At 33.2% G+C, this 72089-nt stretch overlaps 3 protein-coding genes across 5 annotated transcripts; all 3 read left to right on the forward strand.

Annotated features, from left to right (window-relative positions):
* Window positions 1-17077: 17077 nt before the first annotated feature.
* LOC124826615 (coiled-coil domain-containing protein SCD2-like) lies at window positions 17078-28593 on the forward strand. Of its 2 annotated transcripts, none has more exons than XM_047299489.2 (17): window positions 17078-17707; window positions 17988-18157; window positions 18939-19032; window positions 19181-19222; window positions 19308-19370; window positions 21225-21274; window positions 21372-21399; window positions 21735-21809; window positions 21918-22028; window positions 22108-22168; window positions 22358-22474; window positions 22561-22679; window positions 23134-23203; window positions 23439-23480; window positions 24143-24183; window positions 24583-24709; window positions 28160-28593. In XM_047299489.2, the coding sequence occupies exons 1-17, from the start codon at window positions 17318-17320 to the stop codon at window positions 28294-28296; spliced, it is 1737 nt and encodes a 578-aa protein (XP_047155445.1). In that variant the 5' UTR covers window positions 17078-17317; the 3' UTR covers window positions 28297-28593. The 2 variants fall into 2 exon arrangements, with proteins under 2 accessions (XP_047155445.1, XP_047155452.1); XM_047299496.2 differs by having other exon boundaries at window positions 17079-17707; window positions 18951-19032.
* Window positions 28594-31821: 3228 nt separating this feature from the next.
* On the forward strand, window positions 31822-35329 carry LOC124826607 (serine carboxypeptidase-like 45). Its single transcript, XM_047299475.2, has 10 exons — window positions 31822-32179; window positions 32313-32414; window positions 32535-32630; window positions 32976-33068; window positions 33157-33236; window positions 33349-33636; window positions 33776-33900; window positions 34061-34153; window positions 34273-34390; window positions 34885-35329. Exons 1-10 carry the CDS (start codon window positions 31921-31923, stop codon window positions 35032-35034), a joined length of 1404 nt encoding a protein of 467 aa, XP_047155431.1. The 5' UTR covers window positions 31822-31920; the 3' UTR covers window positions 35035-35329.
* An 11538-nt stretch (window positions 35330-46867) lies between these two features.
* LOC124826596 (dual specificity protein phosphatase PHS1-like) lies at window positions 46868-53463 on the forward strand. 2 transcript variants are annotated; one of them, XM_047299457.2, is made up of 11 exons: window positions 46868-47110; window positions 47285-47356; window positions 47420-47553; window positions 47948-48140; window positions 48570-48746; window positions 48850-49010; window positions 49462-50551; window positions 51077-51223; window positions 51324-51551; window positions 52615-52772; window positions 52912-53463. In XM_047299457.2, exons 1-11 carry the CDS (start codon window positions 47045-47047, stop codon window positions 53270-53272), a joined length of 2787 nt encoding a protein of 928 aa, XP_047155413.2. In that variant the 5' UTR covers window positions 46868-47044; the 3' UTR covers window positions 53273-53463. The 2 variants fall into 2 exon arrangements, with proteins under 2 accessions (XP_047155413.2, XP_087962587.1); XM_088106461.1 differs by having other exon boundaries at window positions 47294-47356.
* Window positions 53464-72089: the final 18626 nt, after the last annotated feature.

Consider the following 72089-nt stretch of genomic DNA (forward strand, 5'->3'; position numbering starts at 1 on the left):
TTCTGCACTATAACTTTCCCTAGACCTATCCCTACTCTGGGCTTGTTCCCCTCTTAGCATTTTCAACTCATTTTGAATCTTGGCATTATGTAATTCTCTATGGTCTTTTTCTTGACTTAATTTTCTCTCAATCCCACTGAGTTGGTTGGATAAGGTTTGGAAGGAAAATTGTTCTTTAGGGGAATTGTTAATCCTAGGGGAATTTTTAATCCTTGGGGAATGTCTTCCAGACATTTATGAATTTAAAGGTTTTCTTGGAATAAGGAAAAGAAGGTTTTCACTTGAGAGCAATATTCCAGGTAAGAGAGAACCATGTAGGTTGCTTAAATACCAAGTCTTGCCTTGCCAAATATGCTCCTAGTTACTTACTAAAATTCCTTAAGTCAAAATTACCTCTAAATTCACTAAAAATCTAGAGACAACAAACAAACATGAAGAGAAAAAATAAACTCTAAAGGCGAACTCCGAGACTTTTCCTAAGCGCTTAAAAATAATTGAAAGAAGTGAGGTCTCCTAGGTGAGGCTTGGAACTTTGGATCCAATACACACTCATTCTCTACCAACTTTAATGAGAAATTAAGAGCAAAAGTTTGCAAGTGATGGAAGAACACTTGTGAATTCTTCCAAGTCACTTGCTTAATAGCCAATTACAAGTATTTTTTGCAAGAATGGAAATGAAACAACAAGAGAATGGAAAGTAGAAGTGGTGTGCAGCTCTGGTTTCTCTCAAAGGATTGAACTATAATATTTCACGGCAATTCTCACAGCTGTTGTAATGATGAGCTACTGTTGTTGCAGCAACCAAAACATTGTGCAGACCCTAAAAGAGAGTGAATCTACTGCACCAAAAATACGCTTCAATGTTGATATTTCCTTGCTCCAATCTACTCCCTAAGATGCTACCAGTGTTGTAGGACCATCTAAGGTAGTTTTGTACCCAACATAGAGCTCACACAAACCACTATTAATCAATTAAGAAGCTAGGAAATCAACCCTGTTGTTGCCAGAAAGTGCAAAATCAGAATGCACAACTATAATTTTATCAAACAACTTATGTGCAGGATTTTCGATCAAATTAAATCAATCAAATAAGTGGTTTTCAATGAAGGGTGGCACTCAAAAGGAACTTAGAAAAGGCTCTAGAGTGGATTTAAAAAGCAAGAAACAAGTATAAGTTGCATATACATTGAATTCAAACTCAAATTCAAAATTAGGCAAAAGTGTTTGATGAAATGCCTAAGTGAACTTCTGTGAATGGTGCACCACATTAGAAAAATTAACTTGGCATTGGTTCACACAGCCTTTTACTATACAGTCTTTTGTTAATTCTGAACTATGCACTTCTTTTTAATTAATTGAACCAAACTTTTGCTACCAATTTAAGATAGAATTCGGTGCAATAATCACATCAAACAGTCAATACTAAAATTCTACAACTTATATAAGAAAAATGTTGAAAAATTGGTGGTTTGGATAACAGTTTTGCACAAACGAATTTGGACACTTAATTTTATGATTTGAGCAACTTTGTTTTACCAAATAGGACTTGTATAAGCTGCCAGCAGAGGCTAACTATTTGCAAATAAAAATTTTCCTGTATGAGTTGCTCTTAACATCCAAAATTGGTCCAATTCACCAACCAAATTTCAACAGAAGATTCAAATGGAACTAGAAGCGAGTCTTATGACTCCAGGACAACAATTTAAATTTGAACAAGACCCTAGGAATGATTTTAAAGATGTCCAGCAGAGAGTTCTAAACTGGACAAATTCAAAAATTCACAAAAATGCAGAAACTCAAACAAAGAAGGGTGCAATTTGGTCAAGCTGCTTAGGCACTAAATTCTGGATTTTGCAGGATGGTACAACCAATTGCTATTGTCTTGGACAATGTACTATTCATTTGGTATGCACTCATCATACTTTGCAGCAATTCAAATATATCCAGATTTCAATTTCACATGTGCAGATTCAAACAAATTGAAATCAGATTTGGTAATTGTGAAAATTGGTACTGCACTTGATGGAATCAGGCTGCACTTGAGCTCTTTGAATCCTTGCTCTTATAATGTGCAGCTATTTAATAACCATTCAAGTAAAACAGATTTATCCAAGCACAGATTTACTTCAGAATTTGATAATTTGAATTAATTGGACATGACTACACATGACAGATCAGATTTCCAAAATGAAAATACTCAAAACAAATGAATAAACCGATTAAAATGATGAAATTAAATTGAATAAAAGCTGGAACAATTAAATGACTCGAGTGGAAATCTATTGAAACCCAAAACTCAATGTAACAGTGCAATGGAGCAAAAACTCGAATTTAAAATGTGGATAGTGTGGCACAAAATGAATTGGACTTAGCTGGAGCGTGATACGAAACAAACCGGAGCTCTGAATACCACTTGATGAGGATGCTCCAGCCAGGGTTCTGGATTTAATGCAGCGAAAGATGATAACCAAAGTTGGGTAGCGGAGAGGCAGAGGTGATTCAGTGATTGTATATGGTGGAGGAAGGGTTGTATGGAGGATGAAGTCTAGCTCAGACGACCTTCACTGGAAGGAAGCTAGTTGGAGGTAGGAAAGCTCATTAGGAGGTGGCTTTTGGACAGAGTTTTGGGCTGGAAAATGCAGCAACAATATAAACTTATATCATTCGAAAGTGCTTACAAAGGAGAGTTAGGAGTGAATTTATAGAAGGAATTAAGCTCTTACTCTTTACATCTACGGTGCCAATTAACTCCTACAATGGTGGATCAAGTGCCACATGGACGTGCATCGAATGGGTGCTGAAGATCTAGAAGAAACCACAAATATACGTGCCAAAAATCAGTGATGTTTGAAGAAGCTTTTTCACGTGCTGCCAATGTGCTGATGTAGTTGGATGAAAGCCGCTAGCACTCTCAAAATCATTGTTAAGCCTTCTTTGTTATTCTTCAAGTAAATGGTTCCTTAACTAATTGTGGGGCTTGGACCTAAGTCATCATCAATGTTGGCTAAAATATGAAATAATCCAACAAAATTAGAATTTATGCATTTATCTTTGCAAATAATACATTATTGATAAAATTAAGAAGTAAGGTATTACCCTGTATTGATAGGTGTAAGAACAAACTTATCAATCACCCTATGCTCAAGAAAAAGAAAAATTATTTTTTGCATTCTCTCTTTCATTGGTAGTTCATGTGTTGTGATTTCGGGTAATAAAAAAAGAACATTTTATCATTTGGCTTAATAAGATTTTGATATAGGTACCTTATGAAAGAAAAATATAAAAACATATTAGTAATATGATAAGAGGTATCAATCAAAGAATGAAGTTAATGATAAAAGGTAGTATGTTGTGTTGAATATATATAGAAATTACAGTTGCACTTAGCCATGCATAGTTACTAACTTCTCCAATAATTTCTACATCAACAATTTCTATATGATCATCTAGTCCAAAAAGAACCGATGCCTAAAACTGGCGTGGTGGTATTTTTGTAATTTTCAGCAAAGGTATATGCCTCGGTTCAAAAGAACTGATGCCTAAAACTGGCGCGGTGGAATTTTTGTAATTTTTGGCAAAGGTATATGTCTCTGTTCAAAAAGAACCAATGCCTAAAACTGGCATGGTAGCATTTTTGTAATTATTGTAAAAGTCTACAACCTCGATTTTTTAGAGAACCGAGGTCATAGACCCTTATTGCCTCGATTAAAAAAAAATAATCGAGGTAATAACATCTGTTTAGGGTTAAATTTTGCGAACAGATGCATTTTCATACAGAAGCTTTTCTCTTTGTGGTGTGCGTCGTTCTCTTTCTTCCATTTTCGCAGTCATCCTCTTCAACTTTTCTTGTTGTTTTTCTTTAATTTTACGTTAATTAAGTGCTTAGGTATGATTTTCTTTCGTTTTGACCGATTGATTTTGTGCATAGGTGTTCAGCTCTTCGACTAGACGCTTTAGGATGTTCATTTTGTTTCGTTTCAGCCCCAAACTCACCTTCAAGTTTAGTTTCGCTTTAGGTTTTTCAAGTTTTCGTTTGGTTGATTGTTCTTCATACACCATACACATCAAACATAGGTATATGTAAAACTAAGATTATGCTCAAACGAACTCTAAATGAAATGAAAATTTGTATGAAGAACCAAAAAATCATGAAATCCCCTACAAAAAAATTTCAGCTCAAAATTCAAAATGTAACTATTTTAAATATATTTTTTAAGTTTGAAAAAAACAAAAAAAATTCTAGATAAATAGAAAACAATCTTTTCTGCATTTGTTTGTGTTTCTGGGATTTTTTTCATATGGTTTATGTGATACAGAAATAATAAAGTTTTTTTTTTAAATATACTTTAGACCGTGGTTCTGGTATAAACTGAGGCAAAAAAGGGTCTATTACCTCGGTTATAGATCCAACCGAGACAATAGACACTTTAATTAATTTTAAGGGTCTACGACCTCGGTTCAAATTAGAACCGAGGCAATAGACCCAATTTTTTGTTTTTTTAATCGCGTTACTGCTTCGGGTTTTTTGAACCGAGGCAAAAAGTTTTGACTTTTTACCTCGCCTGAATATACCTCAGTTGCAGAACCGTTGTTATCAACCCGAAACAACTGAGGCAATATCCCTTAGTTGCATTACTGATCTAAACTAACTTTTACATGTCCATTAGGTAGAGGTCTACCATGTAGTGTATCACTTTTAAAATTATGCAATTTCCCATAGGTAACCAAACAAAGTAATGGAGATGCTACAAATAATTTACAAATTGAGACCCCTTACATTTTAAAGTATAATTATAAGATAGTTAGTAAATGTAAAGAACTTTAAAGTAAGCAAATGTAGCACGAACAAATGTAACACTTTCCATATAACTAGACCACATTAATCCAGCATAAATACTTACCAATTCCAACTACTTTGGACCATCCACGTTAATTATTAAGTCTTAGATTATGTAGCAAACTTTCTATTAACTAGGGAGTTCATTGAACTACATATAACTTCTTGTAAGGTCCACCAACATCTATAAACCATTGCCTCTTGTCAAGTTAAATGATCCAAAGATCCAAGGAAACCTAACTAACTTTTATCTAGCTTATAATTCCCCCTTATTATGTGCAAGGCTACTAATTTGCCTACTAGCTTTGTCACAAGCCTAGTACACCTATTTCCTATAGAAATTTTGTAATAAATAGGTAGAGAATTCTAGTTCCCAAACCATAAAACTTCTCTCCACATACCATACCTCTCCAAAACAGATTAATCTAGGTTTCCTACTAACAAAAATGCATTAAGTCAACCATGGCTCACCCCCTTTGACTCATAAAGAATCAAATGGCACTGAGTTACTATAACCTTTCACTTAATTAAGGGATCCTAACATATTATGCTAGTTGCAAAGTTGCTTACCGAAGAGGTGTTAAGGAACCCAAATTACGTAATGCACCAGGAAAAAACCCAACTCAACCAATTTTCATAATATTACATATAGATATAACTAAAACATAACCAAAATACTGTATTTCAAGCAAACAACTCGAATTACATTTTATGCTTGACTTTATTTGTGTAAAAGTTGTTGACAATAACACTTTATATTCATGAAGGTAAAGGCATAATTGTTGAATACATTTTGTACCAATGGGAAACTTAAGTTGGAACTTATGTACAAAGTACAAATGAAATGCTATAAGGATACTAAACTTATGAAGTTGTTCCATGAGATTGTTAGATCTCTTTATCATGCTACTTTTCTTTATTTATCCTTATACCCTTTCTAAAGTTGAAGATTGGATGAAAAAGTCATTCTCTAGTCATTGAAGAAGGGAAACATTCTTTTACGGTAATTTTTTTTTACATTATTCTATATCTGGTGAATTTCATATTGATACAATCTCTAGGATCTTTTATGAAGCTTCATATTTGTGAATTTGGTGTAATGATGTTAAGGATGTGATGGTTGCACACTTGGGTGCAGTTTAATCCTAGTATCTTATTATATTAATCTTGCTCATTTACCTTTTCCAATTAATTCACCATGTTGATTTAAAGCCAATACCCAGAAGCAACTGTGAAAATTGGATCTATTTGATGATGTATGATTGTGGTGAAAATTAAAACTTGTTTATAGTTATTGAAATTTATTTATTGGAAAGTTCCCAAGACCTATGCTAGGGAAGATGACACTATTGTGGTGAAGATGGTTAACCATGTGAAATAAATGTTAGCATAGATGAACATAATCGTGTCATGGATGAAGTTGAGGACTTGTGTAGAATAAGATAGTTTAGAGAGTTTGAAGATGATGTAATGATAATAAGATTTACCCCTTAAATAATTTGTTTTAACCTCACATATTTTCTTTTTTTATATTTACTTTGTAATTATCAATGAATGTATTTTATCTTAAATCATCAATAAAATTAATTTTGGTTAATTTTTGTGTAGTTTACAAATTTATATATTCTATTTCTTTGTTATTATAAAAAAATAAATTTCATTAAATTAAGAAATTATAAATGCAAGTGGGTAATTATAAATAATGGAAGTCTAAAATCTTCACAAAATAATAATCATTAATAGAAGATGTTAAAACCTTCCACCAAAAAACTTTCGCAATAGAAATCTAGGATTACACCAAACCTCTACAGCAAGTTTGTGACAACTCTGCATAATATCAATTTTTGTGTAGTCTGTCAAAGTTAGTTCGGTTTCGAAAGCAAGGGTAATAAATGCATATTTAATGTGTAACCTACCACTTTACCTTGAACCTCCTTTTATAATTTTTCTAATGAAAATTTTATGAGTCAAATATGTTCTTAATCTCTCAACTATTAAGCCTTTTTAGGTTTAGTCCCTCTTCCAAACTTTGCTTCATTTTCATCCTTCTCCTTAGTGAAATTGTAAATTTTAGTCCTCGAAAATCAACAACAATAAATTTTCAGTGACTTGGCTAACGGTATGTCACATTTCATGCCATGTGTACATGGAGTTTTCTGTTTGACGCTCAATCAACTTCATCATCTTCTTTGCATCAACATAGAGAAATACCTCCTATGCTTCAAAATTCATTGCCTAAGGCTAGTTCTATCTCTAATCAGATCACAAAGAAAGGGATTTTTAATATTCAAATGTAATTTAGGATTTTCCTATAGTAGGGTTTCTGATTACGAAAGTTTTCTAATTCAATTGTACATTCCTTTTGACAAACACAGGGTTTTCCAAATTCATGTGCCATGGAGGTTCGTGATAAGTGACACGATGAATTTTGTGGTAGTGCGAGGGAGAAGAAGGGTTTGAGTGTTAGTTGGCCATGGCGGCACTTATGGCTAGGGTTTGAGTCGCGAAAATTATTGATAAACAGCGACGACGGTTTTGATTTTTGTTTCTGGATCTGTGTTTGATAGGCAACCATGGAGTTAGGGTTCGTGATTAAGGCAATGGAGATGAAGGACGCGCGAAGAAGAAAAGGCTCGCGAAGAAGAAAAGGGTCGCGAATGGTGAATGGAGGCTTGCGGCTTTGCGTTCTCTGGATTTTGTGTTTTTGTTTGCAGGGTTGGATTGTGATGATTGATGGTGTCAATGGAGTGCTTCTGCCCTTCTGTGAGCTGCTCGTGATTGACGATGGATGAGATCGTGATGCGATTTGGGTTGCAATCACAATGGGGTTATGTGATTTTTGGATTTCTCTACTTCTTGGTTGCTTCTTGTTTGTGATTTTGTGCTCCCTGCAGGTTTTTGATGATGGATGATGGAGGAGATGACAGTCATGTTGTCTCGCAGGTTGTTTTTCTCCTATTGATGTGAAGAAGATGATGAAGTTGATTGAGCGTTAAAGAAAAAAGTCCATGTACACATGGCATGAAACGTGACACATTGTTAGCTAGTTCACTGAAAATTTAACGTCATTGGTTTTTAATGTTTAAAAATTACAATTTTACTAAGAAGAAGGATGAAAATGAAACAAAATTTAGAAAAGAGACTAAACCAAAAAAACTTAATAATTGAGAAACTAAAAACATATTTAATCCAATTTATATTAAGGTAGACTTAATTAGTGGCCACTTGTAATTAATTCATTTAACCAAAATGATTTTGTGTAATCGATTTTACCTTAAGCATTCGGTCATCATGGCATTAATGCATTTTTAACTATCTTTCATGACACTTAAGTAGGTAATTATCTAAATTGAAAAAATTGACTAATAAATCAATAAAATTAGATTTATTTTAACGGTAAATTTTTTTTATAGAAGTTATACTATTAATGAGACAAATTTATATTTATTTTTTAAAATATTATTAGTAGTTTTAATTATTGTAACATCTTGTATATATTTATTATTTTAAAATTTACTGACTTTATATATATATATATATATATATGTATATATATATATATATATGTATATATATATATATATATGTATATATATATATATATATGTATATATATATATATATGTATATATTATTGTTTTTGAAAATATTTATGCTTCTACATCTAGTCATGACAAATTCTAGTTTGATTTAGTAGTAATTATGGCAAAATTTTATTAATTCTAATATAAGCAATATGGCTGTGACATTTATAATGATGAATGTTACAACAAAAGTAATATAGTAGTTGTGGAGATAACGTATATAACGATGATGATCTCAACAGCAAAGCTGCTCACAGTAATAATGATTAAAACAACAATACCAAAAACAAAAATAATAATAATAATTATATAGTAAAAGTGGTGTAAGAATATATATGAGGCAGTGTTCTACCCTCTTGTAATAATAATTACATTACGATAATAAAATTATGCTATTCAATAAGATAAATAAACCATATCGTATTAATAATACATTAATTGTAATATAATAAAATAATTAATTGTAATATAATAAAATAATTATTTCTTATGCTATTGTATTTTGACTATTCAACCTTTTTCACTAAACTATATCTCCTAAAAGATTCACTAAACTTTTTCTTTTTCTTCTTGTTTTATAATGATTATAAGCCTATTTTTAAAAGTAAAGAAAGGAAATAAAAAATTTCCTTTTCGTTGTCGCATTATGCAATGCAGGCATTTTACTTTTCATTGAATGTAAAAAACCAAAAAAAAAAACAATTTTAACCAAATTTTTTTATATTAATCCGATAATTAAGTAAACACACTAGTAAAAAAACTTGATTTAAAATCGTACAATACGCTTCGGTTGAAGCGGAACCGAAATCTATAAGAAAGCGGTGGCATTTTCGTAATTTTAATTAACTTTTTTGACCCGGTTTAAGGGGGAACCGAGACATATAGATAATATGACCTCGGTTCAAACCCTACTTGATGCCTAAGATCCTGATAACGCCTCAGTCCACTGGACCCGAGGCAATATACCCTTCGCGCATTTCACCCTCACATAACCCTCTCCTCCACCTCCGCATTTCACCCTCACATAACCCTCTCCTCCACCTCCGTATTTCACCCTCACATAACCCTCTCCTCATCCAACAACGCCCCCTTCTTCTCCTCCTCCCCAAACCCTAACGACTCCCACCCTTTGCCGTCGCGTCACGTCCATGGCAATGGTGTCTCCTCCACCTCCGCTTCCTCCGCCTCCTCCAGATCCCTCAAAACCCCCTCATTCCAGACCTCGGTGGAACCCCGTCATCGCCATCCTCGACACCCTCAGCCTCAAGCCCGCCGCCTTCTTTGTCGCGTGGTTCTCCGTTATCTTCGCCCAGCTTGTCTTCTTCTCTCCGCCTCCTCCTCCCTCCTCGCCGCCTTCAACTCCTCCATCGTCGTGGCTGCCATCGCCTATTTCCTTTGCGCCCACACCACCTTTCTCCTCAGCGTCTGGTCCTCTCTCCAGTTCAAGTGGCTCCTGCTCGAAAACCCTTCCATCGTCGTTGCCCTCGAGCGCCTGCTCTTCGCTTGCCTCCCTGTCCCCGTCGCGGCGCCTCCTCCTACTGGTCGACACTGTTAACGACCTTGTCTGGGTGAAATGCTCCGCTGCCGTAACTGCTCCACCAAGCGACCCAGATCTGCATTCCTTCCCCGACATAGAAGCTTTCTCTTTGTTATGGTTTAATTTTGCTGCTCTTTGTTCTGGATTTTTCTTTGTCTGTAGCAAAGATGGGAACTTTATGGTTTAACTTTGCACATGGTGAAGTCCTTCAAGGTGTTGCACGGAGGCGCGTTGGCTTTGGTGGCAGAGGCTCTAGCAAGCATAGGCGCGTCAGAATATGCTGCAAGGTGATGCAGTACCCCATTTCTCTTTGTGCTCTGATTTACTTTGATGTTGATATGAAAGCCCTTCGGCTGTTTGGTGTGCAATTTTGAGTCTTTGGTGCAATTTCAGGGGTTCGCTTGTGCCACAAGTTCCAATTAAATTTTCTAGGGAGAAATCGTTCATTGATGATGAAGGGTTTCTTATCTCTCTGCCAGTGAAGATTCTTGATGATAAAGCAGTGGCTTTCACTCCTGTTATTTTGCTTTTCTTTTTGCTTGGTTATGCTTCTTGTAGAAGATCACTCCTGTGATTGCTAGAACAAACACTATTCCTCCTATGGAAACAACCACTGCCAGAAACAAGAGTTCATAACAGAAAAATTATAAAGGGTTTAATGTTATATCTTGCAAAATTGTATTGGACGTGATCAGAAGAACTGTTAAATGTTGACATATACCAGAAGAAAACTAAAGAGGCTGATACACACATAAGACCCCCTCTGCATAAGACCCCTCTGACGCATGACCTCTATTGCCTCGGTTCCATTTGGACCGAGGCAAAAGTATATATTTTTTTGACTCAGTTCAGACCCGAGGTAAAACGTAATAGACTTTTTAACTCGTCTGTATATGCCTCGGTTGCAGAACCGGTGCAGATGGATAAAAGTAACCGCTGTCTTTTCCCTTTATAGTACTAGTGACATTACGCAATGCATTAAATAACGAAATACAAAGTTATAAATGCAATGTCCCTAACAATTACATTCTTTAATTCATCCTAAAATAAATATATTTACATTCCATCTTAAATAATGTTTTCAAAATAAAATTCATTTCATTTTGTACAAGAGTTAAAATATGCATGTATATATCAAAACTATTTTTGTTTTTTCAGTTTATTGTTTCTGAATATTATTACATATTTAATACAGCACAAAACACAGAAACAACATTCTTTTAAAAGTATAATACAAAATCACACTTTTTATACATTACATTAGTCAACTAATTAATATTATTCTATTAAAACATTAATCATTCATACTATGCATTGAACTAGACTTAAATGTTTTATATTGGTCATATCATCATTCACTCAAACAGAGTCACGTCTCAATAACTATGTCCTCCTGATATAATAAGAAAATTTTCATATAACCTCCCATATACAATTTTCTTTAATATTGATCTAGGTTGTGGGAACCTCTATCAACTCTTACCACCTAATATCTTCCTCTATGTCAGTATGACATTAGTAGAGTTAGTGTAATTCTATTTCAGAATCTTCATTCAACGCACATCCTACAACTACTCAATGTGATATTTTTTCCATGGAAATAATTACATTCATATCACACATATATCAAATCAACATCTCACATTACATTATGACACATGCTTTGGTTCTACTCAATCTCAAAAATATACCAACAATAGATTATGGCTAACATCACACTCATACAAAACAGTGAACACACACTTATACAAAATAGTGGATAATTGATAACAACTTTGCTCCACTCAACCACACACCACACATTTTATTTCAAAATCTCAAAATATCATTTTTTACATACCAAATGTTCCCTTCTTGCTCAACACTCCCATCTCTTTGAAAATTGTAAAAGACAACTATCTCATTTGGAAGCAATAGGTCATAACTACATTTTATGGGCTCAAACTAACACATTTTCTTGATGAATCTTTCATCCACATGCCTCATCTCTACTGTAGACGACACCATCAATCTAACATTTCTCAACTTTCATCAACAAGATCAGTTAATCGTAGGGTGGTTTCTCCAATCTATGTCTACACCTATACTCACCAAGATTGTGGGTCTTGAAACATCTACACAAATCTAGTCCAAATTATAGACATACTACATGTCCCACACAAGAGCACAAGCCAAAAAATTGAAAGTTTAACTGTGTCAACTAAAGAAGGATCACTCCATCCATGCATATCTTCTTAGCATCAAGAACATTGTTGATCCTTTTAATACTATAGGATTTCCACCAAGCAAGGATGAACATATAGATCACATTCTTGATAGCTTTCCAAAAATATATGATCATTTCATCACCTACATCACATCAAGCTCAGATCCTTACACTATAGACAAAATTGAAGCACTTCTAATAGCGCAAGAAGAATGTTTAGAAACCTTTCTTCCATCACATCAAGCTAACCTCTCTTCCACCACCTCTGGCAATGTTTTTCGGGCTCTCAAACTCGTGGTGGCAAATCTTTCAGCAAACAAAGAAACTCAAGAACCTTTGGACAACGAACTACTACCCGTGCATAATCAAATAATCCCTACTCCACAATGTCAGATACGCAATAAGATAGGGCATATGACTCTTGACTGCTGACACATGTATGATAATGAAAACTCACAATTTGTTCATGCTAACATCTCTTGGTTACAAATAACACCACAAGATGACATCGAGTCTTTTATTCTTAGAAACTCGATAATTTAAACCATCTAGTATCTTAACAATGGAGTCACACACCACATGACTAATAATGAGCACACCTTTACCGAGAAACAAAGCTATAATGACATTGAGTTCATCCACTTAGGTAACGAAACATGTATCTTGATTAAACATATTGGCACTACTATTAGGAGAAAACTTTAGAGGCTTGAAAAGAAGTGTTTAAAAATTGGGAGATGTTAAAATATTTTGAGAAAGAAAAAAGCTTGTTGTAATATTGAGTGCTTCTAATTTTTGACTTGATTACATATGATACAATTACAAATATGTTCATGTGCGATTGCAACACCCAAAATATAACAGTAAGTATATTGGGTTGTTGTAGTAAACAAGTGTCATATCCACACAAATTTTGCAGAAATAACAATGTTTTAATTAGTTTGATTTGTTGTAAAACTATTTTAGTGTAGAAAGTGAGTGTGAAAATTGAGAGTGTTGTAAAACCAACTTAGAATTCAATTTAAGATATCAAAAGAGTGATTTTCATGTTTGAACCACATTGAAGCTTGACTTCACATATTCCTCCTCTATTGTTTCAGATCTACCTCCAAGTATGAAGCCTTAGATGATCAAGTCCTAAGAGTACTATTGATGGTACTCTAGGTCCATCCTGGTACCTAGAGATTAGTATATTGTCTACTATTCAATATGAAACTTGTTAGTGATCAAATACGACTCACAAATTAATTCCTTGGATTCATATGTTCTTACAAAACAAGTGAAATTGGTGTAGATATCATAGATTTTATACACAATCGAAATAAGATAAGTGCTAATTTAACAATGAAAATTACAAATCTTAAGCACTTATCAAAATACATCACCCTTATTTATACTAGTGACACCTTCTCAAACAATAGTTAGAATCTTGCCACTACAACATTAATCCAAGGGTTATAATTCATTCTCTAGAAGTTTCTAAAATATTCTTATGATTCTAAACATTATATGGATTTATCTAGAATTCTTATAGATAAGCATTTTTTAGATATTTTTATATTTCATTTTAGAATACTTAAAGATAGGATTTTTCTAAAATTCTATTTGGGTCTTTTCTAATTGGACTGTTATCTTATAGGCTCAAATACAAAATCAATTATCATTCCAACAACTGCATCTTACAAACTATAAATGCCTCTCAATCTTCTAATCTTCTCAATCTGCTGCATGTTCCCTCACTATTTAAAAATATGTTAAATGTTTCTAAGTTTGCATGAGATAATGATGCTTATTTTGAGTTTTACCCATCTCATCATGTTGTAAAATCACAAGCAACTAACAAGATCTGACTTGAAGGAAATGATAGAGATGAACTTTATATTTTTGCACTTTATCTTTCTCATCTTTTAGCAAATAACACTACAATGACTCCTTTATTTAGGTCATGCATCTAACAAAGTAGTGCAACATGTTATACGCTCCTAATACACTACAACTTTTCCATTTTGTGAATAATGTATGTTAGCTAAGTCTCATCAGTTGCCATTTCATAACTCAAAAGTTATGTACATTATACCCCTTGAACTCATTTTCATTGATGTATGGGGACCATATCCCATTTTTAAATGTCATGGAACACATTATTACAATCTCAAGTTTCCTCTATATTCATGATTTCTAAATGTTTTGCTAAAACACAAAAGGGTCACAAGCAAAATAGTATCCAATTTGATAATGCTAATTAACTTCTCTACCTCAAACAAACTTTCATTTATTCGAAATCCATCATTGCTTAACCTCCCCCACACACGCACGAGCATAATGATATATACATATTACGTTACACCTCATAGCTTAACATCTCTCATGTCACATCAAAGGTTCAATTTGACAACATAAGTGTCATTGCATCCAATCCCATCCTACACTCAAAATCAAAACATTTTAAGATTGATCTGCATGTCATACGTGATCATATCAAACATCAGTGTTTTACAACTTGTTTACATCCTTGCTCATCTCCAAAATGTCGATGCTCTCACCAAACCCATATATGGATCTACCTTTCAAAGCTTTTGACGTAAAGTGATGGTTGTTGACCAACTCATGCATTTAAGGGGGAATGTAACACAATATTTATATATCGTTCTTTCTGTTAGAGTTCTATTACTCCTTTGGTTATATATACCCATGCATGCATTGTTCATATTAAGTTCTAATAATACTAATCAACTTTAGTTTTTGTTTCTCTCTCTCTGTATATCTAATAGCTCTCAGAATTTTTATAAAATGAATTTTGCTAGTGATTTATTCCTCGACGACCAAAATCCTAAAAGTCTTATTCATAAAGGCTAGTTCAATAAGTTTTGACTCAACAATAAATAATTCGAGCTATTTGAATTTTAAATTCTTGAATTTTGTTTAGTGAGTGGGTAGCTCATCTAACAAGTCTACTTAATTAAAAAAAACCTAACAAATATATCATTTTAATTCATTGGCTTGAATTAATGCTTTTATCCTTTTTGCATGTCACAACATATATATTTTAGTTCTAAAATATGGTATCATAACTAAACTAATATATCTATTCACAATATGTTCCTCAATCACATAACAATATATGAAATCAAACCAACATCTTAATCAATATTAACGTCATGCCTTAAAGTACATGAAACAAATAAATTCAAGTGTAGTAACTAGATCACTCAACGAGTCAAATCATTCAACTTATAGTAATTGTTGACAGGGAGAGAGCTAAATCTACCTTTTATATCTATGTTTTTTATGATGAACAAAACGAATTCATTTTGTATCAAATGAATAATGTAATAAACAGATTAACAATCTCATTTCTGAATGAAATAATTAATTTAACATAGTATAAAATCTGTTAGATTTCACCAGATCTCATTTTGTGCTTAATCGGGGCAAACTACTATGTAGTAATCGATTACATAAGTTGTCTAATTGATTAAAATAAAAAGCAATGCCATTATTTGTTTCATAAGTAAGTTGATCTGTTTAAAATGGAAATTGGATTGAAAAATTTCTTAAGTACATGATTAATCGATTATATAAGTTGTATAATTGGTTAAATCAATTCACTTTATTTAAATGCATTTCATTTAATAGTCTGTAACTGTCAAATGAATTTATAACTCGTTAGTATGATTAAATAATCGATTACATGCTGAAGATAATATGTTAAAACAATGACAACACTATTAAAGTAGAAGGAAAAACTTAATAGATTACACAAAAACCTTAATCAATTATAATGTGTCAGGATTTGAAAAATCCTATAAATATGAGTCTTGAGTTCTGTTTCAAAAAATTCAATTGCTATCACTTTCAAATACTAATGTTTACATTGAGTTTTTATTATAGAAGCGTTCAGAAAGAGATCTTGGGGAATCAAGGCTAAATTGGGTTACTTACACCTCAAGATTTTTTCAAGAAAGTGGGCTAAACTGTTCTGATTTGATTTGCACCAAGAGGAGTGTCAAAATCATCATAGACAATATGTGTTGATCTTTCTCTTTATTCTTTCTCTTTTGTTGATTCATCACTTATTGTTTATTGATTTCAAGAAAGCTAAAGATTTCTCAAAGATTTTGAAAAGAACAATTTTTTAAAGCTTATAATCCAGTTCACCCCATCTTAGCTTGAGATATAAGGTATTTCTTTTCTTATAGTAATAACAAAAAATATACTAGCTCCCATTACCTGGACTAAGCTTCTGATTCAGTTAACCATAAAATTTTTTATCTCTTACAAGATACTATACCTATATATAAAAAAATTTGTATCAATGATCTAAATATATTCTAGTAATCCTAGACAATCAAAGGTCCATTCTCAACCCTTTTGAAACATATGTCAAATTTCTATAATACATGCAAAACTTCTAAATATTGATTTAAGAGAAGAAGTAAAGATGATTTTATTCAAAGAAGATTATGATAAACTAATATTTTTCTATTTTATATTTGAATCTCTATGATACGTCGTTCTTTATAAAATAAAACTTGACTAAATAATTCTTTTATTTATAAACAATAAATATGTATTATTCTTATAAAAGAAAGACAAAAAGCCTTCATACCAACTTACTTGTTTTTAAATGGTTTTAAATATTTTTCTTTTAATCAATTCCTTAAAAAAGTTCATACCATCAACCTAACGATTTTGTCAATCAAGCTTACCGAATCAACTTATCTGATCCAAAATTTTCATAAACCTGATTTGACTTGAAAAATTGAATTGTTTCCTCCTAAAGGTAACGATTTCAGTCAAAACAATCCAATTACAAAAATATCATGTTCCCATTTCCAAGTTCACCTTATACGACATCGTTCTGACGCCGCCAAAACAAAATGTCTCTCTCCGGCCTAAACCAATAATTTATCCACGTTAGGGAAGGAACTCTGACAAAATAAAAGCCACGTATTCTCCCGAGTCTTCTCTTCAGCGGACCTATTACGATGAACCGACGCCGTTTCGTCCAACACACCCGCGCTCGATTCTAACGGAACAAAGTCTCCGACTATTCCTCCCAATTTCCCCTTCGATTTTCCCGAGAAAATCTCGCTCTGAGAAAATCTAGCTCAGTCACCGCGACACTTATATATCCACAGCACTGTATACTCATGGATCGGAGGAGAAACGCGAGTCCTGTTTACGCGCGGCAGTGGAGTGGTGGTTCCAGCAGCACCGGCTCGTCATCACCGGCGATGTCTCCGGCTCATCCTCAGTCGCGCCTCGGTGCTTCTTCTACCGGTCTCTCCACCGTCAAGCGCACGCAAAACGTGGCTGCCAAAGCCGCCGCGCAGCGCCTCGCTCGTGTCATGGCGTCCCAGAACGCCATCGTCGACGACGGTGAAGATGAAGACGATCTCGATTTCCGGTTCAGCGCTCCGCCTCCTGCATCTCTTTCTTCTTTCTCCAGCAACGCCAGCAGTAACAGGAGCACCAGCACGAATGCCTCCACTATTCCTCCGATTTCGGTTGCCAGGCCTAACAGATCTCCTTCTCCTGCGGTAACTCTCTCTGCAATTGTTCGTTCTGATGCGTTTGCGTGATTAATTGCATGGATTCACTTGTTGAATTGTGAAAATAGAATGAAGTAAATGCGTGTTCGATACGATTTTGAACTTAGATGTGTTTTGTTGGTTCGTGGTTGTTAATTTTCATGGCATTAATAATGATCGAGCGAGATCGAAGTTTTGGAGTGTCACTTTTGGTTGCATGATTTTGGATTGATTCAATTCGTGTTGCCTAGTTCTTGTTGAGCTAATAGGATTTTGATGTTTTTATTAGTTAGGTCGGAACTTTGTAGAGCATACTCATTCGGTTCGTTCAACATCAGCTGGAAGATCGGGGGTTTCTGTTCGTTCAGCGGCAGTGGTGCCACCGACCAAATCCACACTCCGAACTCCAATGGCTATACCTCCTATTGACCCTCCTACTAATCGGAATAGAGAGAAAAGGTACTTTACTTCTGTTACTCCTTATTTCTTATGGGTTTTTAGCTATGGTAATTAACTATTATTAGGTCTCGGACCATTTTCCAAGTTGATCCAATATTTACCGTAACGCAGTGTAGTTCCTTCCCCGTTAGTTCTTTTGGTTTTGTGGATATGTTAATTGACTAGGAAGCTTTTCTTTCTTGGAGCTTTTCCAGGTTAAGATGATAGTGGAGTAACGCCGAAGCCGAGTCTTCATAAATTTTAAAGATGGCATATACCAAGGAATGTCCTAAGTGTTCATGTTAAGGATTTAAAAATAAATAGTATTTAGAGGAAATTAAAGCTTTTTTAAGTTTATATGTATGAATTCGGTGTTTGGGAATAGCTTCTTTCCTGTTAATAATTATTTTTCTTCAAAAGCTACCTGATGAAGCAAGAGAAAATAAGATAAACCAAACATGCATACAATCTACTTTTCGCTAAAATATTTATTTTGTTTATATTAACGAACAAATAACAAAGTACTCTTTATTTTGACATTTAAGGGAGTCTTTGGTAATTAGCTTCTCAGAAAGTGGAAAACTATGTTTTTCATATTTGGTTTACCTTTTTAAAAATAACGTTCCTAGTAAATAAAGCTTTTTCAGAAATGACTTTTAGCCAAGTTTTTCACAAAACATTCTCATGTGGGGAGGTGGAAATCTAACTTTCGCAAGTTGAATTAAAAATTTAATGAAAAAAATATCATGTTACTCTTGCATCATTTAATATGAAAATAAATTAAAAATTTAGTAACCAACAGTGATGGTTTCAGGTTTCCATCAGATATATCTATCAGGCCCCTTAACTCAAAAGACACAGGAGACCAGCGTGAAGCGTCTGCACTCCGTGATGAAGTATAGTATTTGTACCCACCAATTTCATTCCCCAAAAGCAAAATCTGTGTATCCTCATATTGGCTATGCTATTTTTTAAGCTTTATTTTAGTATTTTTAATATAACTCAAAGGATGAGTGTCGAAGCTGATTCATACTGATTTTGCAGCTTGATATGCTACAAGAAGAGAACGAGGCTTTATTAGAAAAGGTATGTTCATTAACAGCCAACAAGGTCGGCGTTTTGCTCATGTTATGTGAGATTGAATTGATTGTAATGCCTGGTTATATTCCAGCTAAGACAAGCAGAGGAAAAACGCCAAGAAGTGGAGGCTAGAAGTAGGGAACTTGAGAAACAGGTAACTTTTGCCTAGATATTAAATATATTTGAAAACTAGCAAATGTAGTTTTAACACCATATTTTAGATTCCATAGTTTGCATATTTTTTAAACTTTCACTCATAGCTGTATGTAACTTCTTAGTAAACATTTACTGGGGAAGTCTTTAACTATGACCAAGTTTAGATAAACTTCTTAATAAACATTTATCGGGGAAGTAAATGAAGTATAATGAATCAAACTTCTCTCATAAGCTCAACTTACACACTCGACTCTTTTATAAACTCTTCCCTATATCTTCTCCAAAAATTGATTGCATAATCTTATTTTTAACTTGCAGAAGAAGTATGTATTAGGATTCAATTGCTATGTATGGGACTTGAGTCTCACACTGGAAGTATGAGATTCTAGTCTGGGGCTGGTAATGACTAGTTTTTTAATGGTGTGACTTTCTCCAGGTTGTCAATTAGAATTAGAGCCTACCCCCACGTCTCTCAAGTGCAAATAAGTGGTATGGGTGGTGATCTTGACATCATAGTTTTTGCATGTGACTAGCCAATGGGCCAGGGCAGAACCAGCCTGCTTGTATGTTAGTGCTGTGAAGTTTGGTAGGTTGTTAGGATTCAATTGCAAAATATGGGACTTGAGTTTGACATTAGAAGTATGGGATTCTAATGTGGGGTTCATGGGCCTCGGGCTCTCTAACCACAATGGTTTGTAGGGTAGTTCTCCCAAAGTTCTATCAGTATGATTCATTTTTTATGAAAACCCATTTTAGTTCTTAAGGGATATGGTGTTATGGTGAAGAAACCCAAGGAAGATTCCCAGTGGACATTAAGATAACCAAATGGTTATCTAGATGTGAAGGTGCACTTCCAAGGGTTCAAGAGAGAGTAGAGAATTCAATTAAGCAAAAACCAAAATAGAAAGAGGAGAAGATGAACATAGCCGAATATAAACAAACATAATAGGAACCAAAAGAAGTAAAATGGAGCAAAAGACGAAAGACTAGAAAGGGGTTGGGAATTAAGGTGCTAGCATGCTACTTGAGAGGGCACAAAGGCTCAATAACTCAAGATAAGTGGGGATGCTGCCACTTAAGTCTAGACTCAAGATAAGACTAGGGGAAGATCACACTCTTAAGAGAGCTCTCACAAAGGTAAATATATGTATAAACTCAAAATATTCAACCCTTTTACAAGTCTAAGAGACCTCCTTTTATAGGTAATGGAAGGGGCCTCCTTGGAAAAACGCAAACAAAAGGACACAAGCAAATACAAGAGAAATGCTTCTAGAAACTAGGACATCTAAAAGGAGACTCCTTTGAAGTGAGGCATGACCTATCTTGTCCTCTATGCCTCTCCATGTGCCTTTGACCTTCTAGAAGAGAAGGTCAACTCCAAGCTTCTCCAAGATCTTCAAAGGTGCTCCATGTGTGTGGTCCAAGTCCAAGTCTATTATCCTCAAATAAGTGTTATTCTCCTTCAAGATAGTCCTAGCCAATCCTACAAAACAAACACAAAACAAGAGTCAACAGGTCAACTCAAGCATGGTCAACAAGGTCAACTCAAACAAAAGTCAACAAAGTAAATACAACATAAACTAATGCTAAATAAACTAAGAGATGATGGATTAGAGGCCTCCTTTCTTGTCATGCTTCTAGTAATCCTCCTAGGAAGGTCCTCTATCCTCTCACGAGGAGTCATGGAATCATCAATTTCACTTGTATTTTTTCTTTGTTAGTGCTTATGGAGAAACTTATCTAAATTAGTCTATAGTAGCTATTTAACTACATCCAAAAGCAATTTTATAGTTGTCAAGCACTATTCTGAGTTTGCTGATATCAGTGTCCTTGTTTATTTTAACTTTGGCAGGTTGCTTCCCTTGGAGAAGGTGTATCGCTGGAAGCTAAACTGTTGAGCAGGTAATCTAGCTTCGAATTCTCTTGTAGGCTGGCTGGCACAGTAGTAATGGAACTATTTATTTTGTTTAAGATTATGATTTTTGTGTTATATTTGCAGGAAGGAAGCTGCTTTGCGTCAAAGAGAGGTATACTGAAACAATGGACATAAGATGTGGCATAAATATGAAATTAATGATGGCTGGATGTTTGAAGTAATATGATCACCCTTGATTGATAACGCTCTATTCCATGTCCTCTAAGTATTTATCTCGAAAGTGCTTTTAACTTTCTGTATTATTGTGAAAAATGCATGCATATATTTGTGCAAAGGAGCATGAATCAGAAGCAGCTATGTTACTTGACATTTTTGTAAAGCTCTGTTTCCCGTTACTGTTTTCTCCTTGAATTGTGGAATTTGAGCAAGAGGCTTGTCATTGTTCTTCTTTCAAAGAATGTCGTTGGAATAAATATTTTTGTACAGGCTGCTCTCAAGGCTGCTCAACAAACACAGAGTGGGAGAGATGAGGACATCACTGCCCTTCGAGTGGAAATTCAGGTAGTTTTGAATAAAACAAACATGTTTTCTCATTAAGTTGTGCCATTTATCTGCTCTGATTAATTATTCCCTGTTATAAGTTTTAGCTATCTTCTTTGTATTTGTCAGAACCTAAAAGATGATGCTGCAGCAACTTTGGAGCAGCAGCAAGAAGCCGAAGCTGAAGCAAAGGCTCTTCGCACAATGACTCAGAGAATGATATTGACCCAAGAAGAAATGGTTACTGTTTATCATTGAAATAAGATTTAGCAAGTCTTCATTTTCCCATTTGTCTTAATTCATCTTATCTGTCTTTTAGGAGGAAGTTGTCCTAAAGAGATGTTGGCTAGCCCGCTACTGGGGTCTTGCTGTAAAACATGGTAATGAAATTACTGCCCTCAACTTTCTGTGTAGAGAAGACACTTTCCAATCTTTAACTATTATCTGAAAAATAGTGACTTCAAAAGTTTCAGGAGCATATTTTTCAAAACTCAGTTTATCTGTTAACAGTATATAAGTTCTTATAATCCTTATGATTTGAAAAGTCGTACTATTTCTATGCTTTTTAGGCATATGTGCAGATATAGCACAATCCAAGCATGAACATTGGTCTTCTCTGGCTCCTCTTCCTTTTGAACTTGTCATCTCGGCTGGACAGAAGGCTAGGGAAGAATCTTGGAACAAAAGTGAGAATGAGTTGGTACTAAAAATTCATTAGAATTATATATCGGAAATTATCCATAATGATGTCTAATGAAAGATCATGGACCAGGTGGCGATGGTCCAGATAGAAGCAAACTTGTTCGTGATTTGAATGATCTTGCTGGGGAAGGAAATATTGAGAGTATGCTTTCAGTGGAGATGGGTTTGAGGGAACTTGCTTCCTTAAAGGTTCTTCATGTTTATTTTTTAAAAATTAGTGCTTTGTTTGTTCAGTTCCTTATTGTACTTTTCTCTTGGGCATTTTAAATACAAAGAATTATATTTTAAAGCTTCTTTTATAAAATAGTTCATTGAAAAATGAGAAAGAAAGCATATATATTTTGTAACAGTATTGAAACTTACATCCTGATAGACAGATAATATAAGTCTATTTATAGGCAGATAAGGTTCAGTGTGGTATGTAAAGGGAGAGGAAGGAAGGTAGTGTAAGTGGTGGTTTTTAAGGGTTTTTGAGAGGAAGGAGTAATCTCTTCAATTTTTTTCCAATTTTGGGTGTTATTGCTTGTATTCTGTACGGAGGGTTTCCTTTGATTGTAACGAGCTGGCATCCTATACTAATAATACTTTTCTATGTAAATTGGACATAAGATATTTTTTTTTCTGATTTTATTTTAATTTGTAGGTTGAGGATGCTGTTGTGCTTGCATTAGCCCAACACAGACGACCAAATACGGTTCGACAGACTGTTTTAGGTATTTAATTTGACATCTTCTATCTTTTTTTAATGTCAGTTTTGTCTAGTGTTATTGTTACTCATGTTCAACTGTCTGATTTGTGTTTAGAATTCTATTTAAGTAGCTTTTATTCATGTACCCATTTTATGGTAATTTTCCCAAACTATTGTTTTGGAATTATTCCAAAATAGGCTGTTTAGTAGAAAAGCCGAGATGATTTATAATGTTCATATTTTTATTTATTTATTTTCAGATTCCAAGTCACAAGGCGATGCTAAATATTCAGATGCATTTGGTAAGAATTAAGTTGTCAATTTTATTTTGTAGTGTTTAATTTGCTATTGTCTATTTGAAGTTTGGGAAGAAATATGCTTTGACCTGCTTTACCAATGTTAAATTTGCTGTGATTACCTACGGAACTTTATAAATGTCAAGGTTTTCATATTTGCATTATAGAATTTATCTGTTTCTCTTTCACTGGTAAAATATTGCTTGTATATTTTTCATTCATTTCTCTACTTTTCATCTTTTGAAGGGGAAGTTGGGATTGATTTTGGATAACATACATTAGTTTAATGCATGCATGATAAGATCTGTATAGGAGGATGATGTTACATCTATATTGTGAATTGCATGGTAAGTAGTCATTTTTACCCTCTTCATTATGTGAGAAATGTAAAAGCACCCTTGCCTTTACAAGTATTAGGTGTTAAATATTGGTGAATACCCTTGTAGATGATAGAGAAACGTCACAATTACAATTGTGTGAAGTCTTTTGACGATGGACTGATCTCCATCTATGGGATGACCTTTATATGGGAGGGCCAGTGACTTTATGTGTATTTTTATGCTAATATATGATGCGTACGAGGCAGCATTTAGCCCTACTTCATTTCTAAATGGAAAAGTTTGGCAAGTGATTCTTTGTTGATTTTTCTGTTTCTTTATTTCTTCCAGAATTAAGTGAAGAGGAAGCAGAAGACGTTCTTTTCAAAGAGGTCAGTTGCTTTTTATTCTAATATATGGCGCAATTCATGATATTATTTCTACAAAATTGTGATATCTTCTTCCTTCAGATGAGAATTTTAGAATGCAGATTTCTACTACTATTTTCTCATGTCTATAACATATGATAAATGTCTTATCGAATCAGCAATCAGATTATCTTGACAGAGATTTGTGTTCTTTGATGAATTTCTTTCTGTTCAAGGCAGATTATTACACTTTAATCATAATCTCTTTCAAAATGAAATCTTGCAATGTAGGCTCCCCAAGTATCGGTGGTTTTATGATGAACAGTTTTTGTCAAAGTTGAATTTAAAATTTAACCAATTTGTAAATAGTGTGCATGTACACGTAACTTAATATGATTTACTAATAAAATCTAAACATTGCAGTCATGGTTAACCTATATCTGGAGAAGAGCTCTGTTTCATAGTGTGGAAGAAGATATTGCAGAAGAGCGACTTCAATATTGGATTGCCCGCAGTAGGCAGGCACCAACTTCACATGATGCTGTTGATGGTAAGCGCTTTGCCTTTCTTAGGATTTTTTGTTTTCTGAAGAGAATAATATGTTACCAAGTTAAAAAGTAAACAATCTTGAAACTACAGTGTTAGAATTGTGCTACGGAAGGTTTATGTTGGACAAAACCAAAAGGGGTGACTTGGTTTGTTAATAAAACTGGTACTTTAAAAAGTTTTCCCTTTTTTAAGATTAAAGTTCAATTAAAATCTTTTTCTTTATAATAATAACATATAATTTAAAGAAAAGAGAAGATTATACAAGGTATTTTATACTGGTTCGGATCAAAAGATCCTACGTCCAATTTTTAATCTCGCTAAAGAGGGATTAACTCAAACACTAAAATAAACAAAACTTATAATAACAGAAGAAAGAATTTAAGGTTTATAAAACACTTCTCTTGAAGGCACAAGAGATGAAAGACACCTTCCTTGAATCATACAAGGAATGAACCACCTCCTTTGAGTCACACAAAGGATGAACAACTTCTCCTAGCTACAACGGCAACACTTAATCACCCAAGAACCTACTTGGTGAAAATTATCGCTCTACACACACTAGTTTTTCAAAACCCCTTTTCATAAACAAAAAGAGTTTCTCTAGCAATTACAGTTCTAAACCTCTGAATGAAAAGTTATTTTTGAAATTAGGGTTAACCAAATATATATACATATATATATATATGTATATATAGATATCTATCTATCTATATATATATATATATATATATATATATATATATATATATATATAGACTTTTTCTTTCAAAAATTAGGTTAAGAACTTAAAGAGTCAAGTTATAACTACCATTGATAATCGATTATTTCAAAAGATAATCAATTATCAAATAAGCTTTTCAAAAAACATTTTCTTGTGATAATCGATAACCAGAAATGAATAATCAATTATCACAATCTTTTATGAACATCTTGATAATCGATTATCATTAGTGCTAATCGATCATTAGAACTTTTATGAAAAATAAAACCTTCCTTGAGTGATCTTTGTGCATGTTGCTTTGTGACACTCTCAGCTAAGTCCTACACAATTTATTCACTAGTATATGTCTTATTACTAAAGCTTAATAACATACATAAATAAAATACAAGTCTCCAATATCTTTTGTCATCGCAATGAGTTCTTGGACTTGTTTTTATCATCATCAAAATTTACTCTTTAATACTGATCTTCATCATCTTCTTTTGCCACTAGTGGGATAAATATATACATGGTTTTGAACTGTGTTGATTTGCTAAATATTGCAAATGGAAACTCCCTCCATGGGTCATAACAGCATTTGAAAAAAAATATGAATATAACCGGGTCAACAGAAAAATGTTGATCTTGGTTCTCAAATTAGTATATAAGAAAAATGAAAATCATAACCGGAACCAAGCTGATTTCCAGTCTTTGTTATATTAAGAAGAAATGATTCTGTATCATCTCAAAATATGTATTTGGTGGAATTGAATCTATTCAATCTAGTTTGGACAAATTGTGCTATTCAGCAATAGAGATAACTTGTTTTCTTCAGCCCGATTTGCATACAAATCCGCATGATTCTTGTTGCTTAAAAAACTTTGCAATTTGGTTTGTCTATTAAACCACAGATACTCTCAACTAATCATTTAAATTAAACCACAGATAGGCTCAACAAATCATTTAAAGAGAAAAAAAAATCTGTTCCCTCCTCCTTTTAATCCATTTTCTTGTTTTTGGCTCTTCCACTTTGTAAGCCTGGCATTTTTTGTTACCCTAACAGCTATTAGTTACTCAAGTGTCAACCTTCATATGGACTAAAACATTGGTAATGATTTTTTAAACTAAAATTACAAATCTGAATGTTTTCTTTATAATATTTGTATATTCTTATTTTAGAATGTGAAAACCGGGTATGCTTGGCAATTCTTGATTTAAAAGACCAGGCATAAACTTCTATTTTTTTTTCAATTAATTATTCAAATTCCTGCTGTTTAATTCCAGATTATAAGTAAAATTGGCTGCATCCAGCATGCAAATTTAAATTAAAGAAAAAAAAACTCACTTTTAGGTTTATCTAAACTGGAAGTATTAACGTTTAGGTATTCAAATGATGATCTCTAGGTCTGACTCCGAACCGTAGGAAGTGATCCTAGTAGCTATAGGGATATCAAGATCCTTAACATTGTCTAATTATCCATACCAAGGAAAATGCTACAGAACATTATGTTTGGTTAAGGAAAGAAAAGATAAAAAAGGAAAAGGATTAGAAAGAGATGTTTTTAGGTTTTTTGGTAAGGGAGAAGATGATGGAGGCATGGCTAGGACCTTTAGAGGGATCATGGAGTAGCTTCAAATTATATCTCAAATTTTGTATTTTTATGTTTTGGACTTTATTGGGCCTTAGTCATGTTGGACTTTGGGTGTAGAGGCACATAGTATATAACCCTTTTTGAGACACTCTTGTAAACAGATTTGAAAGAAATATGTTGAAACATTGTTGATGTTTTTAGTACATGTGTGCGTGAGTTTTATCTTGAGCAAGTGGCTCAAGTGACAACTCCTCTTATCTCATGCTGATGTGAGGGCACACTTCCATTTCTTAGAGATTCTTTCACTTATCTCATAGGTGTTGCGGGTGGTGTGATGAATTTAGTGGATTCACTTATATTGAATATTGATTCGAGTGGTGTGATGATGAACGGTGTTCTTTGGTGATGAATTTAGTGGATTCACTTATCTCGAATATTGATTCGGGTGGCATGAGGATGAATGGTGATGAGCTGTGTTCTTTGGGACTTCGATCCTTATCTTTGAATTTCACCATTCAGAGTGGTAGATCTTCTTACTTATCTTGGAATCTCCTCCAAGTGGCTTGGCTTCCTCTATTTCTGCATTCCCATTGATTCGAAGTCCTTCGTTTTTCTCCTTTTCTGTCCGAAAGGAGCTTTGCCAGGCATTCATCAGAAGATGAAAGGAAAGAAAGAAAAATTTCCATTTCTCTTGTTTAATTGTGTTGAAAGTAGAAGCGAATAGAATATATATTTGTAAAATGAGATAAACACCCTAAGTAAAGAATGAGACGTGATTCTCAATAAAAGTCCTTTTGTCTCCGTATGGAAAAGATCCGGCCTCCTTTCCCTTGAATATTGCATAGAATACAAAAGGTTACATGGCACTCATCGTTCTTCCCTTTCTCTTACTGTTCCAAATTGACGGAGGTGGAATTATATACCCCTTTTCCATCTTTCCTAAATCCTTTCTTATTCATATGAAACCAACAAACCTTAAAGTCTATAGCATCATGTGATTACAAATGAATTTACTTTAATTTATTTATAAGAAAAAAATCTAATGACGTAAATGTGATTTTAAACGTACTCGGGGAAACTTCTGAGACAGAAGGGTGTTATTATTATTGCTTTTGATGTACTGCTTTGTTTTGTATCGCTCATTCTGCTTTCTATATAGTTGAGCGTGGCTTGGTGGAGTTGAGGAAGCTAAGTATAGAACCGCAACTTTGGGAAGCATCTCGGAAGGGAATTGATCAGCCCCATACAGCAGATGCTAATCATAAGCCTGCCACCGACTCTGATGCCTCATCCTGATTGTCTGGGCCCCTTAGTTCTTAATTGATTCTTTGTCCTATATGTATATTTTTTGTTTTGTTTTCTACACAAGTTTTTCATTCTGTAAACATTTCAACATTATATTCGGGAATACAAAGAAAGCAAGAATCTTTACATTGCACCAGAAGCAGTGGGTTGTGATAATTTGTATTCTACATAAGACAGAAATTTTCCCTATTCTTTTAAATTTAATTTTGTAATTTGAGAATCCGAGTTTGTATTTTTGTTGTCAAACGAAGATGCGGGATAATTGCAGCCACTATTTTTTCTGTTTAATGTTATATTTTGTATTGTTTATTTATCAACTAAAAGCTTGAAACGGTTTATGTCTTAGAAAATTGGAAAGGAAAGTTCAGTAAGTCGATGTTAAGTTGTTTGAGATGTTGATGCTATTTAAGTACCAAGTAATAAGAAGAACATGGTTTTCACCATTTCTGCACATTAGAATTCAGTCAAGCCTGACGGTATGGTGGTGTAACAGGGATTAAACATCTATAGCGACTAGCGAGAGTTGTAGAATATATCAATTAGGGTAGTATTGAATTGCACAATCTTATTTGTCACCCAACTCTAAAAAATAACATTAAAGAAGGTAACCTCTTGTATCATGTTAATAATGACAAGATATATTATGTGGTGGTAGTAGTAGGACGGACAGCAGTAGTTTATATAAAAAACCCATGCGTTGAACTGAAGATTGATCAGGAGCGTGCCTTTGCTTGCAGAAAACATGGATACTCTAGTCGTCCACGTATATTATGGATTCTGCGAATATAATTCAGACCTCTGATGGTGCTCTACTCACGCGGGGTCCTGTTCCACTTTGTGGAGTGTGGACACCAATAGTGGCCGGTGCATAGCAACCCGGATCATAAAAAGGAGGAAAGCCTGCGCAATTTAATAGTAAAAGTTTATGAGCTTTTTCTCCACTTGCGTATTTTATGACTAGAATGAAAAGGACCCAAATTTTGAGGTGAAAAATGAAATTTAAAAAAAAATAAAACATCAACGAAGATTACTTGCAAAAGGCATGCCCTTGCTCTACTTGCAAGAATTCAAAAGCAGAATATAGGCTTCACTCGCACTCTTTCACACGTTTTCCAACTCTGATGCTCAAAAGTCATTTCAACCACTTCTACTCGGTTATAATATTCAGTCTTACACTTGTGACATAAATTTTCTTATGCATTATGAGCACCTACTCTTCTTTTCACTTTTTGTTTTGGAGTTGGTTAGAATAGAATTTGGGTCTTAGAGGCAATAGAATATTTTGACAATGAGGAGATGAACGCCAAAATCAGTGACACTAGTGCTAGTAATGATGAAAAACCTGAAATCTTTTGTAAAAGCTGTAAAGGTAGGGACCATTTTCTTCTCCTTTACCAGTTCTTTGAACTGCAAATACAACAGACGCACAGAATCCACCGCATAAATCTTGATCAAATTTGTCATTTTATAGTTTGTTCTTTTTTTGGCATTCATTATCTTGCATTTTTTTCTGCCTTGTCTTGTGGAAATAAAATAATAACCTAGCTACCCTTGTGGTTAGAGTGGTCCGGTGACACTGCTTCGTAGTAATTATAGCCAGACTAGTTAGATGGGGTCGATTCAAATCACTCCCAATGTTTTCCAAACCAAAAACATCCATAAATTGCGCTGTTGCATATAGCTAACAAGCAATACACAACACAGCTTGCAAAGCTGAAATGGTGAATGAAGGTTGGCCCACTTGAAGCTAGCGTGGAAAGGTTTGTGGCCCCAATGGGGAACATGTGGCTCCTTCGAGTTCAGCATGTGAGTTTGTAAGCAAAATAATTTGTATATTGTTGGCTTTTGTATCCCCAGGACAAAAGAATATTGAAATTAAAAGAATGGTGGAGTCACCTTATAATTATAAGAAAAGCCTTTTCACATCTGGTCAAAGGGAACAAGTTCATTCCCACATAAGTACATAAAGATAAGTCTTTTAACCACCACAAGGAAAACATTAGACTTTATGGGACTAGGATTATTTCATTTCCACTCCCACTTAATAATGTTTGGTTGTTTTGTCCATTCCACAACATACTTATTGTGGGCATGAATAAACCTCATCCCAGATCTTACTCATCACTTAAATAAAGATTCTTTACAATAAAAAAAGGGAAAGGTATACCCCTTTCATCACTCAAGTTCTTTAGTGAGTATTATTGTTTGTGGTTAATTATGATTTAAGTATTCTTCAGATTTTGTAGCTTCTCTGACAAGCCACACTTACATTTTAAACTAAATTAGTATTAGAGTAATAAGATGGCTCTATTTTCCTTGGAATCTCTGTTCTGTAACCATTTATCTTGTCGATGTGCAAATCTAGCCGTACTTGCTCATCAAGAAAAACCAATGAATCAAACGTTTTTCTTTGAACAAAAGCAAACATAAAAAGTAACTCTGCATCTGTTTTACACCTGCATATTTACTGCATTTAACCAAGATGCCGTAGAGTACTGTTAATTAACCAAGTGCAAGAGAATCTTTTTAATATTAATTAAAATTGATTGAATAATAAAATCAGGATAGTGATGATGATGATGATGAGAATTGAGAAATAAGAAAACTCTTTTATCTGATTTTTAAAAGTACAAATCCTCAAAATACACATTTTTCTGAGGAGTGAAAAGCATCCCCGTAAAGCCATTTTCCATGGAAAGGAAACATTCCTGTTGGTGCAGTGAAAAGATACAAGTTTTCTTTGTTTTTTTTGCCAAGTGAAAAAGGGATACAGATAGATACAAGGTCTTTGTTGTTAATTCATGCAGAGAGAAAAAACAAAAACAGGAATACAACAACAAATGTAAAGATGATCGATCTAAACGATGTAATGTAATATTTAAGAGGGAATATTGTTGAAGGCAGAGCCCATATTCCAATAACTAATTTCCTATTGATGGCAGAAAACTCGCACTGACTCAGTTTGAAGCATTTCAACTCTTTTCATAATTATCTTTTTGCCACTGCATATAGAGTGACCCGGCACCCCATGGTCATTGCCTCTGTCACATCTCTTTCAACACCATTTTCAGGCCTGCCATTCAAAAGCTAAATTTGTAATCATAATTAGAATGAAACAGATAAAATTTCCAGCACCTTCCCTGGCCCACCCTTAAAGCAATATTCTTGCCACGAGTGTCAAGAATCAATAATACATTTTATTTATTTATTACATATAGTTATATATAGTCCTGCCAGTTTCATACTATGAATAATCACTCTAACTTTTTATAAATCGTTTGTATAATATGTTAGTACAAAATGTTTAATCACTAAGTCAATTTCCAGGTCTGTTTAGAAAAACTTTTCCTCAGATATCTTATAAGAAAACAAAATAAGAGAAAAAGAAAATATTCTCTTTGTAAACTAAAATAGGTTATATAGTAGCATTAATTTCAAGGTTATAGCAGAAGTGGAGGAAACTTAAAGTCTAGATTGTCTTTATATGTAAGTTAAATTCTACAGTTTTACTGTCATTTCTCATAATGGTATTCGTGTTCACACTGGGTGACACTTTAAATACAGAACCTTTCGGTCTTTCTCTTTGTTAGTCCTACTCTTCCCGTTTGTGAAAAAATGAAGTGGCCAACATGGAAGTTCAGCACCATGGTAATGGGTGTGGTGTTCCTTTATCTGAGTTTTTCCTTGGAGGTGTTCTGTGACCCTTCTCATGCAGACAGAATTGCTGAGCTTCCTGGCCAACCCTACGTAGGCTTTCAACAGTTCTCTGGGTATGTCACAGTGGACGACAAGAAACACAAGTCTCTCTTTTACTATTTTGCTGAGTCAGAAACTGATCCAGCTTCAAAGCCTCTTGTTTTGTGGCTCAATGGAGGTCTGCAATCTCTTGCTTCAAAACCTGATATTACAATTTTTTCAAGACTTGGGAGGGATTAAATAAGAATAAGCTTGCAGAAGCAGGATTAACATCATGGATTATTGAAATTAACTAATATTTCGTTGTTCAGGACCTGGTTGTTCTTCACTGGGAGTGGGAGCATTCTCAGAAAATGGACCTTTCAGACCAAACGGAGAATTTCTGATTAAAAATTATTATAGTTGGAACAAAGGTACTCTTTTTCCACGTTCCATTGTGCCTTTTTTTTCTTATGGGCACATTCCATTATATCTATCTGCCAGAATGGCCTGCATTTCATTCTTCCACTGATTGGGTTACTTTTGTGCTGCAGAGGCAAACATGCTGTATTTGGAGACACCGGTTGGAGTGGGGTTCTCTTACGCTAAAGGTAGCTCCTCATATATGACAGTGAATGACGAGGCAACAGGTATTCTTCATTAATATTATACCCTTTTTTTAATCTTTTGGGACAAAACTCTTTCTCCTTAGAAAGCTTCTTTAAATTCTATCTTCCATGGGAAAAGGCACGTATCATTTGTATGCTGCTTAGGCTTTTAAAAAGTTGAGACAAAACAGTGATCAATGGTTAAGTTTCATGCTTACTTTTGTGTCACACTTTACATGATTATTCTTTCATCTCTTATTCTCTACGCCAGCAATAGAAGAAGGTATATCAGTATGCTTTTTATTCGGTATGATTGCACTGTCCCTGAATAATGCATTGTTTACATGCAAATTTTGTCATCTGAAGCAGTTCTTTTGATTTCTTAAGCCAGGGACAATCTTCTATTCCTGCTACGCTGGTTCAACAAGTTCCCCCAATACAGGACCAGAGATTTGTTTCTAACGGGGGAAAGCTATGCAGGTAAACTGGTCATTCTTGGAATTTTCATTCCAAAAGCAGGTTACAGAAATTATTTTTTCGTACAAATTTCAAAAGTTGCATGTATCAGGTCATTATGTTCCTCAACTTGCGAAGCTCATGATTGAAATGAACACAAGGAAAAAGATATTCAATCTGAAAGGCATTGCGGTGAGTGGTATCAATCAATGCTTAAGCTATCTTTCTTACATATTGCTGTTTGGTATTTGCTGATACCAAAAAGGAAATTAAGAAATGAATGCTCTCTTGTCTTGAACTGCAGTTGGGTAATCCAGTTCTAGAATATGCCACTGACTTCAATTCAAGAGCTGAGTTCTTCTGGTCTCATGGACTGATATCAGATTCAACCTACAACATATTCACTACAGTGTGCAACTATTCTAGGTACGTGAGTGAGTACTATAGGGACTCAATTTCGCCTCTTTGTTCAAAGGTTATGGGCCAAGTGAGCAGAGAAACAAGTAAATTTGTGGACAAATATGATGTCACACTTGATGTTTGCATTTCCTCAGTGCTATCACAATCCAAGGTTATTTCTCCTAAAACCCAAGTGAGTCTAATCTTTTGAACTTTCCATTCTCATGCTTCTCCAATTTTCGTCACATTACTTTCATTTACTATACTTCAGATCAGTACTAGTCAAGTTTGGCTTTTCTGTTGAAATTCGTGCCTTATAACGTGGCATGCAGGAAGCAAGTGAGAGCATAGATGTGTGTGTGGATGACAAGGTTACAAACTACTTAAACCGGAGAGACGTACAAGAATCACTTCATGCAAAGCTCGTTGGAGTTCGCAAGTGGGATGTTTGCAGCAAGTAATTCCTTCACACTAGACATCTTGTGTTTGGCTTTTCTTAGTTGTTGTTTGCAAATGAAAATTGAAGGATCAAAAGAGTCATAATTAGCTTAGCCTGTCTTTGCTGATTGTGATTTAAGTAAACAATGTAATCACTTGACTGCATTTGTTGGTACCAGCGTGCTGAACTATGATATGCTCAACCTGGAAGTGCCTACACTACCTGTTGTTGGATCACTCATAAAAGCTGGAGTCAGGGTCTTAATTTACAGGTAACTCTAACCAAAACCTTTTCTTCTCCTTCTATTTATTTGCTCACTTGAATTTTAGAGCTCATACATATGTTTCTCAGTGCTACTTAACGTAACAATGTGCATTGTTGTTGCTACAGTGGAGATCAAGATTCAGTAATTCCACTGACTGGAAGCCGTACCTTAGTTCAGAAGTTGGCAAGTCAATTAGGACTGAATACAACAGTCCCTTACAGAGTATGGTTTGAAGGTCAGCAGGTATGTATATTAATTCAAAGGTAGCTTTTGGCCCAGTTCTTTTTCTTTTCTTTTGGTTTCTTTTATCCTTAATCCAATTAGTTTCTGTGGAACTTATGCTTTTAAGCTTATTCTTAATTAAGAAACACTACTGTGTTTTAAAAATGTATTTAGTTATGATTGACACAAGTTCTTTTAGAAAGAAAAATAAAACCAGGAAACTGAGGTCAAATGCCGTCTGATTAACATCTTATTAGTTTAAATCAGTAAGAAACAATTGCAAAAATATTTGTTTATAAGAGGCCCTAAGCCTTGAGTGGACTAATTAGTGATTGAACTTGTATATCTTTCTCCGGTATGCGATGTGTAGATTGTTTTTCTTCGAACCATATTATGTCTGCATTCAGAACATCAGTAAAAAGCGTTTCCGTTGGAAGTAACACCACTTTTTTTATCAGCAAGACCAAATTGTATGTTCTATACATCAGAAACTAATCCCAGTTAATGAAACTTAGGTTGGTGGGTGGACTCAAGTTCATGGAAATATCCTCTCATTTGCGACTGTTAGAGGTGCCTCCCATGAAGTTCCTTTCTCACAACCTCAAAGATCACTTGTACTATTCAAGTCATTCTTGAAAGGCGTACCTTTACCTGAAGTCTTCTGACAACCCTTTATGTTTTCATATGTAGTTTAGCTTGTAAGTATAAGTAAGCATTGCCCTTTAATACCATATTATTAGCAAAGAAATGTACTATTATCTGTGCAGAATGTGAAAAGAAAAGTCGGGAAAAGTTTTTTTTTTTTCTTTTGGGTTTTCAACCTTTGCATGTGAATGGTTTTTGCTTGTTCTTGAGCTGTCAACTGTAATTGACCCTTGGATTGAAGAGATTCTGTAAAAATGTTGTAAGAGAATACCGTTGCATTCTTGTTATAAATTTCTAGGCAAACCATGTGGACTATCGTGTTATGTAATTTAAGCACTTGCATTCACCAGTAATGCCATATTTCACTCTTTAACACACTACTTTTTCTCTTTATATCTCAAATTCCTTCATGTTATCGTTTTATCTTTCTAAATAACAAAAAGATTGTACAAAATTTAATTTCAGTGTTTACAAATCAGTTTTCATTAAAGGAACAGCAATTATATTTACCTTCCCCCACCCCAATCTGCGGTAACTAAAGCCATTTGGATAAAGCATTCCACATCAATGTGCAGTTTCTCAATGAGATGAATAAGAATATCATATAGTTAAATTTTTAAGTACTATTCACTGTGAAGGGCCTATTTGTAAGAGCGTAGACAGTGATCTAAATGCTCTCACAGATTGGTTTTTTCTCCATGGACATTATTGGCTTTTGAAAACATGCTATATGTATGTAAGAAATTACATGTGAGGAACGACGTAAACAAGATAATTCCTGTTCAGCGGAAGACAAAAAACATCTCTACAGTAGAGCTTGTACTTAAGTACTAACTCTTCGCCAATGGGAACACCTTTTTGTTCAGAAAGGTGGATTCTGATCCCATTTGTCCTCTCTGCATGACTGCTCATATTCTAAAGAACAGTGTAAAACATGCATAAAAGTTGTAAGAAAAAAGGGCATAAAAGTGGTTTTGTAATTTCACTCATTTGGATTAGATTAGCAAACACTCATCATCCTTCAAAAGGGACAAATTTTAAGAGGCCACGTCTTGATTAACACCGCTCAATTCTCTGAATTCTCTTGAACTTTCCACTATTCCATCCCACATTAACACAGAAAAAACGTCGAGATAACTATAGACGTAATTTTACTTCGAACATGACTTGTAACATTAATATATGTTGTCCAAGGGGTTGACCTAAACTTTGGCATCAATTTAAAATAAAAGTGTGTTATGAAAAATATTAGATGATGTGGTGGCTTATCATTGGTCAGATTTGTGTGTGGTGGATAGATACCATGTGAAAGCTTTTTATGGGCTAGATTCATGGGTGGAGGCTTGTCATGTGACAATATCTTAAATGATTTGATTTTACGACGGGGATGAAAATAGATAAACATGAAATGTGTAATAGTAAAAGCTAATTTTATGGTCCAATGCTAAAAAGTGAAAGTGTATATGTAAAAGTTATTAAAAGGTTAAAAAATAATTTGTGCAACTTAATATCACTTTTTAAAGACACTTTTATTCTACGATAAGTCCAATTACAAATTTTATTTAAATCAATTTATTAGACACAAAAATTGAATCAAAATTTTAAAATTTAAACTAAACGAGGACATGAATATGACTCATAAATTGACATTTATGTATTGTCATCCAATCTTAGTCGTAATAACGTATAATTGTTAGGATACAAACAAAGTTCCACATCAGATAAAACAAGAGGTGGACATGAGTTCATATAACATAAGATACCTTCATTGGTAAGAGGCCTTTCGGAGTAGTACCAAAAGCATATCCATGAGGGTTTGGCCTAGAGCGGATAATTCTTACCATTTGTGAATATTTATGTGTGTGTTGTTTCTCCTTACAATTGGTATCAAAGTTGATGGTTCAAGTATGGTAACCAGGCTCAGACGAGTACATCCTTCCATGGTAAGGTAAAGCCCAGACTTTCATTGTAGGGTAGGAGGAGAAAGGATTGTTAGAATACAAATAAAGTCTCACGTCAAATAAAACAAGAGATAAACATGAGTTTATATACACATAAGATACCTTCATTGGTAAGAGACCTATGGTAAGGTAAATCCCATACTTCCATTGGTCCTTCATCGTCTTTGACAACTCCAAGACTTCAATTGTTTTAATGTTGTTGGTGGAAGAGGTTTTCAATGAGTAAGGGTAATTTTCAAGCTTTAGGTGTAACATTTATGAGCTTTTATGGGGTCAAATTTTATAATAGTAATGGTTCCTTTTCCAGTAGGGAACTTCATAACATGTGAGGTGTTAAGACCATGACTTCTAACTTGTTCAAATTTCTTCGTCTTGTAAAGACGTTATAAAAGGTGTTTGTGTAAATCTGTATGTAGCAAATTATCAGTGTTTGATTTGAATCTATTGTCCTAAATGTTGTGAGAAGATCGATGCAACCTTAAGTGTGCGCTCTATCTCCTATAAATCCCAATAATGGATTTGGGTAGGATTGAATAAGCTATGTTGGCACATTAAGCTTCTGAAAGTTCAATTATTATAATAAATTAACTGAGTTATCCTGATTGTTGAGAACCTTATGGATTTATCTATTTGCTATAGTGGTTGTAACAACAATTTAGTCATCTTACTCATAGTTGTTGATATAGAAGTTTTACTTGGAGTCATGGTGAATGCTACATGTTGTTACTGGATTTTATAGTGTCTCCTTTTGGAAGTATGAGGTTGTCAAGAGCTTAATGTTGTCTCTAAAGCTTCAAATTCTAAAAAGAAAAACAAAATTATCTTACAATTTAAAATAACCACATCAAATCTTCTATTTTCAGAACACATGTATTTTATTTACTCTTCGTGATAATATAATTACTAAAACCACAACTAATAACAACGTCCTCAATCAATTTTTTATAATGTTGAATTAACTTTATATATTACTGAAAAAAAGTTGCACTCAACAACTTCCTCAAGCTCATCATCACTATCTTTTTAATGCTCACAACACAAACATAAATTACTTATAATTTCAACAAAATAAATAAAACAAAATATACATCACACAAAAGACAAATTGACTTCAGTTTCTACTTTCGCAACCATGAGATCAAACACTACCTGAATACAATACTACACCACCATTTGTTCCTGAATTTTGATGGTGTTTGTAAAAGGATAGTTGAAACTCAAGACATAATTCTCACACACTAACACAATAACAACAACAACAGACTAATGAATTCTACAACCATTAAACCTTAGCAAGTTAAAAGAGATACAAATTAGCCTCTTAAAACCTATTACTTTTGAATAACATACACCTCAAATAACACACCAACAATTATCCTGTCACGTTCCCGCCTCCTTAACAACATTGTATTGTGAATTTGATAGAATGGATCATATTCTTTAACTGAAACTCAAGAATTTTCCGCAAAAAGATAAGAAACTATGTCCAATATTTATATTACCCTACAATTGTTGTGGTTCTTCTAAGAAGATTAACATCTCGAATAAGAACCAAGAAGGTAGGGAATCCAAAGATTAGAATGGAATCTGAACAAGAAGATATTGAATGGGAAGACTTTAAGACTTTTGATTGAATGCATTAATTATGTATTACATTATACAATATGTTTATATAGCAGTAAAACTAACCGAATTAACTAACTTTGTAAAACTAACATCTTATATCAATCCCTTAACTTGTCCTCAAGGACTAAAGTTTGAGAACTTCTTCTTTAAGTCATAATAGAATTCTCACGTAGCATCCTTAGGGAGTTGATGCTTCAACTTAATCAATACTTTGGTGACAACCTTATTACCTCTCTTCACAGTAGCTTTGTCAATGATAACTTCAGGTTCCTTGGTGACAACTTCTTCTGTTATTGGGCAGTTGATTGAAGTGTTTGTCTCTCCTACTGATTTCTTCAATTGTGAAACATGAAAGACATTATGTATCAAGGAATTAGCTAGTAATTGCACCTTATAAGCCATAGTAGCAATCTTTTCAAGGATATAATAAGGTCCATAGTATTTAGGAGCTAGCTTTGCATTTCTTCTAAATGCCACATAAATTTGTCTATATGGATGGAGTTTGACAAAAACCAAATCTCCAACCTGAAATTCTCTTTCTGGTCTATGTTTGTTTGTCAACTGTTTCATTCTCTCTTGTGCCCTTTTCATGTGGAATTTTGTCATCTTGAATATTTCTTCCCTATTTTGGAAACTTCTATTTATTAACTCCACTTTAGACTCTTCAGACAAGTATGGTAGATGAATAGGAGGGGTATGTCCATACATAATTTCGTTGGGGCTAGCCTTGATAGAACTATGGTAAGTCATGTTATACCACCATTCACCAAAAGGAAGCCATTTGGACCACTATTTAGGTGCATCACAACACATTCATCTTAAGTATGTTTCAACACATATGTTAACCACTTCTGAGGGTGGTAAGTACTGGAAAGTTATATTTGAACTCCTTAGATTGTCATAAACTCTTTCCAAAACTGGCTTATAAATGGGATCCTTATCACTTGTAATGATAGTGGGAAATCTGTGTAGTTTGAAAACGTTGTGAAAGAAGCATTGCACTACTTTTGCAGTTGTGTAAGGGTCCTATAATGCCACAAAGTGGGCTGCTTTGCTCAATTTGTCAACTACTACAAAGATAACTTGCTTGCCAAAAGATTTGGGTAATCCCTCTATAAAATCCATGGTAATATGTTGTCATACATGGTCTGGAATAGGTAATGGTTGTAGTAATCCAGGTGATGCAGCAATATCATACTTATTCCTTTGGCATATTTGGCATTGTTGTACAAATCTCCTAACATCCTTGGTCATGCCTTTCCAATACACTATCGATTTACCTTATGAAGAGTAGAATCCCTACTTGAGTGTCCTTCGCAAGCAGTAGCATGTAACCATACCAAAAGTTGTCGTCTTACTTCCCAGTCTTTACCAACTACCAACTTACCTTTCCTCCTCAATTCTCCCCTCTACCAAGAGAACTGCTTGTGAGTGTTGTTAATCTGCAACTCAGTAATGACTCGTTGCAAATCTACATAAATTTCACAAGTAATTTTTATTGCATTTAGTAACTCAGACGCAGGTTGATGAACGAGGAGACTTGAACATTCTATTACGGATAAGGCATCAACAACTACATTTTCACGCCCTTGTTTGTATTCAATATTGAAATCAAACTCCATCAATTTAATTAACCACTTTTGTTGGAATGTCATGGACAACCGTTGATCTAGGATATACTTAAGGCTTTGATTATTTGTCTTTTATAGTAAACTTCTTAGGAAGTAAGTAGTGCCGCCATATTTGAACTACAAACACAACTCCCAACAGTTCCTTCTCATACGTTGAAAGTGCTTGTTATTGTGGATTAAAGCTCCTACTAATGTAGGCTATAGGGTGTTGGTTCTGCATTAAAACAGCTCTCACTCTTTGTCTAGATACATCTACCTCCAACACAAATTCTTTGGAGTAATTAGGTAAGGCCACAACAAGTGTGTTGCTCAATTGAGTTTTCAATTTTCGAAAAGCACCCTTGGCTTGTTCTGACCAACTAAAGACATCCTTCTTGAGCATGTCATGCAATGGTTTGACTGTGGTGCTATACTAATTGACAAATCTTATGTAATAGCCAAACCCAAGAACCCTCTTAATAGCTTCATAGACTGGGATAAGGGCCATTGTTGTACAACAACTATCTTAGCAGGATCTATGGCCAACCCCTCTTTGGTGATGAAGTGCCCCAAATACTTCACCTTGTAACTCCAAAGTAGCACTTGGACTTCTTAGCAAATAGGGAATGGGTTCTAATGGTGGATAGGACTTGGTATAAATGAACCAAATGATCTTCGAGACAGGTTCTATATACTAAAATATCATCAGAAAATATGAGCACAAATTTCCTTAAGAATTATTGGAATACCGCTTGAAAAGTGGCATGTGCATTTATTAGGTCGAAGAGCATAACCAAGTATTCATAATGTCCTGAGTGAGTTTTAAAGGCTTTCTTGTGTATATCCTCTTCCACTATTCGAACTTGATTGTAACCAGACTACAAATCAAGTTTAGAAAAGAATTTCGAACCATGTAATTCATCCAATAAATTATCAACTAGAGGGATAGGAAATCGTTTCTTTACTGTTATTTTATTCAATTCCCTGTAATCGATGCAAAGTCGCCATCCACCAACTTTTTTCCCAACCAAAACAACTAGGCTAGACTACAAACTGCTGTTATTCTGAATGATGCCAGATTTCAAGTATTAACAAATGAGTCCATCAATGATATCTTTCTGTTGCTTTGCATATCTATAGGGTCTTTTATTCACGGGTTTGTACCTTAAACCAGAGGAATTCGATGATCATGAACAACTCTTTTAGGAGGAAGAGTGGTTGGTTCCTAAGACACATCTTCAAAATCTAACAATAATTTCTCAATGTTGTCAAGAATAGTACTGAAATCCATATGGGTTGATAAAGACTATAATAAAGTACCTTCACCATTGTCACACATCTGTATCATGGACATGTGGACCCCAATAGAAAGAGTCTTATGTAACTGCTATTTTCTAATTTTCTTAAGCCCTGTACCTGTTGTACCCCTCAAAACCAGTCTCTTACCATCCACCATAAATTCCATGGTCAAGTTCTCAAAGATTTAAGTGATATCCCCTAAGGTAATCAACCATTCTATACCAAGCACCATGTCACAACATCCTAAGGGTAATAGCAGCATGTCAGATTTGAAGGATGCATTATGTAGTAACCATGGAAATCCTTTAACCATACTATTAATTTGCATCCTAGCACCATTTGCTACCGTGACACTCAAAGGGTCCATGGTAGCAATCTTGCATCCCAATTTCTTGGCCATTTGAACATCCAAGAAATTATGAGTGCTTCCACTATCAATAAGGATATGTAGAGGTTTCTTTTTGAAAAGATCAGTGACCCTCATTGTTCTGAAGCTAGTAACCCCAGTCAATGCATTAACTGAAATTAAAGGTTCCCCCACAATGGTTGCATTTGCTTCCACTGGAGTTGTGGTTTCCTCATCCGAATCATTGTCCTCATCTAATTCTAGGACCTGGATCTGTAATTTCTTATGGGTTAGACTATGAGCAGGGGTGAATGGTTCATCACAAAAGTAGCAAAGACCTCTGAATCTTCTTTCATTCATATAAGCAGGAGTTAAACCGTGGGTTTATGTTTTGGGGCGATTGACTTCAATGTTTTGGGTAGGGTTAGGTAATAAGGGTGGTTTATGTTGTTTGTGGAATGGCTTAGATTGAGAATTAGTGGTTATGGCAGATTCATACATCTTAGCCAACGAAAAAGCTTTCATCATAGGTGGGTTGAAATCCTAACCATCATCTGCACATCCTGCTTCAAATTGCCAGAAAACAACTCAAATTGTCCTCATATAGTTTGACTTGAGAAACTATTTGATCAAAAGCTTCATGATAGTCTTGAACAAAATTTTTTTGTCGTAACCTTATTAATTTAGCCATAGGATCCTTACAACCTTGTCGAACCGAGCAATCAAGATCTTGGTGTACATATCTCAAGATGGAAGATTTAGTAACCCATCTTTCTTGACGTAGGCAGTGTGCTATTGTAGAGCCTTGCCCTTGAAATGAACAACTACTAATCGAACCTTGTAATCGTCCGGGGTACCATCAATTGAGAAAAAGATTTTAGATTGAATTAACCATTGTTTCACATCATCACCATTGAAGCGAGGAAAATCCAACCTAACCAACCGAGTATTACAAAAGTGAGGGTGATATTGATTAGCATTATTGGAGAAAGCATGGTTTTGACGGTTACTGATCATCTTTTCAAGACTGTTCTTCAAAAGAATCGTCAATGTCCATGAAGCGGGCCTCCAACGAAGTTCCTAGCTTCAAGAAATGAGACTCCATTGAAGTTTTGAAGTTGTCAAAATCATCACAAATAAAGCATGTGTTGCCAACCATGATGAAAACGTGGGTGGAAGATCACCTCCTAAGAAACCAAGAAGATAGGGAATCCAAAGATTATAATAGAATCTGAACAAGAAGATATTGAATGAAACCAAGAAGATAGGGAATCCAAAGATTATATTAGAATCTGAACAAGAAGATATTGAATGGAAAGACTTAAGACTTTTGATTGAATACATTAATTCTATATAACATTATACAATCGATTTATATAACAATAAAACTAATATAATCAACTAACTCTATAAAACTATCATCATATCAATAACATAATGCCGATTTACGAAAGAAAAAATATAAAAAAACATGTAAGTTTTATTATTTATGAATAATTTTAAAATCTTAAAATATTTTACTTTTTAAAATAAACATTTCAAAGTAAATAAATTATCCATGTTGTTTTCATTTTTACGTTAATACTAATTTAGAAAGGGAGAATTTAATATCTCTTGCTCTGAGTGTTTTGTTATAGAAAGCTACAAATATATTTATTTAAAGTTTATAAATATATATAAAGAGTATATACCTTTTTCATGTTTTTTTTTCAGTTTTACACTTTTAATTACTACTTTTTAAATTTAAATAATAATTTATAATAAAAATTTGTCAGTTTTATTATTTTAATAACTATTTTTTTAATTCAAATAACTATCAATTATAAAAAAATATTTACTCTTCTATCAACCAGTTTTTCAAATTTAAATAATTAATCATAATAAAAAATTATGTACACAATATTATTTATAATATATCTTATTTCAATAACTAAATGATTTTTATCTATAGTTATTTTTATAACTATACACACATTTTCTTTTTTTAGTTTTCCTCTTTTAATTATTGCTTTTAAAATTTAAATAATTTATAAATATTAACATCAGTATTCTTTTATTTATTTTTATTCTACTGATTGATGGAAGAATCCTAGATGAATGGTGTCGCAACCGGGATCGCGACGGGACAACGACATGAAAAACAAACGGATTTGAGAAAAAGGTTTTGGGAGTCGCCACCATAATTTATTATGGAAAAACTACGGAAAACCAAAAAATAAGTGAGAAAAAGGTTTTGGGAGTCGCCACCATAATTTATTATGGAAAAACTATGGAAAACCAAAAAATAAGACATGGTCTACGAAAAGTAGATTTTTAGGTTCGGGAATCGGTTACGTATAAGGAAGGTGTTAGCACCGTATCGCGCCTGCCCAAAGGGAGTACCTTTAATTAAATGTAAAAAAGTTGACCTGGTTTTTTTTTATATGTTTAATTTTCCCTAAAAAAAATAATATAAGGAAAATTAAGAGACAAAAGAATATTTTTTGTTTTATGAACCCGAGAAGAATTGACCTTGGTCCTACGTACATCCATTTATAATAGACAATACGTAGTTCTTTATGTAGAAAAATGTTTGTGAGTTTGTTAAAAAAAATATTATTGATTGATGTAGATTTTTTTGAAAAAACTGAATCCGAAAAAGATTTGGTTTAAACAAGATTGACATCTCTTTTGGCAGAGTTCCTCTAACCTGAGAACTTACTTTTCTCTATATTCTTCAATACTCTTGATCTCTATTATTTCAAAATATTTTTCTCCTCCCCTTTTTCCTTTTCCGTGACAGAGTGCGTATTTATATAATACTGTTGAAATCTTGCCTTAATTGTGAATTAATTGATAATAAAACAAAATAGGGAAAGAAATGGTCATGGTTGCGAGAAAACAAATTAAATCATTATTGTCAGAAAATCATATTTTCCTCTTTAAAAGCAACTCATGCAACAAATTATATTAATATACTATTTTAATTATTGTTTATAATTATTAGCATAATATTAATTCAAATTATTACCATATTAAACTAACATTTCAAAAATATTGTGTTTGGTATTAAAGTTATTATTTTATCCCTTTTTATCCACCATTAATTATTATTCTCTTATTCTTTATTATTTTAAATATTTACTTACCTGGACGAAATTGGATGTTGACAGATGTAATCCTGAGTTTTCCTTGTCCTAAGTAGGTTTTCCTTGTCCTAAGTAGGGGTGGGCAAATAGAACTGAACTGCACTATACTGCTAAAATCTGTACTGAACTAAAAACTAATTTGTATAAACTGAACTGAGCTGTAAAACAGTTCAGACAAACTGTACTGAACTGTTTTTTGTTTTATCAAACTGCACTGAACTGAACTATACTAAATTGTACTAAACTACAATATAAACTAAACTGAACTACTAACTATACTAATTTTAAACTGAATTATACTAATTTTAAACTGAATTGTACTATTTTTTAAAGTGAATAGTATAACAATACATGTTCTTTTTAATTGAAAATTATTTTAATATTTATTTTATTTTATTCATAAGTGTCTTACAAATTAACTTTTTAATTATTTGATATTATTATTTTCTATTTTATTTATATTTCTTTTATTATTATATGTGTACGGAAATTATTTTATTATTTATTTATTTTTATTTTTTTTGCTTTTTTATTTATATTTATTTTGTCATGAATATTATTTTACTTTTATATTTATTTTTTAAATTTTTAATTTATATTTTTTTGTTTTATATGTGTATATAATTTATTTTATCTTTTTATCTACTTATTTTATTTTAAAATAATTTTTTATTTATATTTATTTTGTTCAACTCGTAAAATTGTTTCATTAATCAATTATTTATTATTTATATTTTATTATGTAAAAATTAAACTAATATTTATTAATTATTATAATATAATAAACAATGATACTAGAAAAATTACTCTTTATAAACGTTTGTTAATTTTTTTGTCATTTGATATTTCTATAATATTAATTATTTTTGCTACATTGCTATTTTTTTATGATATTTCATTATATATTCATTTAATAAAATTTAACGTTAAAAAATATAATTTAGTTTTAGTATGTAAAATTCTATCATTTAAAAATAATAATATTGATATTTATTTTAAAGGAAGTTGATTTTTAAAATAAATAGTTATTTTAGTGTGTGCGCTTACACACATTTTAATATCATTAAAAGTTTTTTTAACATATTTTTACATATTTAATAATATGTTAAAGAATATAATATATTTAAAGTATTATTTTTTTATATAGTCTTTTTTTTATGATTTATATTACTTAATCATTTAATAAAATTAAATTTAAAAAAATATATTTTACTTTTATTACTTAAAATAATATTATTTACAAAGTAATATATGTTTATTGATGAAAAAATATAAAAATTTGTGATAAAAAAAATTTGTCTTAAAAAATTCATTATTAATTTTTTATTTGAACGGTTTCTTTTATTAATATTTTATTATTAAATAATGTTTTCTTAGCAAGACGGAGCAATTTAGAGAAGAGAAAAGAGTATATATAGTTCTCACAGTTAACTGAACCGAAACTGTTATAAGTTCAGTTTTTAAAAACTAAACCATAAAATAATAGTATACTGAACTTTTAGTAAAAATGGATCAGTTTTTTTAAATATAATATAATATAGTTAACTATAGTACATACAGATCAGTTATTTTTGCCGAGTCCTAGTCCTAAGTAGCATAGGATCCCATTTTTGTATCATCATATTTATTGAATACGTTGAGGTTTTTTATTTATATTTTGCTAATTATAAATTTTTTGTTAGACCATTTCGAATGTAATTTTCTCACCATATTACTTTGAGTAGAATTTTATTCTTTATAAGACCTTACCAATTGTATTCCAGTACGAAATTTTACAAAACCCATTATGATTGGACGATGTTGTTTAAGTGGGAAGACTCAAAGTCTTATATAAGATTAAGAATCTTAAATCTAAGATCTCTCATGATATATCCACATGTTTTAATAAGTATTTTAGAACGTTGCTGAAGAAGTTTCTGTACTCATTACTCCACCAATTATTATAGATGTCCGTAACCTCTGTAGACACCACGATCACAGTTTTCCCTCCATTCTAGAAAAAAGCAGGAGCAGTTTTCTCACTCTTTCAGAAACCTAACTAATTTTTTATACCAAAGAAGATGGCAAAAGAGCAGCAAAAGCAGGATCCTGGGGCATTCACCGACTCTTTGCAAACCCAAAACCAGGTTTATACCCATTTTTCTCTTTTCACTTCCCGTTTACTTATATAAACCCAAATAGGAAACTGGTGTTAATATAGATCCTGTTTGCATAGATGCATTGAGTGTGTGAATTTTGAAACTTCATTCCTAGTCCTAACCCATGTAACGTGATGTTCTGAAATTTACGTGTGGGAGTAGGAATTGCAGGGTAAAGGTGAAGTGGAAAAGGAGGAGGCTGAGGCCCCTTTCACTCTCAGCGTCACCTATAAGGTATATTTTGCAATTGGGTTCTCTCTGCAATATAAAAGATTGAAACTTGTTTGGTGAATGCAGGTTTTGTACATGTTGGGAGACATCACAGCAGGGCCTGCGTCTATGTTCGCGCAATGGCTCCAATTAGTTCGTAAACGCACTTCCAATCATCGCACTTCTGGCTTCCCTCACCGTTCTTCCACCATGCCTTCTAGGTTCCCTACTATTTCTTCTCTTCCAAATGCATTTGTACCATTTTTCATCATTGCCATTGAGCATGTATGTAATAGGATGATGCTAAGAGGATGTTTGGTTGGGAAAACATTTCTTTTTTTTCTTTTTCATGAATAATTACAAAGAATGTTAAATTGATAACACTGTTTTTTACTATTTAAAAAAATTACATAGGAAATAACCAACGAGTTTCAGATCTTATAAAGAAGTAAAAGTAGAAAATGTTTTTTCAAACTAACCACGCTTAAATTTTTTATTTTTGTGCTTTTTTAGAAGGGAAGTAGTGAAGGGGGCGTGTTAGAGGAGTTTCCTTTTTGGTTATAAATTTAGTTTTTATCTGAAGTGGTGGCTAAGGATGATTTAATTTGTGTTCAGCCTGGGAGAATCTATTGAGGATGTGAAAAATGATCAGCAAACAGAAATTAGTTTGTGGGAGAGGCTTGGTAAAGCTGAAATGTTGGACATTGAATCGAGTTCATTTTCTTGGGACAGACTCTCTTCACTTCACCACACTGAACACACTAGCAGCAACGAACATTCTGGGGATGAAATGAACCGAGCTCTCGAGGTTTTTCTTTTTCTATGAACTTGTTTACTGCACAAACTGTATAAGGGCTTTTGAAGTTGTTTCAATATGCAAATAACCTTAATGTTTAAGTTCCAGAGACTTAGATATACAGATTAAAAAAAATGTGATGTTTACTTGAACATGTTGATAATTATCGGCTTCCTTTTCAATCTTAATAAAGAACTATAGTTTCTTTATGATATATCTTCTGTCCAATATATTTTATGCTAGGTGCTTCCTTATAGCGGTGGTACGTACTCTATTCCATTAATTGATTTTTTTTTGGGGTCAAGTGTTTCCTGTGAGGGTTGACTTAAAAAAATCAATGTTATGTTGTAATAATTGTGTGTATTTTCATTTTTCTTTTGAAGAATACAAGCTTGCTTTCTCTAGTTGTGCCTCACTTTCTTCTCGGTTGTGCGCACATAGGTAACAGTAAATTCTGGAGGGGTAGTCTTCTTTGCCTTTTTCAACGGTCGTGAGAGTGGTGATGGTTGCTCAAAAGAAGAAACAGCGGTTATAAAGATATCGTCTTCAAGAATGGCAACACAATCCGAACGTCTCGGATATGAATTTGCCAAGTGGTTGGGAGTTCAAACTCCTCAGGTTATTCTTCTTTTATCTAATTCTCCTTCAGATTTACTACCGGCTTAAGAAATCAAATTATATTTCTGCCATATTCATCCATTACTTCTATTTGAAATACAAGGCTAGAGTCATCCACAATACCAGTTTAGAGTGGATACAAATAAAGGAAGCTACAGAAAAAGCAAGAGATGCAGCAAGTTCTGCAGGTGATGCAATTGTTGAACTGACATGCACAGAACTTCTGGAAGCACTTGATCTTAGCCGATGTCTCATGTTTATGAGGTATGATTGAAATCTAGTGTTAATATGATAAGGTTTTTACCCATGGCAGCAGGAGATTCCTTGCTTGCCCTGTTATATTTGTTTTCAAGAGTTGTTCATGATTGGGCCTGATGTGATAATTTCAAATACTCCCATGCAATGTTATCATCTTATGTCTGAGTTAATGCAACCATCCAAGAAATGACATTTTCATATAAATTTCAATATTGTAATGACAGCTTTTGGTATTTAGCAAGAGATAATTAACTATTCTGTGTGTTTTCTTCTCTATGTGGTGGTGGGCAATTTAATGGAAGTTGGATTAGTATGAAAACAAAAGTTTTGTTATTCCATTTATAAGTTAAATCAAATCCAGTGGTGCAAAATCACTTAGCTATTCCTTGCCCGCAAGATGTCTACTTTTTATCCTTTATTCTAAAGATGACTATTTTTAATCATCTTATTATTGTAGTTATGTGCATGGTTCACCCTTGCTTGAAAGCTCTAGAACTTTTGAGTCACAGGAATATGCAGAAAGAACAGCAGCAGCCCTTGGCAGAGTACTGATGTTGGATCTTGTCATCAGAAATGAAGATAGGCTCCCTTGCCGGCAGCTTAGATGGCGTGGGAACTCTGCAAATTTGTTATTGACTGAAAAAGTAATCTCTGCAAATGTGGATACAATAGGAGAAACCTTTAATTCTGCAGTGAACCGATATGGACCAAGGGTGAGTAGGGCACTTCAAAAAGAGAAAAGGTCAACATCAGTTGATAGTAGAATGAATTCTCATAATTCTGGTTCGGTATCACAATACCCTGGTCTTTCTGACATCAAATACACATCAATACCCACTCACATGAATATGAAAAGTCAAACATCAGGAGAATCAATGCTAACTGACTTTAACATTGTGGCAATTGATTCTGGTGTACCCCGTCGACCCCCTGCTGGAAAGCGTGCAGATGACCAAGCTAATTATCCTAAGTTGGTTGAGTTACTACTGAATAGCTCTGAGTTTTCTTCTAACCTATTACATGATATAACTGGAGGGAGATTAGGATGTCCTCCTCTAGAAGACACCAACACAACAACTGATGTTCACACAGATGATGTAGCAGCACTAGTTCATGAGTTCCGTAATGGTTTTCGTGCCGCTCTTATGGACATGCAGGGATTCCATATATTCCTACTCACACTTCATCAAAAACTTGATAATTTGTTAAGGTTATTTATGAATGCTGTAGGCAAAATATCATCAGGAGAGTCTGAAAAGGAGGATGCAGTGGTTCATGACTTACCTTCACCAGCTTTTACTGGCAGTTGTCTTTCCCCATCTATTAAGGAGAGACATTCTAATGATATTCATCAAGATTGTAGTGATTCAGAATCACAGAGAACTGCTCCAAGGGCATCATCATCTTCAGGCAGTAGAGATTGCTGTGACTCTGCCTCTCCTGCGTCACGAGAAGGTTGGCATGGAAAACACCCTAAAGGAAGTGCGGAGTCACTTCGTTGTTTGCGCTTGACAACTAAGCTTCGTGATTTACATAAATTTGCCAAGGTTGGTCTCTAGGAAACGGGATCTTGTTTCATAATTCATTGTTTTGGTTCTTTAATCCTGTCTCTTTTTTTCTGGATGGATCATAAATAATCAGCCATTGGCATATTGCTTGTTATGCAAAATAAATTTACATTAACAGTATTGAAGACCGACCAGGTGTACTCTTATTGTTTTCAGAATAAGAGCATGAAATTTAACCAATAGGATTCAGTTATTTTATTTTGGAAAACAAGTTACTCTGACCTTTGTTCTTGTTGCTATCTTATTTGAAGTAGTGTTGTTTGACATTGGTGAGGTCCTAAAAATGGGTGGTGCATTGAAAATGTTGCTTTCTTCCAAATAATTTGATTTTTGGTAGTTTCACTTTTCTATGTCATACACAATTAATCAAGTATCTTGAGGTGATCGAGGGAAAAAGATATAGAAGTATGGTAACTAGCTGTCTTCGAAAAGACAAGTAAAACTGCATTTTATTATTTATTGTCTTTTATCATGTCTTATACTCTTCCTCTTCCTGATTTCCAGGTTGACTCAGAATCTAATAAAGAATTGGAACAATGGAATGAAATGCTAAAAAATGATGCAGTCAAGTTATGCTTGGAGAACAATTTTAACACAGGATTTTTCGAGGGTGGTGATAACAACACCGTTGTTGATGCATACGAACTGAAGGTATCTCAATTTAAAATAGTATTCAGAACTAATATGTTGGATTCATTTCACTTACGGAGGATACATGAATTAAGCAATTACTCACTCCATTGACCTTCAGGTCAGACTTGAGCATATCCTTGAGAGGATTGCACTGATATCTGAGGCTGCAAATACAGAGAGACCATCTGCTGTTACAAATAGTCTGTTCATTGGTGGAGCGCTGGCTGCAAGATCTACATACACCCTACAACACTTGGGAATTACACATATTTTATGTTTGTGTACAAATGAAATTGGCCAATTAGATTCTCAGTTTCCTGATCTATTCAGATACAAAAATTTCTCTGTGAGTTGTACTAATGTCTATTTATTACCATTATATAAGGTTTAGTTTGCGATAGAATCAATTTACTTCATGCCTAATGTCCTAGTCTGCATTTTTATAATCATGCATGCATTTTCATGCAGGATTAATCCAGTTTTTGTGTGGGATTCGAGCTTTTTTATTTGTTTCTTACTGTAATAACATCATGAGTTTCATATTACTATTTGATGTTCCATTCATTCAAAAGTCATGATGCATGCTCATGAATGTTTTTCATTCCCAACACAATCTTACATGAGATATCTGTGTTTCAAGTGTAGACACGACACTTTTTATATTGTGCTAAAGCTTATTGTTTTTGGTCTTTAACTGGGCATCCTCACGTGAAAAATGAGATAACCCTCTGGCCAGGCATGGTAGTTATGCAAACCCTCCTCAAATGCTTGATCTGTTGGGTAGTGCTACTGGCAGCCCGTGGGATCCAGGATATATTATGACCAAACTAAATTTTCTCACAAGTTTGTCCTTATTTTTCTATAAAATATTTCTTAAATTACGTCTTGAATTAATATTGTGATAAATATGTCCAGAATCATATTGTAATAAATCATGATCAAATTATTCAGGTGATAGACTATGTTATTTTTGAGTTCTGGTTTTCCCCATTGTGGCATATTTTATTGTCTTTGGGACTAATCTATTCTATAAATCAATGGCTGTATTTTTATAAAATTATCAAAGAAATAAAAATATTTCCTTTCTCTTTTCTGATAATATGATTCCATCTCTATTTATCTCTTGTTGTTTCTTACAGTTCCCTTTAGGAAGTTATTTGATTTCGTTGGTTTGACATTTTGATCTTTTCATTAGATAGAATATTTTCTAGTTAAGCTAGGCCTGCTTATTTTCTCGTTTAATCATGCACTTTATTTGCTATTAAATATGGTATAATTTATGAATGTAACTGAGTATCTATAACTATTTTCTTTCCTTGATAGATCAAGGTATCTATGCATTTTTAACCGAGGTTTTCGGTTCAGGAATAATTATTCATATTGTCTCTCTTCCTTCTCCCATTGAACAGGTGTGTGACGATGAAGATTCTAACATCAGCAGCATATTTGAAGAGGCTTGTGATTTTGTAGATTATGTTGAGAAAGCTGGTCAGAGTGTTTTAGTTCATTGCTTTGAGGGGAAAAGCAGAAGTGCCACTTTGGTCCTCGCTTACCTAATGCTTAGGAAGTAAGTAAGAATATAAAATGCAATTTTATTTAGGATAATTGGAACACTTGCAACTCTTAAGTTTCCTTGATAGTTAATATTATCACTCACTGCTACTAGTACTTAGGATAATTTAGGGACTAAAAAGCTTGTGTTGTAGGAAATTCACTTTGTTAGACGCATGGAATGCTCTAAAAGGAGTTCATCGTCGATCTCAGCCCAACAATGGTTTTGAAAAGATCTTACTTGAGCTAGACCAGAAACTGCACGGCAAGGTTTCAATGGAGTGGCAGCAACGGAAACCAATGATGAAAATATGTCCCATCTGTGGCAAGAATGCTGGACTAAGTAGTAGTTCACTTAAACTCCATCTTCAGAAATCACACAAAAAGCTGTCATCAGGGAGTGTGGATAGTGCCATGACAATGGAGATCAAGAAGGCATTAACAGCTTTGAAGATTAGCCGTGGTGGGAGTGTTAGTCCCACACAAAGGCAGTCGCACTCAATGGTTGATACATAAATAGCTCTTACAAATATTACGGAACATTCATTCAAGATTTTATTTTCATGTTAGAAATTTTTTAGTAAGAGTGAGTGAAATAGTGGTTTGGAAATAGGATTAGTTTGGCTAGTGATTTCATGTAATTGGGTACTGTGGATTTTCTTTTTGTGTGTACATGAAAGAATTTGCTAAAAGAGATCAAATTGACATCTTTGCCTCTTGGAAATAATTAGTTTTTAATTATTGACTTGAAAGAGAGAGAAAACTCATTTTACATATACCATAATTGATGGGTTTCTAATTGATATAGTTTGTTTGATTCTTTTAGAGACCTTGTTTAAGCATCTTAAGAAGCCTAAGCTTGTTTTTGGGTTTGGATGAAGAATTTTAACAATTTCATGGAATGGATATATATATAATTTAATTCATGTTATTTTTTAAATAGTTTGTTTGGACAACTTGATCTAACAGGTTCACATAAAAGCGTTTTTAGGACAAAAAGACTCACTGTATTAGCAGGCGAGATTTTAGAATCGTCATCATAGTTTATTATGACAAATTATAAAATATCATAGTTTATTATGACAAATTATAAAATAAGACATAATTTGTGAAAATTGAATTTTAGGTTTGAGAGTATTTTATGTGTAGAAAAGGTGTTAACACCTTACAACTCTTACATGAGATTGTAACTATAATTAAATAAGCAATTACTTTTTAGAATGTTTATTTCCCCTTAAAGTAAAAAGAAAGTAATGTATAAAAAGAAAAATTGATTTTTGGGTCCGACAAAGCTTTGCTTTTATGTATTTTCATTTAAAATGAGAAATCAAGTTTGTAGAAAAAGTGATGTAATCTCAACCAAGAGGGGGTGAATTGGTTAACACTTTAATCTAGTCTTCCTTCAACAACCTTAGTTGAAGGGAACCACTATAATGATATAGTTATACAAGAAAGAATACAGAGAACTCCACACTCAATGCACTCTCCTTCCTCAACTCAATATCACTTACAACACAAGATGTAAACACCTCATAATCTCAAAAACCAGAAAGCAATCCCAACTTTTTGTACACCTTGAGAGCAATCCCAACTCTCAATGCAGAGCACATAGGTTCTCCTCTTGGCTCATAGCAACTGAAACACAATCCACTTGACTGTAATGTCAACACTGATCCTTAATGAATACACCTGAAGTTTTGAATTGATCAACAATGAATAGGCACAACTATCTTGCAAGAATCTTGATGAATATCTTTCCAAATGAATGATCTTGATTATCCAAGAAGTCTAGGACGCTCCTGCAATCAATACTTAATAAACAAGTAAGTTATTAAACTCTAAGTACATGAATTGTATTGAATTAGCACACAATACGTCTATTTATAGAATTTTTCAAACCAGACGTAGTTTAATCGATTACACTTTTAATGTACTATGTTAAACTTTTCCTTCTGCTTTAACAATTTTACATCTGTTTCAGATTTAACAGATTAAATAGCGCATCCAATCGATTAGATAAATTATACAAGCCAACAACAAAAAAATATGACCATTATAGGCAATTATGACTTTTAATGAAAATTATTTTCCCAAGATAAACACTTTAACCGATTATGAAACTTATGTAATTAGTTAAGTTCCATACTTAAGCAAATTTCAAAAACATTTTCCTTTCCAAATACATCAAATCACTCAGCAAACACATGTTGGCATAGCAACGTGTTTTATTCGATTATACAACTAATGTAATCGGTTAAAATATAGTTGTTTTGTCGTTGTTAAGCATATACTGAATTCTGAAGAAATTTAATAGATTATATTAACACTTTAATCGATTATTTTTTCTAGATATACAAAGTGCAATATGTTTCAACTTATGATTCATTTCCATACAATGAATGCATATGCATATCATTTCAAGCACAAACACAGTAAAGATCTAACAATTGTTTTGCCATTTGTTGTGCAAGAAACTATAAAACATTTCTTTTGTTCATCATCAAAAACACATATATGAGATGAGTTTTGCTAGATATAACTCCCCATATCAACAAGGTTACATAGTTCTTTGTGAAATACTATTTGAAAATGATTTTGGAAACTGATTTGAATTTTTGGAAGTAGACTTGACAAGGACTCGGAAGGACTAGGCAAGACATAAGAGTTGCAAAAGGCATCAGTCTTAAAGTCGAGTTGCAAGGCGAAAGTCAGTAGCTTTTGCCTTCCCCATAGTCTAGGAGCTTCCCAGCTCTTTCCAATCCAAATAGTGGGAGGGCCCTCACATCCCCTTACAAGAAGCTAGGGTCAATTCATCGATCAGTTCAGATCTTTGTCAAGTTAGCTTTACGCAAGCCAGGCCAGTGACACCATTTCAAAGCACGAATCTTTTTTGATTATATAGAAGATAGGGTTACCAGCGATCCAGTTTCGAGTTTGAGAAGTGATGGTTTTTGTGTGTGGGTTTTCTCTGTGTTAGGAAAACTAAACCTTTATGTGAAAAACTTGTTCACTTCCTTGTGTAACTTGTTTTGCTACTATTTTACATGTCAACATTGTTGATAGGGGAAGTTGTGTATAGTATGAAACTTAACCGATTACATTATTTTCAAAATACGTTTATTGTGAAAATCATTTTCTTGAAAAACCATAACCATCAATAACGGTCATATTTGAATATTGTTGGCTTGTATGATTTCTTTAATCGATTGCATGCGCTTTTAATTTGTTAAATCTGATACATTATGTGCTTAATCGATTAAACTGCGTCAGAGTTTGAAAATTCTATAAATAAACGCATTGTCCGCTACCTCAACATGATTTTATGATCTTATACTTTCATAACTTATTTGTTTGATGATAATTAATTGAAGGAGCGTTCTAATCTTCTTGGAGAATCAAGATAGCTTAATTAGAAGGAAATTCATCAAGATTCTCACAAAGAAGTTGTTCTTTCACATTGTTGATCATATTATGTACAAGAGGTGTATTTTATCAAGATCAGTGCCTACCTATAATCAAGAGGATTGTGTTTCCCTGTTGTTGTGAGCCAAGAAGAGAACGTGTGTTTTCTGCATTTTGAGTTGGGATTGTTTTCTGGGTTGTGAGACTATAACGTCTTGTACTATAAGGGATGTTGAGTTGGGGAAGGAGAGTGCATTGAGATGAGAGTTCTCTGTATTCTTTTTTGTATAACTCTATCATTATAGTGGTTCCCTTCAACTAAGGTTGTTAAAGGAAGACTAGATGTAGGCTTAGCCAAACCAGTATAAATCTTTGTGTTGATTTCTCTCTTCCTTCTCTTTTATTATTGTTCATATATACTTGTCATATTGATTTCAAGAAAACCTTAAAGATTTTGAAAAGCTTTTGAAAGAACAATTTTTTAAGGGCTAACCAATTCACCCCCCCTCTTGGATGAGATAATTAGCATCACTTTTCCTACAAACTTGACACTACAACATACATGACTCACATTCTCCAAGCCATAAGCTTTACCATTAAGACACAACTATTAGCTATTACTATATAATGACCAATATATTAAACTATTGATTTGTACACTTTAAAAAAGACAAAACTCCTATACAAATAAACAACCCATTTAATTCTATTACATCTAAGTTTACCCTAAAATACTAGTCTTTCATTATTCCCTCGTAAACTTAAATACTAGTCTTTCATTATTCTTTCCTACATCCCGGCTATCATGACAAGACAAACTCGTCTATAGAAACATCTATAGAAAGCTCGTCATAAAAACCTTGGTTTTCAAGTTTAACTAAACAAGATGAAACAAAGAAGTCTCATAGAAAATAATAATAGGAAACAAACTGTCAATACCAAATTTCGTCCGGATCGATTTTTTTTGGCTTTTACATTTTTTTATTTTTATTTTTTATTTTTACTGTTTTACTTTATTTTTGCTTTTTATCCTGTTATTTTTATTTTATTTTTGTTGATTTATTTATTTTATGACTTTTTTTTAATATTTATTTATTATGCCTGATTTTATTCTTATATTATGTTATCTTTATTTTTTATTTTTATTTCTCACTTTACTTATTCTTTTTCTTTTCTTCTTCTTTTTTTATTTTATTTTTATTATTATTTTTATTATTTTATTTTCATTTTTGTTTTTTTTTCTAGTTTTATCTCTTTATATTTTATTTTGTGCTAATATTATATAACTAAAAAAGAAGGAGAAGAAAAAAGGCATTTTTGTCTTAAAAAAAATGATGAGAAAAGATACGAGAAAAGAGAGAATGTTTTGGGTTTGGGGGACAAGAAAAAAAGAACAGGGTATGTGCTGGAGGGGGAGAGGCAGAAACGGTTTTCTGCAAAGAGCGAGTGGTGGCAGATGCGTTAGGGGTGTACGAAATTGGTACAAGGCGATTTGGGCATACGGGCTGGGTACGGAACGATTCGGGGGGCAGAGAGAATTGCACAAAAGCACAGAGAGAGTAGAGAAAAGGGGAATTCTAGTTTTGGGACAGAAAAGCAAGGAGCAAATATACACACAGCGGGGGTTGTTTGGGGGGCATCCATCATCTTCGATCATTGGTGAGGGCTGCTGGGGGACCTTCACCATTGGCACCTGCAAAGAAGAACAAGAGACATTATTTACAGCAAAAGAGAAGGGAGAAGTCAGCCACTCAAGGGAGAAGGGGATTTTCCTGGAGATCTTCACTACCAGCACCAACTTCACTCGCAGTTGCAGCAGCCACTAGAGACGCCAAGCAATAGCATAGGAGCTCCAAGAGGTAAGCAACTACTTCACTCGTTCATATTGTCACGTATGATGGAATGAACACTGGAGCTTTTATGGTTGCTATTGCCTTTTTATACTTGTTATTGCGTTTTTTTACGCTTGATACTGCTCTGTTTAAGATTGGTCCTGTATATGAACCTTCACCATCGTCTCCGGCTACTATAGTAACCAACACCCTTTCAGCCACCTTTTTCTTCCACTCCCAATTTTCACCCTTCAAGTTTCCCTTCATTTCCAATCAACAACACCTTATCCCACAGCCAAACAACCTATGATCTTCATCCTTATACCACGGGGGCACCTAACATCTTCATCCTTATACCACCTCCAGCATCATCATCTCTAACACTACTACCAACACCCCACGGCCAACCCATCATTTTCATCCCTTACCTTCTTCATTTTCAACACCTCATCTCCATCTTCAACCATAATCCACTCTCAATATCCCTTTTCTTCTTCTCAACACTTATCCATAAAACATCATGATGGTCAAATTCAGAGAAGCATGGTTTCCCTTTTTGCTCAAGGCGCCATCGCCATAGCCTTCGTCTTGCCTCTCTCGGCTGGGGTAGCCATTCGCCTTCTCGTATGTACCCTATCCGTAACCACCTCAACCCAACGCCTTCATCATCTATCATACAGAAACTCATAACTCCAGCCCACCGTATTCATCCTTACCGTTCGGCCAACATCATCTCCAACACTGAGCCGTCACCTATCCTCTGCATCTTCAACCATCTACCTTCAACTATACCCCAACCTTTGACCCCTCTCTTCGGAAACCACCTCATCTTCATCCATTTCCAATAACTAACCCACAACCTTCACGCTCCCACTTCAAACTTCCGCCATCTTCATATTCATCTTCATCATCTTCAACCCCGCCATCCACTATACCTCCAACGTCTGCCCATCACCCCGTGAACCCGTCATCCTCCTTCACGCAATCATCGCCGCTCCCCACTTCATCATCTTCATCTCCGAATCAGCCTTCACCTTCGTCACCACCGAACAACATTCACACACATAGCCCATTGTACAGTCAAGAAAACAACAAGAGGAAAGAGAGGAAGGGTTGGAACGAGAGGCGGTGGCGTGGTGACTGGGTCGCGGTGGTGAGCGGCGGCAAGTTAGGCAGGCGCGGCGCAGAGACGCTGGAGAGGAACCCCTCCCTGGGTGGCCGGATCGAGGCACGACGTGACGTGGTGGCTGGTCCAAAGGGGGCAGTAACGCGGTGCCCATCTTCGTCGCGGTGGCTGGTTTGGTTCGGAGGTGGCGGGGGCGTGCCTCCCAGCCCTAGCTTTTCCTGGTTAGAGAGAAAGAGACCTGGGTCTCGATGGAGGGAGGCAGCATTGAGTGTAGAGTGAGAGAACCCCTAGGGGAATTCTAGGTTAGAAACCACCTGGGTGGGCCAAGCCCAGAATAAACGCACGTTTTTAGGCCTTTTTTTCGAACGTTCGTCATCTACCCCCTCTCCGAACGTCCGTCCGGCCACTTCTTGGACGGACCGTTTGGGTGACCATCTCCCCAACGAACGCTCGTCCACAACGAGCGCTCGTCTTTCAGCCTCGTTTCCCAGCGTCCGTTCGCCAATTCCCCAACGAACGCTCGTCCCCAACGAGCGTTCGTCATTCAGCCCGTTTCCCAGCGTCCGTTCGCCAATTCCCCAACGAACGCTTGTCATATAGCCCGTTTCCCAGCGTCCGTTCGCCAATTCCCCAACGAACGCTCGTCATACAGCCCGTTTCCCAGCATCCGTTCGCCAATTCCCCAACGAACGCTCGTCCCCAACGAGCGTTCGTCATTCAGCCCGTTTCCCAGCGTCCGTTCGCCAATTCCCCAACGAACGCTCGTCATACAGCCCGTTTCCCATCGTCCGTTCGCCAATTCCCCAACGAACGCTCGTCCCCAACGAACGCTCGTCATTCAGCCCCTTTCCCAGCGTCCGTTCGTCAACTCCCCATCGAACGCTCATCCCCAACGAGCGCTCGTCATTAAGCCTCCTTTCCCAGCGTCCATTCAACCTTCTCACCAACAGACGCTCGTTATCCAAACGAACGAGCGCTCGTTAACATTAAGACTCTCTCGACTGACCGTTCAACCTTCTCACCAACGATTGCTCGTTATCCAAACGAACGAGCGCTTGTTATCCAAACTTTTCGACCGACCGTTCGGCAGCCTCAGCCTCCTCCCCAACGTCCGTTCATGATCCCCCAACGCTCGTTGTTCCTCCTCATTTTCAACGAACGTTCGTTAATCCCCGCAACGAACGCTCGTTATTTCTCCTCATTCTCAACGTCCGTTTATGATTCCCCCCAACGCTCATTATTTTTATTCGTTTGTTTTGCTTATTTTATTTTTATTCCATTTCATTTATTTTTGTCTATCTTATTTCAATTGTTTTATTTATTTCTTTTATTTTTATGTTTATTTTTATTTATTATTTTATTTTGTTCTATCTACTTATTCTAGATATTTACTTATCCTAAAATATATATTTAATAATGCAATATTTACAATTTAAATAAAGGAATTTATGAAAATACGTTTTAAAGGTTTAGGCACATGTGTGATCGCACGCATCGTCCTTGTGCTGAAAATCTTTTCTCTTTCTTAATTAAAATTACAAAATATACGTTTTAAAGGTTTAGGCACATGTGTGATCGCACGCATCGTCCTTGTGCTAAAAACCTTTTCCCTTTCTTAATTAAAATTACAAAAAATACGTTTTAAAGGTTTAGGCACATGTGTGATCGCACGCATCGTCCTTGTGCTAAAAACCTTTTCCCTTTCTTAATTAAAATTACAAAAAATATGTTTTAAAGGTTTTGGCACATGTGTGATCGCACGCATCGTCCTTGTGCTGAAAACCTTTTCTCTTTCTTAATTAAAATTACAAAAATATGTTTTAAAGGTTTAGGCACATGTGTGATCGCGCGCATCGTCCTTGTGCTAAAAACATTTTCTTTTCCTTAAGTAAAATACAAAAAAAAAGTATGAAATCTTCAAAAAACCCAAAAACATCAGCAATTTTAAACAACAAACAATCTTCCTAACCAGAACTACGTGATCCTTGATTCTCCATCGAAAGTGGAGATACGTAGGAGCAAGGCTAGCCCTTGTCAGGTTCACTTTCCCAAAAATCCAAATTTATCCGTAATCATTTTCTCAAACAAATCGTTCAATCAATTTCTCAAACAAATCTCTCAAACATTTTCAAAAAGAACTACGGAACCCTGATTTCTCATTCTTAATGAGAATACGTAGGAGCAAGGTCAATCCTTGTCGGGCCCAAAAAACTAAAAAATATGTTTTGTTTATTTTAGAATTTTATTTTAGGGGATAGTTAAACATTTTGAAAATCACATCATATTCGTGCATTTAGTTAAAGGTACTGCCTTAGGGCAGGCGTTGTGGGGTGCTAATACCTTCCCTACACGTAACCGACTCCCGAAACCAGAATCTGGTTCTTGTAGACCATGCCTTATCCTTTTTATGGTTTTTTCGTAGTTTCCCAGAATAAACTATGGTGGCGACTCCAAATCTCTTTTTCAAAACCGTTTTTCTTTTTTGGATCGTCATCCCGTCGCGATTCCGGTTGCGACACAAACATTAAACGCTAGGATAGAAAATCCTAAGATAGAAAGAACAGGTAACTACATAATAGGAAGTCTCACAAAATAGAAAAATAGGAAACAAACATTAAACGTTAGGATATAAAACACTAAGATAGAAAGAACAGGTAACCACATAATAGGAAGCCTCATAGAATAGAAGAATAGAAAACAAAACCCAAACGCTAGATAGAAAACCCTAAATTAGAAAGAACAAGCATCCACACAACAAGTCTAAAACACCAAGAAGTCTAACACACAGAAAATCATGAGAAGGTTAAACTAGGCTATAAAATTAGGACAATAGAACAAGAAGAAACCTAAAACACTAGCTGAATACAACATAAAAGAAATAGGATTAGACTAGCTGGAGAAAAACAACAAAACACTCAGAAAACAATAGGAAAACATAAACATAGCATTAAAATAAGGCCAACCAAGGTAAACACTTAGGATTCTAGAAAACAGAAAAATAACTAAGTCAAAACACCCAAACACAATGTTAAACGACTGTTAAGTCAGAAGCATCTAAGATAGTTGAAGCTAAATTGGTCTAAACATGCTTATATGTTTTGAAGTTTAACAAAACAACATTAAACGAAATGAGAATATGAAGATGTTATCACTAGAATATCGGGATAGCAAAAACTTAAGTGTTAAGCTCAAAATCTCTAATAACCTATTAACATAGAAAAACCTTAGAAAAACACTTAGGCCAAAACGAGACACGACGTTAAATGATTCACAAAGTTAAAGTGTCTATAAGAGTTGTGCTAAATGCAAAAGCTAAAATGTACCAAATAGTAATTAGTCAAACTCTCAAATAAATAAGAATATAAAACTATCAAGACAATGTTTTTGATAAATCCTTTTAAGACTCTCAATTAATATTCCAATAACTTATAGAAGACAAACTTGTTAAACACTCTAGCTGAAGGAAGCAGAATATTAAAGCGTCTACAACAGATTAGACAATATCATGAGTTAAACCCCGTACTTCGTCCAACGATGAAGTTCTTAATCAACAATTGGTATCTTATAGAAAATCTTAAATGATAAAATGCTACCTGAATGGTAGAATACGTAAAAAGCACTTTGTTATTCTGAACAAGCATTAAATGTCATTAAATGACAAACATTCAAAAACAACAAAAGTGATTAGAGAAAAGACATATATGTTGCATGCACATGTATTCTATTTTGTGCAGTTTACCTACTAAATGCATCCGCCTACTTTATACAAAATATATTAAAAGTGGACGTTAAAGATAAAGAAGACATTCACGAAATGTTCTCTACATCAAAATTCGTGCCATAAAATAGTACAACCTACTTCTATCAAAGTACTGAAAAAATAAGTCTGCTCTGACAAGTTGACTTTAACAATGCTTCACATGACCAGATAGAGAAGACACAAGATTCATGGAAAAAGCTCAAGTCTAACAGATATATTTTGAAAACCCTTTAAATAGAAGAAGATTCAAACAAAGAATCAAGATAATAGCTTACACAGAGAATATCATACAAAAAGCAATATTGTCAAGAGAAAAGCACAGAAAAGCTAAAGATCAAAAAGAGAATATCTGAGAAGAGAAAAAGAAAAAGTCGAGAAACACTCTTAAGCTTCGTTGTAATATTAGCTTATTATTTGTAAGTAGAGAGGAAAACACTTAGCGAGTCTGTATACAGTATTGTATTGAACATATATTATTTTTGTGAGAGTAATCGTCTAATGACTTGTAAACAATCATATTGATTGCAAATTCTGAAGAGAATTCACACTTAATGTTTAACTCATGAGAGTAAAGGATTACTAGGTTGCGTATTAAGGGATACTAGGATTGTCTAGTGGAAACCAGGGATAGGTGAAACTCAACTAGTTAGGGTAACAAATGTTATTCGTTGACTAGGGATACCAAGAGTGGTGAAAAATACTATGCAACCAGAAGTGGGTGAAACTCAATTAGGTAAGGTATCAAGGGATACCAAGATTGTCTAGGAATACCAGGAGTGGTGAGAATACTGAGTTGTAATCTTGTTGAAGATTATAGTAGAACCCTATAAGATTATAGAAGAGTAGACGTAGCTCAGTTGGAGTGAACTAGTATAAAAATATTTGTGCACTTACTATTTTATTCTTTTTCAATGCTTCTCTTATAAAACCTATAGTTGCATTTTCTTTTCAAATACTTAAACTTACTATTTTATTCGTTAAAAAGGAAGTTTTTGAGCGTTTAAACAACCTACACAAAATCTTTATACTCAACGAAAATACTATATCATATATATTGCGAAAAAGTTTTTCAATAACATTATTCAATCTTTTTATTGTTTCAAAGTACTTCATGATTTAAATGATTTTGATTTTTCTACTTCTATATTACAATTATTTAACCCAAACTTTGTTAGAAATCTTAATTATAATCACATTAGAATTTTATATTTCTATTTACAGAAAGAAAAAAAATCAATTAGAAAAAAATTAAAATTCAAAGTAAATATCTATATATAGGGTAAAATTTAAGAATTAATAAAAATTAAAAATAAAAAGATTAACAAAAAACTATAAAACAACAAAATATTTTTTATTCCATTTTTTTATTTAACTTCTTAAATTTAAAATGAAAATTAATTAATTTTAAAATTTAGAATTCTTTATTTCAGTACAAAAACTGTTTAGACAATTTTTTTATTGGAAGAATGCCAATAAAATAACACGTGGACAAAATTATGAATGTAGATAAAATTAAATATGCGTACAAAGTTATTTGAGAAATAAATTAAGATTTATTTTATAAGTTTTTTTTATGTTTTAGTGTATTTTTTTATTTTTTCAATTTATTTTTAGAAATAAAATTTATACACCATTGACATTCATCTTGGAGTGATGAATAAGATTTGGTTGGATTATCAAGGGAAAATGTTTTCATTTCAAATCAATCTATTTCCATATTGTGATTAATTTTATTTATCCTACTATTATAAAAAAATTTGTTAGCATATGAACAAATATATCATGACTTAGATAACCTATCATGACTTAAATAGAGTATATAAGTAAACATATCATGACTTAAATACTTATTATTAAAAAATAACATTTTAACTTTCTTAAACTTATTTATTTCACAAATATATCCTCAATTTTTATTATATCAACATGTACATTGAGCTTTAAATTGTTTCCATTGATCTTAAACTTTATTTTTTTAAAATAGACTTCTAAAACTTTAATTTTATTATAATTATTTTTAGAACAAGTAATAATTATATTAGTATTACTATTATTAGTTATTATTTTTATTATTATTTAACACAAAAATTATTAGAAAATTTAATTATAATAAAGTTAGAGATTTAGATTTCTATTTACTCAGAAAAAATCAATTATAAAAAAATTAATATTCAAAGTATATATATCTGTATATAGGATAAAATTTAAGAATTGATAAAAACAAATATTAGAGGATGTAAAGTAAAAATATTAATTAAAGTATGTAAAAAAAGTAAAAAAGAAAAGAAAACCTTTTTTTAAGTAACTTCTTAAATTTAAAATGAATATCAATTCCATTACAAAATTACTTAGACAATTTTCTTTTGGGATAAGAACAAAATTATTAAATTGCAGAAAACTAAGGATGCATACAACATTAATTGAGAGATAAAATAAGATTTATTTATAAAATTTATTATTTTTATTCTTTTCTGTACTTATTAATTTTTTCAAGTACTTATTTATTTTTTCAACATCTTTTTTATTTATGTTTAGAAATTAAATTTATACACCATTGAAAGTACTCTTTTGGGAGGAGAAATATTTGTCAGGGGAGTTTTTGATTGAGTTGGAAGCCAGGAATTACAAAAAAATCCACGCACGTGGATATCTGATATAAAACCCGTGACGGATAGTTACTATCTGCAGATATTTATTACTCGCGGATAACGGGTAGCAGATATTTTAATACCCGTTTCTAAACGGGTCGGATACAGGTATTATACTATCCAACTCGCGGATATCCGTTACACAAAAAAAAATTAATTAATATTTTTTAAAATTAAGGGGAAATTTTAATAACAATGACTTAGGATTCCTTTCAATTACCTTTTTTTGAAAGAAGAAAACAAAAAAAAGGGTTACATTACTTTTGAGCTAACCCTAATAGAGATATCAAACATATACATAGAATCCCATTAGAAAATTATTTCGGAGGACTCTTTTCTTCTTCCTCCTGGTTCAGCTTGCGTAGGGAGTAGGCTCTATTCCCTATTCCTCTCTCTATCTTTGTTCTGATTGGGGTTTTGTTCCAATTTGAGATTTGAAATTAGTGTTTTATTTTTTTTTCTGATTTTTGGGGTTTCTTTTGTACGTTTTGATTCGCGTTTGAGAGTTTGTTTCTTGATTTTTTCCCTATTGATTGATGACGCAATTTTGGGGTTATGATTTGAATGAGTGTTTTGAGTTTTTTTGGATTTTAGTTCATTGATGCAGATTGGATTTTTGAAGACCCTGGTGGTTATCGCGGTTTTTAGATTTCTGTGATTGCATTTGTTTTCGAAATTTGGGTTTAGGGTTCCTATTTGCGTTCTCTTGGAAATTCTTTATCTCTCTGTTTCATACATTGATAGGTATTTGTGTCTTTTTAATATGTAGCAAATATATTAAATTGTTCTCTTTAACTTGTAATTTAATTTAAACCTTATTTAAAAATTCACCGAAATATATTTTTTAAATATTTGTGAGTTGAAAATGGGTATCCAACAAATATCCACGAGTTGAAAAAAATTCGCGGATTTTTTTTATGCGAATATCCAGCGGGTAACGGGTTGGGTAGCGGATACGATTTTTTGCATGCGGGTCGAATTGCGGGTAGACACTATCCGTGCCCGACCCGACCCGTTGCCATCCCTAATCATGACTATGCCACTAATATGTTTCTTTGCATTCTAATATAAACATGTTCTCCTGTTTCCCAAATATTTAAGTGATGTAGTTGCACCCGAAAATATTGGATGTCCCTTTAGAGATTAGAGAATGTGAAAATAAAAAAAAAACTAATAAAAAACAATGTAAATAAATAAATAAGTAAAAACCAAAATCTTTCTATTCTTTTTCTATTTAACTTCTTAAATCTAAAATGAAAATTAATTAATTTTAAAATTTATAAACGGCCTTTATTTTATTCCAAAAGTTAATTAGACACTAGCTGAGAGATAAAATAAAATTTATTTCACAATATCTTTCATTTTTATTTTATAAAGTGTTTCTTTTTTATTTTCAACATTTTTTTAGAAATAAAATTTATATTCCATTGGCATTTGGGAGATTAGAAATATTGTTGGATTATCAAAAGAGTTTTTAATGGTACAACCTACTTCTATCAATGTACTGAAAAAATAAGTCTGCTCTGACAAGTTGACTTTAACCAATGCTTCACATGACCAAATAGAGAAGACACAAGATTCATGGAAAAAGCTCATGTCTAACAAATATATTTTGAAAACCCTTTAAATAGAAGAAGATTCAAAGAAAGAATCAAGATAATAGCTTACACAAAGAATATCATACAAAAAGAAATATTATCAAGAGAAAAGCACAGAAAAGCTAAAGATCAAAAAGAGAATATCTGAGAAGAGAAAAAGAAAAAAGTCGAGAAACACTCTCAAGCTTCGTTGTAATATTAGCTTATTATTTGTAAGTAGAGAGAAAAACACCTAGCGAGTTTGTATACAGTATTGTATTGAACATATATTCTCTTTGTGAGAGTAATCGTCTAACGACTTGTAAACAATCATATTGATTGCAAATTCTGAAGAGAATTCACACTTAATGTTTAACTCATGAGAGTAAAGGATTACTAGGCTACGTATCAAGGGATACTAGGATTGTCTAGTGGAAACCAGGGGTAGGTGAAACTCAAATAGTTAGGGTAACAAGTGTTATTCGTTGACTAGGGATACCAAGAGTGGTGAAAAACACTACGCAACCAAAAGTGGGTGAAACTCAACTAGGTAAGGTATCAAGGGATACCAAGAGTGGTGAGAATACTGAGTTGTAATCTTGTTGAAGATTATAGTATAACCCTATAAGATTATAGAAGAGTAGACATAGTTTAGTTGGAGTGAACTAGTATAAAAATATTTATGCAATTACTATTTTATTCTCTTTCAATGCTTCTCTTATAAAAACCTATAGTTGTATTTTCATTTCAAATACTTAAACTTACTATTTTATTCATTAAAAAGGAAGTTTTTGAGCGTTTAAACAACCTACACAAAATCTTTATACTCAACGAAAATACTATATCATATCTGTTGCGAAAAAGTTTTTCAATAACATTATTCAATCTCTTTTATTGTTTCAAAGTACTTCATGATTTAAATGATTTTGATTTTGCTACTTCTATATTATTATTATTTAATCCAAACTTTGTTAGAAAGTTTAATTATAATCACATTAGAATTTTATATCTCTATTTACGGAAAGAAAAAAAAATCAATTAGAAAAAAATTAAAATTCAAAGTAAATATCTATATATAGGTTAAAATTTAAGAATTAATAAAAATTAAAAATAAAAGGATTAACAAAAAACTGTAAAACAACAAAATATTTTTTATTCCTTTTTTTTATTTAACTTCTTAAATTTTAAATGAAAGTTAATTAATTTTAAAATTTAGAAATTTATTTCAGTACAAAAGTTGTTTAGACAATTTTTTATTGGAAGAATGCCAATAAAATAACACGTGGACAAAATGTTGAATGTAGATAAAATTAAATATGCGTACAAAGTTATTTGAGAATTAAATTAGGATTTATTTTATAAGTTTTTTTTATGTTTTAGTGTATTTTTTTATTTTTTCAATTTATTTTTAGAAATAAAATTTATACACCATTGACGTTCATCTTGGAGGGATGAATAAGATTTGGTTGGATTACCAAGGGAAAATGTTTTCATTTCAAATCAATCTATTTCCATATTGTGATTAATTTTATTTATCCTACTATTATAAAAAAATTTGTTAGCATTAGAACAAATATATCATGACTTAGGTAACCTATCATGACTTAAATAGAGTATATAAGTAAACATATCATGACTTAAATACTTATTATTAAAAAAATAACATTTTAACTTTCTTAAACTTATTTATTTCACAAATATATCCTCAAATTTTATTATATCAACATGTACATTGAGCTTTAAATTGTTTCCATTGATCTTAAACTTTATTTTTTTAAAATAGACTTCTAAAACTTTAATTTTATTATAATTATTTTTAGAACAAGTAATTATTATATTAGTATTACTATTATTATTTATTATTTTTATTATTATTTAACACAAAAATTATTAGAAAATTTAATTATAATAAAGTTAGAGTTTTAGATTTCTATTTACTCAGAAAAAATCAATTATAAAAAAATTAATATTCAAAGTATATATATATATATATATATATATATATATATATATGTATGTATGTATGTATATAGGATAAAATTTAAGAATTGATAAAAACAAATATTAGAGGATGTAAAGTAAAAATATTAATTAAAGTATGTAAAAAAAATAAAAAAGAAAAGAAAACTTTTTTTATAAGTAAGTTCTTAAATTTAAAATGAATATCAATTCCATTACAAAATTACTTAGACAATTTTCTTTTGGGATAAGAACAAAATTATTAAATTGCAGAAAACTAAGGATGCATACAACATTAATTGAGAGATAAAATAAGATTTATTTATAAAATTTATTATTTTTGTTTTTTTCTATACTTATTTATTTTTTCAACATCTTTTTTATTTATGTTTAGAAATTAAATTTATACACCATTGAAAGTACTCTTTTGGGAGGAGAAATATTTGTCAGGGGAGTTTTTATTGAGTTGGAAGTCATTATTATTAGGAATGACAAAATAATCCACACACGCGAATATTTGAGGTAAAATCCGCGACAAATAGTTATTATCTGCAGATATTTATTATCTGCGGATAACGGGTAGCAGATATTTTAATACATGCTTCTAAACAGGTCGGATGCATGTATTATACTATCCAACCCGCGAATACCCGTTATACGAAGAAATAAAATAAAAATTTAATTAATATTTTTTAAAATTATTTTTTTTTATTACTCTTAAAAAAGGGGAAATTTTAATAACAATAACTTAGGATTCCTTTCAATTACCTTTTCTTGAAAGAAGAAAACAAAAAAAAGGTTACATTACTTTTGAGCTAATCCTAATAGAGATATCAAACATATACATAGAATCCCATTAGAAAATTATCTCGGAGGACTATTTTCTTCTTCCTACTGGTTCAGCTCGCGTAGGGAGTAGGCTCTATTCCCTATTCTTCTCTCTCTCTTGGTTCTGATTGGGGTTTTGTTCCAATTTGAGATTTGAAATTAGGGTTTTATTTGTTTTCTGATGTTTGGGGTTTCTTTTCACGTTTTGAGAGTTTGTTTCTTGATTTCTTCCCTATTGATTGATGACGCAATTTTGGGTATGATTCGAATGAGTGTTTTGAGTTTTTGTGGATTTTAGTTCATTGATGCAGATTGGATTTTTGAAGACCCTGGTGGTTATCGCGGTGTTTAGATTTATGTGATTGCATTTGTTTTCGGAATTCGGGTTTAGGGTTCTTATTTGCATTTTCTTGGAAATTTTTTATCTCTCTGTTTCATACATTGATAGGTATTTGTGGGTTAATCTTGTGACAAAATTGAGACTTCAGTTACTGGGTGTTTCTTCCTCGTATCTTTTTTTTTTCAATGTTCAGTATTTGTTTTCTTTAACTTGTTTAAAAATTATATTGTGTCTTTTTAATATGTAGCAAATATATTAAATTGTTCTCTTTAACTTGTACTTTAATTTAAACCTTATTTAAAAATTCACAGAAATATATTTTTTAAATATTTGTGGGTTGAAAATGGGTATCCAATGAATATCCGCGGGTTGAAAAAAATTCGCGATTTTTTTATGCGAATATCCAGCGGGTAACGAGTTGGGTAGCGGGTACGATGTTTTGCATGCGGGTCGGGTTGCGGGTAGGCACTATCTGTGTCCGACTCAAGTCGTTGCCATCCCTAATCATGACTATGCCACTACTATGTTTCTTTGCATTCTAATATAAACATGTTCTCCTGTTCCCATATATTTAAGTGATGTAGGTGCACCCCAAAATATTGGATGTCCCTCTAAAAATAGAGATTAGAGAATGTGAAAATAAAAAAAAAAACTAATAAAAAACAAAATTAGACACTTTTTTATTGGAAAATAACATGCAAAAACAAAATTAATGCTTACAAAATTATGTGAGAGATAAAATAAATTTTATTTCACAATATCTTTCAGTTTTATTTTATAAAGTGTTTTTTTTTATTTTCAACATTTTTTTAGAAATAAAATTTATATTTCATTGACATTTGGGAGATTAAAAATATTGTTGGATTATCAAAAGAGTTTTTAATGGTGTATGAAGACATAGTATCTCTGCTACAAAATCTTTCCTTGTAAAACTTGTTAGCATAAAGATGAAGAGCAGAAATTTTAATGATGTCCCAAAGTCAAGTCTCAAGTGCTCTTGTTACAAGAAGATCTTCATGAGACTTGTTTTATGTTAGAACTTTTGTAATTTAGTAAATTTATGTATACGCGTGATTTATTTTTGATTTTATGTATTGTTTGTCTTAGGTTGCGTTAAAATTTATTTTCAATCAGAAAACCTCCTTTTATAGTCAAGATAATCGATTATCAATTTATAATAATTGATTATCAGTAATCAATTATGACTTGCCATAATTGATTATTACGAGCAATTATGAGAATTTTTAAGTAATTTTTTTACCGTTGTGCATTCATTAAATGTATAATCAATTACCGTAATTGGATAATTGATTATCACACGTTAATTAGTTGGCAAAGGTATCTTTGAGTGAGATATCTATATATTAGATTGGGACTATCATTCTAAAATATAAAATACGAAATAAGTGTATTTCAGAAAATCTTATATACAGGTTGCGGTGATAAGTGTTCTAGGATTTGCTGAATCCTTGTGCTGTGGCTTTGAGAACTTGGCGTGTTTGCATAGAGCGAGAACTTTCACAGAGAATGTGATTGAGTGTTGTTGCTATTGGCATAGAGATGTAAGCAATTCTTTAATTTTCAACTGAATGAAAAACACACAGGATCTTGAATTTTCATGATACTCACTATTCTTACATACATAGTAGAAGAGAACTTATCTGGATCCATTGTATAGATCTTTCCTGTCAATTGTTCTCCCTTCTCTTACTCCTCTTTGATGTTTTCATGATGATATAGAAACTGCCAAGAATGTTTTTCTCTGTCCAAGTCACGGTTTCTTTTTCTTTCTTGAGAACGTTACTTTTTCTCTTTCACTTTTCAGAAACTTGACTTGTCAATAGTAATAAAACATTTTCAC

This window comes from Vigna umbellata, chromosome 2 (assembly GCF_029865625.1).
Source record: "Vigna umbellata cultivar VRB3 chromosome 2, Vumbellata_1.0, whole genome shotgun sequence".
Taxonomy (NCBI): domain Eukaryota; kingdom Viridiplantae; phylum Streptophyta; class Magnoliopsida; order Fabales; family Fabaceae; genus Vigna; species Vigna umbellata.

Bases quoted from the DNA above. Each gene is read 5' to 3' on its own strand.
- LOC124826596 (XM_047299457.2), top strand. From the start codon at position 47,045: ATGGCAAAAGAGCAGCAAAAGCAGGATCCTGGGGCATTCACCGACTCT. The intron at 48,141-48,569 runs GTTTTTCTTTTT...GTGCGCACATAG, and splicing joins AAATGAACCGAGCTCTCGAG to GTAACAGTAAATTCTGGAGG. The intron at 48,747-48,849 runs GTTATTCTTCTT...TTGAAATACAAG, and splicing joins TGGGAGTTCAAACTCCTCAG to GCTAGAGTCATCCACAATAC.
- LOC124826607 (XM_047299475.2), top strand. From the start codon at position 31,921: ATGAAGTGGCCAACATGGAAGTTCAGCACCATGGTAATGGGTGTGGTG. The intron at 33,637-33,775 runs GTGAGTCTAATC...CGTGGCATGCAG, and splicing joins TTATTTCTCCTAAAACCCAA to GAAGCAAGTGAGAGCATAGA. The intron at 34,154-34,272 runs GTAACTCTAACC...TTGTTGCTACAG, and splicing joins GTCAGGGTCTTAATTTACAG to TGGAGATCAAGATTCAGTAA.
- LOC124826615 (XM_047299489.2), top strand. From the start codon at position 17,318: ATGGATCGGAGGAGAAACGCGAGTCCTGTTTACGCGCGGCAGTGGAGT. The intron at 21,275-21,371 runs GTAATCTAGCTT...TTATATTTGCAG, and splicing joins GAAGCTAAACTGTTGAGCAG to GAAGGAAGCTGCTTTGCGTC. The intron at 22,169-22,357 runs GTAATGAAATTA...TATGCTTTTTAG, and splicing joins GGGTCTTGCTGTAAAACATG to GCATATGTGCAGATATAGCA.